Here is a 72,089-nt window from a genome sequence, read left to right on the forward strand (position 1 = left end):
ATAGATTTTGGATACTAGCCCTTTATCTGATAGGTCATTTGCAAATATTTTCTCCCATTCTGTCGGTGGTCTTTTGGTTTTGTGGACTGTTTCTTTTGCTGTGCAAAAGCTTTTTATCTTGATGAAATCCCAATAGTTCATTTTTGCCCTGGCTTCCCGTGCCTTTGGTGATGTTTCTCGGAAGAAGTTGCTGCGGCTGACGTCGAAGAGGTTACTACCTGTGTTCTCCTTTAGGATTTGGATGGACTCCTGTCTCACGTTTAGGTCTTTCAACCATTTGGAGTCTATTTTTGTGTGTGATGTAAGGAAATGGTCCAGTTTCATTCTTCTGCATGTGGCTGTCCAATTTTCCCAACACCATTTGTTGAAGAGACTGTCTTTTTCCATTGGACATTCTTTCCTGCTTTGTCAAAGATAAGTTGACCATAGGGTTGAAGGTCCATTTCTGGGCTCTTGATTCTGTTCCATTGATCTATGTGTCTTTTTTTGTGCCAGTACCATACTGTCTTGAGGATGACAGATTTGTAATAGAGCTGGAAGTCCGGAATTGTGATGCCGCCAGCTTTGCCTTTCTTTTTCAATATTCCTCTGGCTATTCGGGGTCTCTTATGGTTCCATACAAATTTTAGGATTATTTGTTCCATTTCTTTGAAAAAAGTGGATGGTATTTTGATGGGGATTGCATTGAATGTGTAGACTGCTCTAGGGAGCATTGACATCTTCACAATGTTGGTTCTCCCAATCCATGAGCATGGAAGGTTTTTCCATTTCTTTGTGTCTTCTTCAATTTCTTTCATGAGTATTTTATAGTTTTCTAAGTACAGATCCTTTGCCTCTTTGGTTAAATTTATTCCTAGGTATCTTATGGTTTTGGGTGCAATTGTGAATGGGATCGACTCCTTGATTTGTCTCTCTTCTGCCTTGTTGCTGGTGTATAGGAATGTCACTGATTTCTGTGCGTTGATTTTATATCCTGCTACTTTACTGAATTCCTGTATGAGTTCTAGCAGTTTTGGGGTGGTCTTTTGGGTTTTCCACAAACAGGATCATATCATCTGCAAAGAGCAAGAGTTTGACATCCTCTTTGCCGATTTGGATGCCTTTGATTTCCTTTTGTTGTCTGATTGCTGTGGCTAGGACTTCTAATACTATGTTGAATAGCAGTGGTGAGAGTGGACATCCCTGCCGCGTTCCTGACCTTAGGGGTAAAGCTCTCAGCCTTTCCCCATTGAGAATGATATTCACTGTAGGATTTTCATAGATGGCTTTTCTGATATTGAGGTATGTTACCTCTATCCCTATACTCTGAAGAGTTTTGATCAAGAAAGGATGCTGTACTTTGTCAAATGCTTTTTCTGCATCTATTGAGAGGATCATATGATTCTTGTTCTTTCTTTTGTTAATGTATTGTATCACATTGATTGATTTACGGATGTTGAACCAGCCTTGCAGCCCAGGGATAAATCCCACTTGGTCGTGGTGAATAATCCTATTAATGTACTGTTGGATCCTATTGGCTAGTGTTTCGGTGAGAATTTTGGCATCCATGTTCATCAAGGATATTGGTCTATAATTCTCCTTTTTGATGGGGTCTTTGTCTGGTTTTGGGATCAAGGTAATGCTGGCCTCATAAAATGAGTTCGGAAGTTTTCCTTCCATTTCTATTTTTTGGAAGAATTTCAGGAGAATAGGTATTAATTCTTCTTTAAGTGTCTGATAGAATTCCCCTGGGAAGCCATCTGGCCCTGGGATTTTGTTTCTTGGGAGATTTTTGATGACTGCTTCAATTTCCTTAGTGGTTATTGGTCTATTCAGGTTTTCTATTTCTTCCTGGTTCAATTTTGGTAGTTTATACATCTCTAGGAATGCACCCATTTCTTCCAGGTTATCGAATTTGCTGGCATAGAGTTGCTCATAATATGTTCTTATAATAGTTTGTATTTCTTTGGTGTTGGTGGTGATCTCTCCTCTTTCAGTCATGATTTTGTTGATTTGGGTCATTTCTCTTTTCTTTTTGATCAGTCTGGCCAGGGGTTTATCAATCTTGTTAATTCTTTCAAAGAACCAGCTCCTAGTTTCGTTGAACTGTTCTACTGTTCTTTTGGTTTCTAGTTCATTGATTTCTGCTCTGATCTTGATTATTTCTCTTCTCTTGCTGGGTTTAGGCTTTATTTGCTGTTCTGGCTCTAGCTCCTTTAGGTGTAGGGTTAGGTTGTGTATTTGAGACCTTTCTTGTTTCTTGAGAAAGGCCTGTATTGCTATATACTTTCCTCTCAGGACGGCCTTTGCTGTATCCCAAAGATTTTGAACAGTTGTGTTTTCATTTTCACTGGTTTCCATGAATTTTTTTAATTCTTCTTTAATTTCCTGCTTGAGACATTCACTCTTTAGTAGGATGCTCTTTAGCCTCCATGTATTTGAGTTCTTTCCGACTTTCCTCTTGTGATTGAGTTCTAGTTTCAAAGCACTGTGGTCTGAAAATATGCAGGGAATGATCCCAATCCCTTGGTACCGGTTGAGACCTGATTTATGACCTAGGATGTGATCAATTCTGGAGAATGTTCCATGGGCACTAGAGAAGAATGTGTATTCCGTTGCTTTGGGATGGAATGTTCTGAATATGTCTGTGAAGTCCATTTGCTCCAGTGTGTCATTTGAAGTCTTTATTTCCTTGTTGATCTTTTGCTTAGATGATCTGTCCATTTCAGTCAGGGGGTGTTAAAATCCCCCACTATTACTGTATTGTTTTCGATGTGTTTCTTTGCTTTTGTTATTAATTGCCTTATATAATTGGCTGCTCCCATGTTCGGGGCATAGATATTTACAATTGTTAGATCTTCTTGTTGGATAGACCCTTTAAGTAGGATATAGTGTCCTTCCTCATCTCTTATTACAGTCTTTGTTTTAAAATCTAGTTTGTCTAATATAAGGATTGCCACCCCAGCTTTCTTTTGGTGTCCATTAGCATGGTAAATGGTTTTCCACCCCCTCACTTTCAATCTGGGGGTGTCTTTGGGTCTAAAATGAGTCTCTTGCAGACAGCATATGGATGGGTCTTGTTTTTTAATCCAATGTGGTAGTCTGTGTCTTTTGATTGGGGCATTGAGCCCATTTACATTCAGGGTAACTATTGAAAGGTATGAATTTAGTGCCATTGTATTGCTTGTAAGGTGACTGTTAACTGTATGTTGTCTGTGTTCCTTTCTGATCTTTGCTGCTTTTAGGCTCTCTCTTTGCTTAGAGGACCCCTTTCAATATTTCTTGGAGGGCTGGTTTCGTGTTTGCAAATTCCTTTAGTTTTTGTTTCTTCTGAAAGCTTTTGATCTCTCCTTCTATTTTCAATGACAGCTTAGCTGGATATAGTATTCTTGGCTGCATAGTTTTCTCGTTTAGTGCTCTGAAGATATCTTGCCAGTCCTTTCTGGCCTGCCAGGTCTCTGTGGTTAGGTTTGTTGCCAATCTAATGTTTCTACCCTTGTAGGTTACATATCTCTTCTCCCGAGCTGCTTCAGGATTTTCTCTTTGTCTCTGAGACTTGTAAGTTTTACTATTAGATGTCGGCGTGTTGACCTGTTATTATTGATTTTGAGAGGGGTTCTCTGTGCCTCCTGGGTTGGATGCCTGTTTCCTTCCTCACATTAGGGAAGTTCTCTGCTATTATTTGCTCCAATATACCTTCTGCCCCCCTCTCTCTCGCTTCTTCTTCTGGGATCCCAATTATTCTAATGTTGTTTCATCTTATCGTATCACTTATCTCTCGAATTCTGCTCTCATGATCCTGTAGTTGTTTCTCCCTCTTTTTCTCAGCCTCTTTATTTTCCATCATTTGGTCTTCTATATCACTGATTCTGTCTTCTGCCTCATTTATCCTAGCATTTAGTGCCCCCATTTTTGATTGCACTTCATCAATAGCCTTTTTGATTTTGACTTGGTTAGATTTTAGTTCTTTTATTCCTCCAGAAAGGGTTTCTCTAATAACTTCCACGCTTTTTTCAAGCCCAGCTAGTATCTTTAAAGTCATGATTCTGAACTCTAGGTCCGACATCGTACTAATGTCCGTATTGAGTGGGTCCCTGGCTGATGGTACTACCTCTTTTTCTTTTTGCTGAGGTGATTTTTTTCGTCTTGTCATTTTGTCCAGAGGAGAATAGATGAATGAGAGAACAAAATGCTAACAGGTTTACAACGTCCCCAGCAAAAATACTGTATACAAATCAGAAAAGACCTGAAACCAGGGGTAAAGAAAGGGAAAGAAAGGAAAAAGAAGGAGGAAAAAAAAAAGAAAAAAGATAAAAACAAAAACAGAACAATACAAAAAAAGCAGAATATGATCAGGCTAGTGCATAGATCAGTGCCACACACTAGATTTTGGGCATATTTTGGTCTGTTAGAAAAAAGTGCCTCGTAAAATTTTAAAGGAAGAAAGACATATATGTACAAAATAAGGGTTGATACAATGAAGGGATGGAAGATGAAGGTAAAGATGAAAAGTATAAAAGATTTTATAAAAGGACTTGAGAAGATAAGAAGTTGTTTGAAAAAAGAAAGAAGATTTAAGAAAAAAAAAAAGGAAAAAGGGAGAGAATGTGATCAGGCAGGAGACTAATACAAAGCCATACACTAGTGATTTAGGGTATATTTTGATCTGTTAGAAGAAACTGTATCTCAAAATTTTAAAGAGAGAACAACTTATAGATATGCCAAAAATAAGGGTAACTACTATGAGGGGATAAAATATGACTCTAAAAATGAAAAATAAAAAATGTTTTTTTTTAGAGGATTGATAAGATGTTGGTTGTAAAAGGGAAAAAGAAAAATAAAAAAAAAAACAGTTAACAAAATTAACTTTGATGAACTAATGAATCATGGTAAAAAAAAGCCATGAATTCTATGTGCAGCATTCCCGTAGCGCTGGATTTCTCCCGTTCTCCTTGATCGGTAAACTTGGTCTTGGCTTGCTGGCTGTTATTCCTGATCTTCTGGGGGAGGGGCCTGTTGCTGTGGTTTCCAAATGTCTTTGCTGGAGGCTGAATTGCCCCACCCTTGTCGGTCTGGGCTAAGCAAGCTGCTCGGGTTTGATCTCAGGAGATTTTGTTCCCTGCAAGCTCTCGGTACAGCCTTGGAGGACCAGGGCAAAAATGGTGGCCTCCCAATCTCCACCCAGAGGAGCTGAGAATTCGGGGCCCTGCTCCTCAGTGCGCCCCCAGAGGAAAGCAGTCACTCCCGTGTCCCCGGTCTCTGGCCGCACTCCGTGCTCACCCGGCCTGTGACCAAGTGTTGCTATCTCTGGCACCTGACCCCATGTGGAGTCTCCAAACTCAGCAGATCCCTGAAGTGCATTCCTGCACCGCTCCTCCCCGGGAATGAAGGGGAGTCTCCCCACCTCTGCCGCTTGTTGGGTCCCTGCTGCAGGAGCAGTGGCCCAACTGTGCCGCGGTTCACAGTTTATGGCAACCCCGAGCTGAGAGCCCGCGCCTCGGCTTCGTCTCTGCAGCCAGCTTCCTCGCTCTGATACCTGGGAGCTCTGGCGCACTCAGGCACCCCCGGTCTTTCTGTGACCCCACGGGTCCTGAGACCACACTGTCCTGGGAGGATTCCACCCCCTGCTTAGCCACTGCAGCGACGTCCCTCAGCCGAGCCAACTTTTAAAAGGTCCGATTTTGTGCTCCGCGGTTCTATCACTTGCCAGAAGCGGCCGGCGGAGGCCCCTCCCCTGCCATCTATCCTCCCGAATATCGCCTCGGATTCACTTCTCCGCACGTCCTACCTTCCAGTAAGTGGTCGCTTCTCTGTTCAGAGAGTTGTTGCTACTCTCCTCTTCGATCTCCTGTTGAATTCGTAGGTGTTCAGAATGGTTTGATCCCTATTCAGCTGCATTCCTGAGACCAGACGAAATCTAGGTCTCCTACTCTTCCGCCATCTTGCTCCGTCCCTAAAATTTATTTCTGCATTACAATGGATCTCAAGCTTTAGAGACCTTAAGTATAGTCTGGGACAATAACCCACTTCCACCTATAACAGAAGCCAATACACTAATAATCCTGCTAAGAACATCTAAAAGAGTTGGTTACTATTTAAATTTAACGACAATCTAATGAAAGAAATCAGAGAAGATTTAAATGAATGGAGAGATATTCCATGATCATGGCTAGGACGGCTTAATATTGTAAAGATGTCAGTTCTTTCCAACTTGACCTATAGATTCAATGCAATCCTAATCAAAATTCCAGCAAGTTATTTTGTGATTCTGAAATTTATGTGGGAAGCCAAAAGACCCAGAATAGCCAACAAATATCAAAAGGGAAGAACAAAGTCAGAGGACTGACACTACTTGACCTAAAGCTACAGAAATCAAGACAACATAGCACTGGTGAAAAGATAGGCAAATAGATCAAAGGAACAGAATAGAGAGCCCAGAAATACCCACACAAATATAGTCAATTGATCTTTGACAAAGGAGCAAAGGTAATATATTTAAGAAAGCATAGTCTTACAACACATGATGCTGGAATAATAAAATATCCACATGCAAAACAAACAAACAAACAAACAAACAGAAAAAAAAATGAAACTAGACACAGACCTTACATCTTTCACAAGAAATAACTCAAAATGAGTCATAGATAGAAATGGAAAATACTAAACTATCCAATTCGTAGAACATAACATAGGAGATAATCTGGGTGATAGGTTCAGCAATGAATTCTTAGAGCAACAAACTCATGATCCATGAAAGAAAAAATTGATAATTCCAGCTTCATTAAATTTAAAACTTCTTCTCTGTGAAAGAAAATGTCAAGAGAATGACAAGTCACAAACTGAGAGAAATATTTGCAAAAGACATCTGATAAAGGACTGTTATCCACAATACACAAAGAAGTCTTAAAGTTCAACAAATTTTTAAAAATGGACACAAAATCTGGACAGATACCTCACCAAAGAAGATATACAGACAGCAAATAAGCATATGAAAAGATGCTCCACAATATACGATACTAGAGAATTATAAATCATTAAAACAACAGTATGTTACCACTACACCTATTAGAATGGCCAAACTTTAAAACACTGGCATGACAACACCAAATGTTGGTAAGAATATGGATCAACAGTAAGTTTCATTCATTGCTAATGAGAATGTAAAATGATGTACAGCCACTTTCAAAAACTGGCAATATCTTACAAAATGAAATATACTCACACCATGTGATCTAACAACAGCACTCCTTGGTATTTACCCAATTGAACTGAAAATTTAAATCCGCACAAAAACCCACACATAAATGTTAATGGCAGCTTTATTCATATTTGTAAAAACTTTGAAGCAACCAAGATGGCTTTTAATAGGTCAATGAATAAAGTATATCCATACAATGTAATATTATTTAGCAATAAAAAGAAAGGAGCTATTAAATTACTAAAAAGACATGGAGGAAACTTAAATATATTGTACAAAGTGAAAGAAGTCAATCTGTAAAGCCTACATACTGTATGATTCCAACTATATGACATTCTGGAAAAAGCAAAACTAGAGATATGGTAAAAAGATAGTGGTTGCCAGGGGTTTAGGGTGAGGGAGGGCTGAAGAGGTGGGACACAGAAGATTTTTAGGGCAGTGAAAATGAATGTTCAACACAAAGAGTGAACCCTAATGTAAGTTATGGACTTTAGTTAATAAGTTGTAATTTCTGACTCATCAATGGTAGCACATGCATCACTCTAATGCAAGATGTTAATAATAGGGGAAACTGGGACAGGGAAGCTTATATGGGAACTCTTTGTTCTTTCCTTTCAATTTTTCTATAAACCTAAATCTTCTCAAAAATAAAGTCAGATGTGCACACAAAGAATCTGTAATGACATTGTAAAGGGTCTGAGGCAGGGGAACAAATTTGAGGGGAACAAATCCCAGGCTAATAGAATGATAGAAACAAATGAGATCACCACACATTGGTTTTTCCTCTGAATCTCTAGACACATATTAAACATACAATGGTGAAAAGATAAGAAGCCAAGTAGAATACTTCTGAAAAGCAGACTAGACCTTTTGTGAATCTTACTATAGTGGGGAAACAAACAAAAGGGAAAATTTTAAAATCCTTCCATGAAGGGCTTAGGAGTAAACACTCCAAGGTGTCCCTGGGGACACCAGGGGAGCTGTACCCCAGGAGAGAGCCTTATGGAGATGCTGGTAATGTTCTATTTCCTTACCTGGGTACTGGTTACAAAGTAGATAATTTTATGAAGTTCATCAAGGTCTACACTCATGATTTCTGAAAATTTATGAATGATGTTACACTTGAATAAAATATTCACAATGAATAATCAAATATAAAATATACAAGGACTGGGGCACCTGAGTGGCTCAGTTGGTTAAGTGGCTGACTCTTGATTTTGGCTCAGGTCAAGATCTCAGGGTCCTGGGATTGAGCCCTGTGTCAGGCTCCACACTCGGTGAGGAGTCTGCTTGAGATTCTCTCTCTCCCTCACTCTCTGCCCCTTCCCCCTGTTCACGTGCATGCACCCTCTCTAAAGTAAAGAAATAAATCTTTACAAAAATATATACAAGGACTTCAGGGCAGTAGTTCACTCTAGAGAGGGAAAAAAACATCAAAAACTGGTCATGAGGTTTTAAATATACCTGTAATATTTTATTTAAAATGTATCTGTCTCATATGGCAAAAAAAAATTACTTGTGCTTAATCTGAATATTGCATAAGCTAACATTTCTTTCTAATTATTTCTTGACTTTTTGAATGTTTAAAACACTGTGTTTAATAATATGAAAACAGCTAATAAATAAAATGGAAAGCCTGGAATATCCATCACCTGGAATATCCATCACCTGGAATGCTTGCTGAAAATGCATTTCTGACCCCAAACCTCAGAATTTCCGTATTCCCTATAGTAAGAGTGTCCGGGTTATAACTTAGGAATCTAACATATTTAATGGGTTACACAAATAAAAAGTCTTTTATAAGAGTTTCTCCCGTTTATTTTTACTTAGAAATTAAGAGGGAGTTGGTCTGCAAGTTTTTGGACCAGAAGACCCTTAAGGATCTCTTCAAACTCAGAATTTCTATAATTAGCTTATCTATCCTAGACTAGATTTGTGGTGAGGGGAGAGGAAAGGAAGAATTTGCAGGGGCCTTCATGCATGAAGGGGTAAGCCATTTTTGAGACAGAAGAATTCAGAAGACACCAGTGATGCCAAAGACAAAATGACCTTTTTCAAGAGGATAATTTGTGTTAGGCAAGTGCTCGGTTACTTAGGGGGAAAAAACGGTGTTATACAAATGCAAATTATATTTTATTCCTAAATTGGCTCCTTCTACCATTGTTTTCTCTCATCCTTCCCTTCTGAGACCACCATTAATGCAGGTCACATTATTGAACTGAGAAATGGAAGAGTAGAACTAAAACACTACCTTTCCCCTGGGTAAAGAGCATCGTACTCAGAATGCACAAAAGCTTCAAGTTTTTCTTCCCCCCCACATCTCTACCTCCACTCCCAGGGCTCACATATATTCGTGTTCTTTAAAAAGTCACCTTTGTAGAATTGATTATTTGATTGTTCCCAGTGAGATTGGTGTTGTTATGAAAAGCAAACAACGGTATTTCAAACAAGCAGGAAGTTGTGCTGATAACCAGGTGCCTAGGGATTTATTGTATTCGGACCATCTTTAATATTGAAACTCTGCGGTCAAGGTCCTTTTATTTTTAATCCTGAAAGCATTTTAAAAATCATGCAAGCTGAAAGATATACACAATAGGTTTAGTTACAATCGTATTGTCATGTACAGCCTTATTACCTGGTACATTGCAATGGGAATTTCATCCACAAGTCTAAAAAGCCCCTATTGGTAAATTTTGGTTACATAGGTAACCAAAGAGATCCCTTTAGAATCAAATTTACATAATAATGGAATGGATACAGTGTGCCTTTTCTAATCTAATCTGAAGTGGATCATGAGAGGGCAGTATATTCATAGCTAGTTTTAGAAGCAGGGCCACCTGTGGACAGCGGTTTAGAGAACTCATTCTAATTCAGTTTTCTTGTTTCCCTACAAATTGAGAAATATCAATTTTTCATGTATATATTCTTGAATTTATTTATTCATGTATTCAATAAATATTTATTAAGCATATACTATATTACAGGAATAGTGGAAATTAAGGAGGATACAACAGTGAACAAAATAGGCAGGTTCCTTTTGCTTGTGGATTTCAAAAACATCACACAGAGAATAATTACAAGTATGATTACAAATTGTGATAATCTGCCAATGGAATATAATTAAAAGAAATTAGGGAAACATATTTTATTCCAGCTCTGTCACTAGCAAGAATCTGAATCATATAATGAAAAGAACATCTACTTAAATAAATCTATGTAAAAAATTGTCTTGAATGTGTCCCATGTGCTGGTAACTTGTAGCCACTGGGGTTACAGCAGTGAAAGAGCCCTTCCCTGACTTCCTGACTTAGAGTTTTACATTCCACTGGGGCATTTATCTTTTTTCTTTCTTTCTTTCTTCTTCTTCTTTTTTTTTTTTTTTTGCTTTTGTTTTTGTTTTTTAGTAGGTTCCATGCCCAGCATAAAGCCCAACATGGGGTTTGAACTCATGGCCCTGGATCAAGACCCGAGCTGAGACCAAGAGTCAGACACTCAACTGACTGAGCCACCCAGGAGCCCCAAGGGGGCATTTATCTTTAAGAAGAAAGCAAATAAATAATGAAAATTTCAAATAATAATAAAGACTACAAAGAGTATTAAAGTAGATCAAGGAGACAGCATTATGTGGAAAGAGATTATTTTATATAAAAAAAATCAGAGACGGCATATCTTTGAGAAGCTATCAGTTCCATAGAGATTTGAATGAAGTGAGCAAGTCAATAGATTTCAGGGGCAATGCATTATAGGCAGATAGAATGGCAAAAGTGAAGGTCTCGAGGCTGGACTGATCTCATAATATTAGAGAAACTTCTTGAAAACCAGAGAAGCTACAATCAAATGGGCAAGGAGGGCTGGAAGGGGATGACTTTAGAGGGATAGGTGGAAGGTATATAGCATATGGCTTTAAAAGCAGCAAGAAGTTCCATTTTTATTTTAAGTATAATAGAAAGCTTTTATAGAGTTTTGATCCTTACAGAATAATAATATCTCATTAGTGTAAACTCAACTCTTACTCTGGCTGCTCTGGAAGTACACCAATGGAAGCGGGAAGGAGCTCTCTCTGATCTGTGATAGTTTTATGGTAAGACCCATTTAGGTGTGGAGGGGAGAAAGGAAAGAGCTGATTCCTAAGTTTTTAACCTGAACAATTATTTGAATGATTGTTATTTACTGAACTGAGGAACACAAAGGTATTGCTGCATAATGAATCGTGAATATTATTTTGCACCCAAGAAGCCGGATCTAATCGGAGAATACACAATCCTATTTGTCATCTCCATCCAACTAATTGCTTAATTAAAAATCAAGGAGCCATCCTTGCTTCATGCCCTTCCTTCACCCTTTCAATCTAACTTCACAGCAACTTCTGGGATGTAATTCTGAAGCTATCCACTCTTCTTCATCTCCATTGCTAACTCTCAGGTTGAAGCCATCCGCATTTTTACCCTGGATTACTTAAATTGCCTCTAAACTAAATTCTCTTGCTTTTCCTTTTAACACTTTCCAACATAATGTTCATGTAGCAACCTGAGTAATATTTTTCCATATATAAATAAAATATACTCAAGACTCTTGGTTATCTACTGATCCTATTTTTATTTATAGGGAAAAAAATCTCTACTTTTTTGCAAATTATCTACAATTGCATCTGCGTCATACAAGTCCTCTTATGCACACTCTGCTTCTGCCTTGTCCTGGTTAGTAAACTGTTATTTCTCAGCTTGAGCTGAGGATATTCAAACCACATTTCTGCTTTACAAGCTGGATCCCAGTTAAACCATGCCAATATGGGGTAAAAGGAGGGAGAGTGGAAACTGAAGGATTAGAAAGACATAATCCTTTCTATTTGCTTACCCTTCTTATCAATGTCACCCCAGCAACATTTTTTCACCGTAGCACTGGCAGTTGATTTTAGTTTCCAGTGTTCGTCCATATTCCCAGAACCATTGTTATTATGCTCCTCAGAGATACCAATATCAACTATACAGTGACCTTCCCTCAGGATCTAAGCCCCAGCTATCCAGGACCACTCTTCCAAACCTGGAACTTGAAAGAACCCTATTGTTTTGGCTTCCACAGCCCTAGGAGTAGAATTGGCTTCTTACCATAAGTAACTCTGTGGTAATACAGCAATTACTTTTTGCTTATTTTGTGTTCCACCACATGTTTAGCCAATTTCAAAACTAATTTATAGTTCTTAAAATAATGAATGTTTTCTGTTTACCTGACTAGAACCTAACTGGTAAGAGAGATAAGGCCCAATAGTCTCCTTCTTCTTCTTCTTTTTTTTTTTTTTTTGTAGCATGAACCAAGCTTATTCCTTCACTGGGAATATTTATCCCTGGGTCTTCATATGCTGGTTCTTCATAATATTCAAGGCTCAGCTGAAATACAACCACCTGAAAGAGGACTTCTCTAATGACCCAATAAAAAGTAGCTCTCAGCACTCCCTACCAGTCTACATTATATTCCCTTGTTTTAGGCTTCTTATTGCTCCCATGAATTCTAAATATTATTATTTTATGTACATATTTTCTCATCTCTCCTTCAATAAAATATAAGCTGCATAAGAGAAACCAGCCTTGTTACCTGCAGCATTTCCAGTTCCTAATATTGTGCTTAGTATTTAGTAGGTAATCAATAAATACTTGTTGAATGAGTGAGTGAATAAATTCTGAACAATGTGTTCTTACAGATAATATTGGTTTATAGATTAGATGGTTTCTTCATGAAGCAGGATGCCCTTAAATGGGGTATTGAAAATTAAAAAAAAAAAAGCATGAAGACCATATTAACAAAGGAAAATAGACCAAGGCAGAATATCTATTTTGTGTTTATCAAGTGTAAGTATTGGGTCTGATCATTTTGATGAATGGCAGAAAAAAAATTTGGATATTTCATTTCACAAACAGGTAGTAGTAACTAAATGTTAGGCAAGGTTCTAAGGACTTTATATTTATTTATATTTATGTTATGTTTTATATGTCTTTTAAATAAATGTTTTTCTCCCTAACTAGTTTTTTTCATCTGCTCACTCATTATGTCAATTTTTCCTTTAAATCTTTGAAAACATTAAAAATAGTTAAATTTAACTTTCCATGAATTCCATCATCCATGTCATATCTAGTTCTATTTCTATTGACTTTTTGCTCTTGATATTGGTTCAATTTTCATCGTATTCTCATGTGTAATTAGTATTTTTGGCTGTACATTATGGATACTGTTAATAAGATTCTCAATTTTATTGTCTTCTAATACACTGAATTAATCTTTGTGTTGAAAAGCATTTAAATTACTTGTCAATAAGCTTGATCCTCCCAAGGCTTTGTTTTAATCTTTCTTAAGGTTGGCTTATAGTAGTGTTTAGTCTGAAGATATTCCTGAGTGCTGAGTACATTCTTTTTGGAAGTAAGAGTGAGAATAAAAAGACAGAAAACAGTGGGAGATAATTTTACTAGATCTGGTGAAGATTTAATTATAGAAGAGGTAATGCAGTGTTTTAAAATATCAGAGGAAGCGCACCCTGGTGGCTTAGTCAGTTAAGTGTCTGACTCTTGGTTTCAGCTGAGGTCATGATTTCAGGGTTGTGAGATCAAGCCCCATGTTGGGCTCCCCACTCAGCAGGGAATCTGCTTTAGATTCTCTACCTCTCCCTCTGCCCCTCCCCCTACTCATGCTCTCTCTCTCTCTCTCTCTCTCTCTAAAATAAAATAAATATTCTATTCCATTGATCTATGTATCTGTTTTTGTGCCAATACCATACTATCTTGGTGATCACAGCCTTGTAATATATCATGAAGTCAGGCAATGTGATGCCCCCAGCTTTGTTTAAGAAGCTGTGGTACATATATACAATGGAGTATTACTCAGCCATCAGAAAGGATGAACACCCACCACTTGCATCCATATGGATGGAACTGGAGGGGATTATCCTAAGTGAAATAAGTGAATCAGAGAAAGACAATTATCATATGGTTTCACTCATATGTGGAACATAAGGAATAGAGTGGAGGACCACAGGGGAAGGGAGGGAACCTGAGAGGGATAATCAGAGAGGGAGACAAACCATGGGAGACTATGGACTCCGGAAAAAAACTGAGGGTTTTAGAGGGGAGGGGGTGGGAAGACAGGGTAGCTGGGTGATGAGTATTAAGGAGAGCATGTGTTGTGGTGAGCACTGGCTGTTACACACAACTACTGAATCATTGAACACTACATCAAAAATTAATGATGTACTATATGGTGGCTAACTGAACATAATAAAAAATAAATAAGTAAAATAAAATAAATAAAATCTTTTAAAAAATTAAATAAAATACCTGATTCATTGAGAACATTTAAAGAGCATTTGGATTTAGGGAATGAAGAGACTAATCATATTCCGCCCCATTACTTTCCCAGGGTCTGAAAGGTGTATGACAAGCAATGCACCTGCAACTAATACCATTTCCCCAGAGTATGTAAATTAAGCAGGATAGAGTAATTTATGTTGCCTAACAAATTAAATCATTTCATTGTTCCATTGGCAAAACAAAGCAGTTTTATTTCTTGCTCACAAAACGTATCCAGAACAAGTTAGTGGAATATAGCTAGGGAGGACCATGCTCCACAAAATCACTTAGAAATCCATCTATCTTGTATCTGAGCACATTATCTTGTATAGAGTCCTCTATCTTGTATCTGAGGACTTTTTCTTTAAGCCAAGATGAAGTAAAAGGAACCAAATTTATACAATTGACCAAAACAACTACAATAACTGGACAAAATACGTAAAGCAATGGTTTTTTTAGAGATTGGACATCAGGCAGCACAGGACAGTGATTTCTGAGATAGGGAAAACAAAGTAAGACCATTTATTGCCTCAAATTACTGCCTACAGAGAATTTACAAGTTGCGTTTAGAAAGGGAAACCCAAGAGGAGTTTAGTAATTCCACTCAGGTGAGAAAAAGGAGCTTGGAATGTAGGGAAGCTAAGACAGCTAGAGTTTTTAGGAAAGAACAGAGAAAGCAGCACAGAAGATCTTTGGATATCTGCCTTTTCAAATCTTTAACTGAGTACCAAACCGTACATGAATACGAGGAAAATAATCAAGACTGGAGAAAGAATCACCTGAAACAAACAGAGGGAATAATTCTCAGAGCTCATACATAATAACTGTTTGTTTTCCCACAAATCTCAAAGTAAAAACTCACAGTCCAAGAAACTCCTATCGAAGCATATTAGAAATAATCAAACTACTTTGTAGGTCTACTAGGCAAAAAAGCACTTCACTATCTCTTTTAGTTCTTATAGTCCTTGTAGCTAGTAATGTCCCAAATGAAATTTATATTTCATTTACAAATGAAAAATCTGAGCCTCAGAGAGTATGAGCAGTTTGCCAAGATCATACAATTAGAAAATTTTCAACAATGGGTTTTTAACTAAGGGTTCCTAAGTCCAGTGTCTAGTGGCAGGAACCACATATTTTTGTTGCTGTTATTTTTTTTTCTAAGTGAGAAAGTCAAACTGTTGATGGGCATTAGCTTTCTTCCTTCTTTTCTTTCTTTTGTAAATTTCAATGTCAAATTTCAGCTGAAATTTTTACATATTTTTATGAAAAAAATGAGGAATCTTCATAGGACAACTGAACGACATACTCTTTAAGTAAGAGTCTCAGCCTATTAGAATTCATAGAAAATATAAGTATACTGAATACATAATTGCAGACAAAAAGTCACAATCAATGAGAAGCATTAAATTGTAATTATAGTATTTTATATTATAAACCAGGAATTGTGTTAGTAATTTTCTCAAAAGTAATATATACAAAGGGTTTTTTGGTATTCAGGCAATGGGAGTGAAAAGATCATCATCAAAGATAATAGCTTTGAGTCAATAAGCCTAAAAAAATCTTACTTTCAACATTATATGAATATAATTTAACAACCAAGTATCTTGCACGTTCAATCAGTCAGTTGTTTCATTAAAGCACTGTGTGAAATAATGCAATTTTATTCAAAAAGTCCCTCCCATAAATTTAGGAAATGTAATTGATTTTTATCACCTGGAAGATAATATTTACCTGAACACCCTCAAATGTAGAGAGGATAACAATATCTTGAAAGTGACCTTGTATTGATTTTGAATCAAAACTCATATTATTTTAAAAATAAAAACAAATATGTCTTTATTCCGCAGAAAACATCTATTTATTGCCCACTATGTGCTGGACATAATGCAAAGCCCTGGTGATACCTAAGTAACATAAGTCTCAGTTCTTGTTTTTTAGAACTCATAATATATTTGAAGAGGCAACAGACAAATCATAAGGGACATGAGATAAAATATATTTAGACATATTCTGCATGATACTATAATCATGTCATTATAAATTTGTCCAAACGCATAGAATTTACAACACCAAGAGTGAACCCTAAAATAAGCTAAGGACTTTGGGGGATTATGATATGTCAGTGCAAGTTCATCAGTTGTAACAAGTGTACTGCTCTGGTGGGGATGCTGATAATAAGCCTATGCAAGCGTGGGGGGGAGTGGCATATGGGAAACCTCTGTATTTTCCTCTCAATTTTACTGTGAACCTAAAACTTCTCTAAAAAAATAGCTTTGAAAAGAACACATTATCAGGAACACAGGATGTTCAAAAATACCATGGTTGATATAGTCTTTTTTTCCTTAAAGATCCACACCTTAACCCTCTTCATCGTGCTCTTTTCCTGGGAGGCTGAACTTTAGGGATTGAACCAATGGGAGTCACTAGCAAGAAACAGGATGGCAGAAGGCAACTGAAGTATTTATTCTCCCAGTCTCCTTTGGCTGACTTGCTTCAGAGTGGTTATGCTATGGCCAACTCCATATTGCTACTCTCTTAAAGATTTAGCAATGACCCATAACCTCTTTAAACCTTAGGATGGTGAGAGCGGTTCAGTAATGCTAGTGCTAGGGCATTGTACTATATCACTTTAGTTTCCCTAAATTGTATCCACATCATTAAAAATGGGTGCTTTATTAAATAGTCTTCAATTATTGAGCCAGTATCCTATTAGTTTCCTGCTGTGACCCTAATAATATAAGCATGTACCAAGTGACATGGGCAAATGAGGCACATAAATGAGTGAGGACCTAGCACTTTCTGGGGAGTCAGAGACTTCTAAAACCCCTCCTGAGTTTATGAAAGAAAGAATGCTGAAACTTGAGAGTAGCCTAGTTTTGCACAAGTCCAAAATAAATCAAACCGTGTAGCTTGTTGGAAGAGAGTTAATTGGTAAAAATTAAGGTTGGTGGATAGTTTTTTGCCAATTACAAACAGCGCCTTTGAAATAAAATGACCTGTACTTCCACTATCATAAGAACCAAATGTTCCGTAAATCTGCAAGACTTTATTACAGACATTCTTGACCATCATCTTCCAACTGCTTTGCCAAAATAAAATCAATGCCAAGATGAGAATTTGATAATTGTACCCAAATGCCATGTTGAAATGCCATTTTCTTTACCATCTTGGTTTGAATGTTTGCCAAGAATGATGTTAATTAGACCAAAAAAACAAAACCCAATTTGCCAACTTTTAAGTTTTCCTCTACTTCTCCACGAAAGAGACTCTTGCTATCACTTTCGTGACTAAAATGACTTATAATAATCATTTACAATACATCTTATTGTGTTTTGAAATTCTGGAAAGAAATCTTAAAAAGAAAGACTACAGAGCAAGCTGTGTTTTAGGTATTTGTGAGTGTGGGTTAACATAAGAGATAAATTAGAAGGTGATTATTGTGACAGCACCATCTGATAGAGGCTAGGGCTGGACAGGGGTTCAGAGAATTGGCTACCACAGTTAGCTCCAGAAGGGCATTAATTCAGGCCCAGTGTGTGATAGAGCAAAAATATGTCAACGCTAATTCTAGAAATGGTCTTAATTTACATATTCAGCCACACAGGGCACATTTGGAATCAGTTAATATTAGAGAATAAGACAGATGGCACAATATTGGTTGGAGGTCATGAGGGCTGGGTCCAATCCAAGGGAGAGAATTATTTTCTTAGGAGGTAAGTAAGCTGGTCAACAGACTGGAATGCAGAATAAGACATGACTCCTTGTTGAGGGTTGTGTGAGGGAAAGTGGGAGGAGGTGGTGTGGATTCTTGACTAAGTAGTAGACAAGAAAACTATACAGGTTCAAGAAATGAAGGCAGTAAACTCCAGTGCATGGATGGTTTAATATTGAGATAAGGAAGATTAAGATAAGAAGGGGCAAACATTGATTCAATGTAAAATATCACCCTGTTTTCCAGGACCAAGACCAGAGCAACTGGAGCTTGGATTTGGCTGTCAGCAAAGGATGGGATGGAAAACCAGTGTCTGGGTGTACTAGAGGCAAGACCCATATGGCTGGAAAATAAGGCAAAGATTACAAGAGAGTTCTATAAAAATACCCTTTGCTTCTGTTGTATTGGGTCCAGGAAGAGAAACAATCCCAAGTTCCCAAGGAAGAGACATGGTACAAGACAGAAAACACTGGTAAAGAGATAAACTCATGTATTTGCAGAGGAGTATACATAATCTCTAATGGAAATGCTTTTTTCTAATGTTTGGTACACCTGGAAGGTAGTAAGTTTTATTTGCATACTAATCTGTAAGGCAGTGATTTAGAGCCCTTCAGAAGGGATGGGAGATTAACAAACATGTCCAATGAGTAGATCTATGATGGTGACAAAGAATTTCCTTCCCAAGAAGTACTGCTTATTTCTTGTGTATGTACTTTGACCCTACAATTTGGTCTTCTCATTCTGGGCAAAGTATAGTGACTAAAAATTACTTCCAGAATCAATATCTATCTTTAAGGACATATAAAAGGAATTAGGTAAAAATACTACTCTGAAATAAATCATGCAATGTACAGAATATGAACTACTTTTCCAAACATTAAGCAGATTTACTCAAATTAAGTGACAAATTACAGTCACTAACGAATTGTAAATAACACACTGTGAATTGAATCCCTCTTTATCAAATGCTTTTGAGTCCATGTGGCTGAAAGAAATGTCTCTGTCCTGATAGTATTCACATCCTCATCTTCCTTCCAGCATCCTTTTCTGTCCCTTACATTGTGACTGATGTAAACTGCTTCTGTAAGGTGACTACTTTTATGAGGGTTCTTATATCAATTAGAGAGGATTCTCAGCCTTTCTGAAACCTATGAAATTTCATGTTTTGAGTGAATTTTAACAATGCACAGTTTCCTTAGTCATGTTTTCATAACTCCAGGTGTCTCTGTCATAGCACATGTGTGCCCATATTCTTAAAGAACTAGTCTGCTCTATCCAATATGCAGACTGTTCATCATACAGATATCACAAGGCAATTCTCCCATATCGTGTGTTCTCCCTCTGTCTCTGTCCCTGCATAAAAAGTGTGTGCTCTCTACTGGGTATTTACCCCAAAGATACCAATGTAGGGATCCGAAGGGGTATGTGCACCCCAATGTTTATAGCAGCAATGTCCCCAATAGCCAAACTGTAGAAAGAGCCAAGATGTCCATCGACAGATGAATGGACAAAGAAGATGTGGTATATATACACAATGGAATATTATGCAGCCATCAAAAGGAATGAGATCTTGCCATTTGCAACGATGTGGTTGGAACTGGAGGGTGTTATGCTGAGTGAAATAAGTCAATCAGAGAAAGACATGTATCATATGACCTCACTGATATGAGGAATTCTTAATCTCAGGAAACAAAGTGAGGGTTGCTGGAGTAGTGGGGGTGTGGGAGGGATTGAGTGGCTGGGTGATAGACATAGGGGAGGGTATGAGCTATGGTGAGCGCTGTGAATTGTGCAAGACTGTTGAATCCCAGACCTGTGCTTCTGAAACAAATAATGCAATATATGTTAAGAAAAAAAAAGAAGAAGAAGATAGCAGGAGGGGAAGAATGAAGGGGGGGAAATCAGAGAGGGAGATGAACCATGAGAGACAATGGACTCAGAAAAACAAACTGAGGGTTCTAGAGGGGAGGAGTGTGGGGGGATGGGTTAGCCTGGTGATGGGTATTAAAGAGGGCACGTTCTGCGTGGAGCACTGGGTGTTATGCACAAACAATGAATCATGGAACACTACATCAAAAACTAATGAGGTAATGTATGGTGATTAACATAACAATAAAAAATTTAAAGAAAAAGAAGTGTGTGCTCTCTGGAAGTTTCAGTTGCCAGCTATTCAGAGTGGGACAATAATTTTATTTATCTTTCTTGTAGCTATGCAGATAACATTAGCATGAAGAATATGAGTATCAAAACCCATACAAAATGAAAAATGAATGTTAACTATTATTGTTGTCATATATATTGGCAATAAAAGTGTATAGAACACCTAGAATTGTTGTCATATGTATTGGCAATAAAGTCTATAGAACACCTAAAGTCTATAGAACTTTATTATTAGTTTACATCTTAATGTTTATTATATGTATATTATATATTTTGTACAGATTGGAACAACAGGAATAATATGCTGAACAGTAACAATGTATCAACCACACACAGTAAGATAATTTCATTGAAATGATGACCTCTTGATACAAGTAAAGTTGTATCTATAGACCATAATATGTTACACTTCTAAGCACTTATATGCTAAATATTTCACATATACTATTATCACATTTAATTTGCATAATAAAATGTGAGGCAGGCACTATTGTTATACCACCTTTATACCTTAGAAAATTGAATTGCAAATCAATAAAATAACTAGACCAAAGTCACAGAACTAGTTTGAAACAGAACTCCTATTTGAATCATGGCCTACTGGTTTAAAGCACATACTCTTTACAATAGGAACATGAGTAATTTAAAAAATAATATTTAAGTGCACATAAGTTCTTTCACAAGCTAGAAAGGCCTTTCAGAATGTTTTTATTCATCTGACTAAAAGATGCCAAGAGTCTATAGTGCCCTCTACCTCATTTGTGCTCACCATCCCAAGTTCCCATGGATAATTCAAGGGACCTTTAGCCATAATTGAACCCTTTCTTGTGTTCAGACCTGCTATTAATTTAATCATACTAGCTGAACTTGCTCAAAACTACTTTACTAGGATAATAAACTAGTGCTTTCTTCTGATAGTTTAAATCCAATATTTAATAAACTAGACTTTTTTCAACTTCATTTAGATGTTTTTCTCTCTTGTAGACACAAGCTCCAGAGTAACAATTTTTATTTTTGTTATTTCTCTTAATATGAAAAGTTAATGTTATTACTGTTTTAATTGCAAATTGTTCAACCTCAGTCTTTAATCAAGGGCTCTGTCATATGTTTAACCTTGTCCCACGAGGTTACACTTGTATTGTCAGTAATGTATCTTTGAGTTGATTAGGAAATTATGCCTTGCCCAATTCTACAGTAATCTAAGAAACTAAAAATTAGAGAATACAATGACAGCTGTTTAACAATAACTATGCTTTAAATATCCCACTCTTTGTGAATAGTGTGTGGTAAGCAGCCATTAAGGTGACCCCCAGTGATCCCTACCACTTGGTATATATGCCCTTTTATAATTTTCTCCCTTTACTTAGGTGTAGACTGGATTTATTCATACACCTTGAACAAAGAAAATAATAGCAGAACTGATAAGCAATCACTTCTAAAATCAGCTCATAACAGCAATGGCATCACGTTGGATGCTCACTCTCTCTCTACTCTCCTGGATTCTTCACTTTAGGAAAAGCCCCACTGCCTTGTGAAGCAGCTCTGTGGAGAGACCCATAAGGTGAGGAACTAAGGCCTTCTGAGAACCACACAGTGAGCTTGTAAGCAGATTCTTTTGCCAGTCCAACCTGCAGATGAGACCTCCGGAGAGACTTTGAGATAACCAGTTACATTATCTGACGAGTGGTAATTGTAATTTAAAGCCACTGTGTTTCAGGGTGATTTGCTACATAACAATAGATAACAAATATAAAGGTATTTGAAAGACCAATGCTGTTCCATTGTGTTTTTCACAACAGCTAGATTATCATGTCTCTCAGTCAAAATACTTTTGTTTATCTCTTAAGCAGGAGTTATGAGGCAGCCTGGTATAACAAATAATTTTAGACTTGAAGTCAAAAACTCAGAGTTGACTCTTGGCTTTCATATCTGCTTAAATAACACTGAGTAAGTTACTTCAGTTCTTGAACTTTCATTTGCTTATCAGTGAAATAAAAATTTTGACTACACAATGTTTAAGACATTTTTTAAAAAATGCCTATTGAAAGTCTTTTCTAACATTCACAGAAGTCTTACTGTCTTTTTTCCTCAAATACCAGTGAAAGATAAAGTTTTCATGGTTAAGGAATCTGTGGAGTGGGGAAATCAGAGTAAGAATAAGATATGCAACCAAAATACTTGACAAATTCTTGTCACTCCTTGTTTGTAAAGTTTAAAGGAATAAATAACTGAAGGAATGACTTAATCTGAATTTTGCATCATAATGAGAATTTCAAGTGCTGAAAAAGAAAGAGGCAAGTCAGTTGCCATGAATGGCACAGTGAAGGTGCAGACATGAGAATTTGTATGGGGGTATTTACAGAGGAGTAAGATGATGTGATGTACCAAGAAGTGAGAATAACAGTTGGTTAATAATGAGACATGAAGAAAACACTGGAGACAAATAAATTATTCATCTTTGCCAAAAATTTTGCTGGATATGGCATTTTCAATTCATATTCATAAGTCTGAAGACAATTCATTAGCCACAGGATGAAATGGGACAAAGTAAATTGGAATATGAACTGACATTTTGAAAATACATAATGAAATATAATAATTGGTCATGTCAAATTCTGTCTATAGAGTTGACAGCTAAAAACACCAAAATATCAGAGTATTATTGTAATTTTGCAGTATTCAATCATTTTACCTTTTTTTTAAAGAAGATACAATAAATGCTGATGCAATATGAAGCATACCTGGATAGCTAGAAGTCTTGCTGAGATGGATTTTTATAAGATTTTTAAAACTCATCAGGTTTTATTCATGCAGGACACAATAACACATATTTAGAAAAAAGCATATCTTATTCAAGTATCTATAGTAACCCACAGAGGAATTACTTAATTTAGGACTTTGGACAACAGGATGATGTATTGGTGCTAATGGAACTGATACTGTGAAATTAGGATTGCATAACTTACTACATACATAAAAATAAGTATATGCAAACATAAAATTAATTAATTAATTAATTGTCTCAGTAAGTTATTGATAGGAACTATAGTAAGCATGGCTAAAGAAATATTGCCTGTCTGACCAAGTCTGAATTCTTTTGTGTGTGTGTGTCCATCCTCTTGTGTGCCCCATATCATTTATATTTATACTTCATCCAGGCTGGACGAAGCCTTCTGTTATATCTGAACCTTTAGCTCAATGTCTGCTTAACCCACCATTTAAAGTGAGCCAAGGGACACCTGGGTGGCTCAGTCAGTTCAGCGGCTGCCTTTGGCTTGGGTCATGATCCCAGGGTCTTGGGATCAAGTCTCATGTTGGCTCCTAGTTCAGTGGGGAGTCCGCTTCTCCTTCTCTTTCCCTCTCCCTACTGCTCCCCCTGCTCATGCTCTCTCTCTCTCATAAATAAATAAAATCTTAAAAAAAAAACAAAGTGAGCCTTGAGTACTGGTTTTTATCGATCTGATTTGTATAAATTTTTTTTTCTGGGAGTTTTACTTATTATTTCAGGAACAGATTCTGTTTACTTTCCTTATGTAGCAGCCCTGCTCTCTAACCTTGTTTTTCTATGTCTAACTTTCTGTAGAAGACAGGTTCTATGAAAGCAGATTCTTTCATTAAATTGCTGAAAGGCTAACATTAAAATCCTCGTAAAAATATAACATTAACACATGCCAAAAATTTAACTCTTTAATGAGGAAACCAGTAAAATATTACAACTGGTCAAAGAAAAATTCAAACACATACACACAAAAGTGATCACAAACACTAAAATGAATGCGCTAACAGAGGGCAAATCTGGTCCTTATCTACAGGAAATAATTAATTGTGCCCAACCAGACAAAATCGATTTGCATTCCTCTAGACGAGGATAATTTGCAGTACTATAAGTTTTCTACAGTTCATAGAATGATGGAATGGCTCAAAGACTGATAGACAACCCATTTCGAAGATATTCTACAAAAGACATCTAATAATGCTCCTTGCACATTTCAAACTCTCACTAGTTTTCCTTCGAGAACAATGACAAGGATGTCATGGCACTTCTTACCTAGCACCATCAAAATATCCTTCTGGTATCAGCAGTGCAGAGAAGTTAATTGCTTAGCCATTTTATATGCACTACTATATATGCTACAAGGTTTAATAGTTTGCGGACAAGTATATTTTCTTATTACATGTGCATGTGTTCCATTCGCTTCCTTTGTAGTGATCATTACACAGCACTAAAGGGGCTATTCAGCACCATTTTATTTGTGCTTTGGAAATCTTGACAACCCAGCCTATCCTGTCACACCAGAACTCCCCTAAAGGACATCAGAATTGGAGAAAGTTACTTCTTAGTTATATTATTCCTGCTTAGTTGATCTCACTCTTTTCTTTGTTCATGCCATTATATCTTTTCTTTCAGCCTAAGCCTGACAGATTATATATAGTACTGGTCATTGGTGACATGCTTCTAGCTTATCACCAGTTCATTGGAGCTCTTTCTCTCAAAAACAGTATTTCCACTGACTTACTTATTAGTAATGATGCTCAGTTTATAAAACTTCCACTCTGTGTGTTCTTCTCTTTCAATGGACATTTCCACTCATCATAACCAGCTTCAAGGTTGGACTTGAATATTGAACCTGGGCATGAATACCCCTAGTTTATTTGGTTGCATATCAGTATTGCTTTTCCATGCAGAAACATCAGCATTTGCTTTCCCTTTAAATAAAAGGATAACAAATAAGCAATGAATAACTACCTCCACAATCCCAATTAGGGTAAAGGAACCAGAGGGCCAGAACTAATAAATAACTTATCATGTTAGTTTTTGGCTTGGTCTCCATAATACTAGGCAATTCCCCCAGCTTGCCAGATGGAAATAATTCAACATTGTGTTAATGAGATAAACACCAGAGGAAGAAAATATTTTTAAAAAAATAAAAGAGAAAATAAGGTAGAAAATAAAAAATTAGAAAAATTATGCATTTTTTTGAAATAGGGTAATAAGTGCTCTTATTCCTTTCCATGACATTTGACACATGCAGGAATCACTGCCAATTAGCCTGGAGTAAAGGGAGATTTGAAACATCCACATATCAGAAAAGCAGACATCCTGTTGATCAGGGTTTCCGGTGAATGGTTTTCTTCCTTTGAGGGACCTGCTTTACTCAAATCATGTATTTCACAGTTTACTTGGTAATTGGTTTGGATGCATCCAGTTAGATTGCTATGAAAATCATGTCTAGGTTTAAATACTCTTTTTTAGCAGTTGGGACATTAAAATTTTTTTTATAAGAACAGGGTAGCAAAAATTGCTCAATTAAAATGCTCTGCATATTCAGATCAACACCCTTTGTTAAAAAGGATTTTTCCAATCCCCCTCAGTAACTGAGAAAGAAGGCAATCAAAAAGTTTACAGCAACCACATTAGGAAGAGAGAGGATTTGATAGCTAAGAGGCAAATCACCCTTTTATCTAAGGTACTGGAGCATAATTTCAAATACCGCCCTATCTCCCTCCTACAAAAACCAGAGGGAGGAGGGGGTCTAAGAAGTATAATGACAAAAGCATTCCATTTATAAATAACCACATTAGAGGCAAAAGAGAAGGCGAGAGTGGCTACTTCTCTCAAATCCCAAGACTGAGCCAAAGTCTAGGGTGCAGATGAAGAAAAAATAAATCTTTAAATACCTCATGTGACCACACATTTGTATCCAGCATATCAAGGAAATTAAGAGAAATCTTTTCTCAGAGGCATTGGAGGGAGAGAGAAAGATAGTGAATAAAGCATGCAGATGAGGATTTTTTTTTTTTAACAGAAGTCTGGTAATGAGACCTCAGCTGCATTTGCTATCTATTCTTTTCTACTTAAGTATGAAGAGTGAGATAATTTGATTACAATTTGGTTTTAGCATGAGAGGTTAAAGGGAACACATTTTTGTTTCCCCAGGCAAGTCTGACCCTCCATTTTTGGAAAACCTAGGGTGATGAAACAGAATGCTAAAGAAGTTACTGAAATGCAATTGCATCTGAAATCTTGTCAAAAATGGAGAAATTTCTGTGTGTGTTTATGAGGTGGGAGAGAACGGAGGAGGGGAGAGAAAACTGTCTCTAAGTTAGGAAAGGTGGGATGCAACTTTTCTATGTACAGTGAAATCAAAAACATGGAGAAGAATGCAGAATTACGAAAATATGTGGTGATTTTTTTTCAGCTAAGTGTGTGTGTGTGTGTGTGTGTGTGTTTGGATTAAATTAACCAATGTCAAGTCAGTTAAAGGCTTCTGTATTGGGACTGGCCCTCTTTACAAAGATTTGCGTGGTTAGACACTGGTAGTCGAGAATGGATATTAGTTTTATCTTGAAATAAGATACATGCTCACCGAATATAAAATGACTCCACTGATTCACCAGCAGTCAAGAACAAAGTAAATTACTTGCCATCATGATTTGATATTTTTCTCTGGGAAATTAAGTTCCATTTGCTTTCTATTTTCTTTAGCTTTCCACTAGTACAATGACTCACACTGCCCAGGAATCAGTTTGCATTAGAGCCCTGCGAACCTGGGGCTGAATTTCCAGTCACCCTAGATAACAAAGACAAGATAGATTCTTTAGATGGGGTTCCCCACTGTGAATTTTTATTAACTTAGAGGAAATGCTCGTTCTGACTGTCTTCTTTTCACCAATCCCCGCACCCTGACTACAAATGTGTTTCCCTCACAGACTGTGCGCCATTGGCCGTCCTGTCACTGACAAATGAAGCACTTCAGAAAGTACAGAGATTTTCTACATCCTTGCCTGGATGCATCTGGGCTCGCAGCAGATTGTAGTCAAGCAAATGAGTCTTGAGGATATTCTGGCCATTATAAAGCTTGCCAACTGATGCAGAGGTCTGGCTCCTTCCTGGGCAACCAAGGTTCTGTCATTAGCTAGATAGGGTCTTTGGGAACTTGAGAATTCAATAGGGAATTTGGGCGGGGGGAGCAACTTTTGCTTTAGCTTAAGGTATTCCGTAATAGCTGTTGTACAAATACCTCTTTAGCAATGGCACTTTTATTTAAAAAAAAAATTTTTTAAGATTCATTTATCTATGAGAGGGAGAGAGAGAAAAGGAGAAAGGGAGTAGGGGGAGGGGCAAGGGGAGGGGGAGGGGCAGAGGGAGAGGGAATCCCAAATGACTCCACGCTGAGCATGGAGGCAGATGTGGGGCTTGATCTCACGACCCTGAGATCATGACCTGAGCTAAAATCAAGACTCAGTCATCCAACCCACCAAGCCACCCAGGTGCCCCGCAATAGCACTTTTAAAGTAAAACTATGTATGATTCTACCAAGCTATCTACCTCATCCACTTATTTTTCTCTTTTCCACTTATTTCTTTAATTTTATTTATTTATTTGACAGAGAGAGACATGCTTAATGACTGAGCCACCCAGGCGCCCCTCTTTTCCACTTATTTTTAATTGTCTGTAAGTTTACTCAGTTTGAAAGTGCCATTATAATGTAGATACAATGCTATACCCAGCTCATATTACTTCAACTTATATCTTAATTATATATCATAATTTCCTAAAATAATCCTTCACAAAATGGAATTTTAGCTGTTTCTAATCTTTTATTATTCAAAGAATGTTGCATGTGAACACCTTTCTGACTAAATCTCTACTTACTTCCTTAAGTTAAATCTAAGGGACCACAGGACATTGATAAATTGATAAATTGCTTTCTGAAAAATGTGCACTGGTTGCTAGTAGTATATGATCTTATCAATTTCAACACAAAGGCAAATTTTCCTATATGCAGAACTTCTCATGGACTCCTTCCACGAATATTATTTTCCGGTGACTAACTGTTCTGCTATAGGTTACTATGTTATGTTATGGCCTATTAGGAACTCACACAATCTATTTGGCAGATGGTAAGAATGCAATTTTTTTTTTTTTAAATTAATCTGTGTCCTATTGGTAGACATAAAATTCTACTTAACTCTAATACCATTTATTATAGTTTTTATTCTAACTTAAAAGTTAAAAAATTCAATGACTTTCTATCATCAGAGTTAACATTTACCTATGTCAAATCTCAGGAATAGAACCTTCTGCTCTCTCTGTCCTGGTTCTAAGGAAAATAGTGACTATACCACAAATACGTTATTGTTCAGGAAGACTACTCATTCAGAATCTGGATAGAACTGATCCTAGAAACAGCAGTCAGAGAAGGACCAGGGAACAACAATTCTACCTACTTATTTTCAATAACATGCGAAATGAGAGGAAGCCAAAGTTGCAGAGATTCTGATGTATTTAAATAGGCAGCACAGGGGTGCCTGGGTGGCTCAGTCAGTTAAGTGTCTGCCTCAGGCTCAGGTCATGAGCTAGGGGTCCTGGGATCAAGTCCTGCTTCAGGGCTTCCTGCTCAGCAGGGAGCCTGCTTCTCCCTCTACCCCTCCCACCCTGTTTGTGCACTCTCTCTCTCTCAAATAAATAAATAAAATCCTAAAAAAAAAAAAATTAGGCAGCCTAGTTTACATGCCTTTGTGCATTAAATTTTCAGATTTTCTGTAGCACAAGCTATTTAGGTAAATAAAAAAAAACTTGCCTATGCTTTCCAGGTAATATCTACAAAATGAAAACTGCAAAACAACTAGTGATTCTGCAGGTGGGTAGGAAACAAGCCCATCAAATCAGATTGTAGCTGTGTAAACAAAGCCTTTGGTTTAATGGCCCACTCTGTGCTTTGTTTTTCACCTGTCTATTTTGGCAACACGTTAAGGTAGTCTGGAGTGTTTCACCTGCTTCTGATTATTCGCAGATTTGATTTCCCTCACAAGCCCTAAGTGCTGGGATGTGCTTAGCAAAGCCATAATTAAAGGTCTAATTTATTGAGAAAGGACAAAAGTAGATTCTTCTGTTTATTTTTCATTATAGCAATACTAAGTTACATTTCTACCACTATTACTTTTTTTATGCACATCTAAGTATGAGTGTGTATAATAGAACGATAGAGACAGAGATAGAATACACTGGTTCTGTATTTCATTACCTGGTAATATTTCATTATGTCTCCCCCCCACCCCAGGAAGGTGGACGTGTTCTTCTCCATTGACCAAAAGGCTAGAGGATAATTTTCCAACACCTGAAGGTCTTCAAAGCCAATAGGCAACATTTCCAGTCAGGCAGGTAATTATAACCAGCTCTAGCTGGGCTCTCCATACTGAAGGTTGCTGATCTTGCAGTACAAAAAAATATTTTCAGCTGTGGACAATTAGCAAACTCAGTACCAGGCAAAAGTGCAGCCCTCTTCTGCACAATTCCTCTGCCAGCACTATGACAGCTATATAATTACATGGACCATAAATTACGCTCAGTAATCACCTTGTTTATAATTTCATTCCCTGTAAATTAGTAGTGTAATGAAATGAGATTTCATAACCACCAGATGCATAGTGAGCTGCTCACCAGAGACTCTGGCAATAGGTAAGCGGAAACCCCGTCCCAAGGAGTGAGGTTTTGGTGGGCTGCCGTTTGTTGGTCATGCCAGTGGCAAGTGATCCAGTGCACCAAGCTGGGAGCTGCCAGTGACATTCAGGCAGCTCCAGGATGGAAACCATAGATACACCAGCAGCTGGGAGAAACATGGCATCCTGTTTGAAAGGAAAACTTGGTTTTTTTTTTTTAAATCATGTATCACAGCAGCTCCATTTATGGATTGTTCCTCTTACATAATGAGTGCATGAAGAGATTCCTCAAGAGTTCATCTTAAAAGTAATGATGGCGGGAGGGGGGCGGAGCAAGATGGCGGAGGAGTAGGAGACCTGGGTTTGGTCTGGTCTCAGGAATTCAGCTGAATAGGGATCAAACCATTCTGAACACCTATGAACTCAACAGGAGATCGAAGAGAAGAATAGCAACAACTCTATGAAAAGAAAAGCGACCACTTACTGGAAGGTAGGACGTGCGGAGAAGTGAATCCGAGGCGATATTCGGGAGGATAGATGGCAGGGGAGGGGGCCTCCGTTGGCCGCTTCTGGCAAGTGATAGAGCCGCGGGGCACAAAATCGGAAATTTTAGAAGCCAGCTCCGCTGAGGGACGTCGCTCCAGTGGCTAAACGGGGGGTGGAACCCTCGCGGGACAATGTGGTCTCAGGACCCTCAGGGTCACAGAAAAACCAGGGGTGTCTGAGTGTGGCAGAGCTCCCAGGTATCGGGGCAGGGAAGCCAGCTGCAGAGACGGAGCCGAGGCGCGGGCTCTCAGCTCAGGGTTGCCATAAACTGTGATCCACGGCCCAGTCGGGCCACTGCTCCTCCAGCAGGGACCCGACAAGTAGCAGAGCCAGGGAGACTCTCCTTCCTCCCCTGGGAGGAGTGGCGTGGGAGCGCACCGGAGGGATCTGCTGGGTTTGGAGACTCCATACGGGGTCGGGTGCCAGAGATAGAAACGCTCGGTCACAGGTTGGGTAGGTACGGAGTGCGGCCAGAGACCAGGGAGACGGGAGTGACTGCTTTTCTCTGGGGGCGCACTGAGGAGCGGGGCCCCGAGTTCTCAGCTCCTCCGGGTGATTGGGAGGCCACCATTTTCACCCTGGTCTTCCAAAACTGTACGGAGAGCTTGCAGGGAACAAAAGCTCTGAAAGCAAAACCGAGCAGCTTGCTTAGCCCAGACCGACAAGGGCGGGGCAATTCCGCCTCCAGCAAAGACATGTGGGAACCACGGAAACACGCCCCTCCCCAGAAGATCAGCACGAACAGCCAGCAGGCCAAGACCAAGTTTACCGATCAAGGAGAACGGGAGAACTCCAGCGCTATGGGAATAATGCACATAGAATTCATGGCTTTTTTTACCATGATTCATTAGTTTTTCAAAGTTAAAACTTTTTTTAACTGTTTTTTTTTATTTTTCTTTTTCCCTTTTTCAACCAACATCTTATCAATCCCTTTTTAAAAAAACATTTTTTATTTTTCATTTTTAGAGTCATATTTTATCCCTTCATAGTAGTTACCCTTATTTTTGGTATATATATATATATATATATAAGTTGTTCTCTCTTTAAAATTTTGAGATACAGTTTCCTCTAACACATCAAAATATACCCTAAATCACTAGTGTACGGCTTTGTTCTAGTCTCCTGCCTGATCACATTCTCTCCCTTTTCTTTTTTCATCTTTTTTAAAAATCTTCTTTCTTTTTTCAAACAACTTCTTATCAATCCCTGTTATAAAATCTTTTATAATTTTCATCTTTACAATCATCTTCCATCCCTTCATTGTATCAATCCTTATTCTGTACATATATGTCTTTTTTCCTTTAAAATTTTAGGAGGCACATTCTTCTAACAGACCAAAATATGCCCAAAATCTAGTGTGTGGCACAGATCTATGCACTAGCCTGATCATATTTGATCATATTTTGTTTTTTTTGTATTGTTCTGTTTTTGTTTTTATCTTTTTCTTTTTCTTATTTTCTCTTTCTTTTTCTTTATTTCCTTTTCTTTTCCCCTGGTTTCAGGTCTTTTCTGATTTGTATAGAGTATATTTCCTGGGGACGTTGTTAAACTGTTAGCATTTTGTTCTTTCATTCATTTATTCTCCTCTGGACAAAATAATAAGACGAAAAACATCACCTCAGCAAAAAGAACAAGAGGTAGTATCGTATGCCAGGGACTTACTCAATAGGGACATTAGTACGATGTCAGACTAGAGTTTAGAATCATGACTTTAAAGATACTACCTGGGCTTGAAAAAAGCGTGGAAGTTATTAGACAAACCCTTTCTGGAGAAATAAAAGGACTAAAATCTAACCAAGTTGAAATCAAAAAGCTTATTAATGAGGTGCAATCAAAAATGGGGGCACTAACTGCTAGGATAAATGAGGCAGAAGAGAGAATCAGTGATATAGAAGACCAAATGATGGAAAATAAAGAGGCTGAGAAAGAGAGAAACAACTACAGGATTACAAGGGCAGAATTCGAGAGATAAGTGATACGATAAGACGAAACAATATTAGAATAATTGGGATCCCAGAAGAAGAAGAAAGAGAGAGAGGGGCAGAAGGTATATTGGAGCAAATTATACCAGAGAACGTCCCTAATGTGAGGAAGGAAACAGGCATCAAAATCCAGGAGGCACAGAGAACCCCTCTCAAAATCAATAAAAATAGGTCAAAAGCCCGACATCTAATAGTAAAACTTACGAGTCTCAGAGACAAAGAGAAAATCCTGAAAGCAGCTCGGGAGAAGAGATATGTAACCTACAATGGTAGAAACATTGGATTGGCAACAGACCTATCCACAGAGACCTGGCAGGCCAGAAAGGACAGGCATGATATCTTCAGAGCACTAAACGAGAAAACTATGCAGCCAAGAATACTATATCCAGCTAGGCTGTCATTGAAAATAGAAGGAGAGATCAAAAGCTTCCAGGACAAAGAAAAACTAAAGGAATTTGCGAACATGAAACCAGCCCTACAAGAAATATTAAAAGGGGTCCTGTAAGCAAAGAGAGAGCCTAAAAGCAGCATAGATCAGAAAGGAACACAGACAATATACAGTAACAGTCACCTTACAGGCAAAACAATGGCATTAAATTCATATCTTTCAATAGTTACCCTGAATGTAAATGGGCTCAGTGCCCCAATCAAAAGACACAGGCTAACAGATTCGATTAAAAAACAAGACCCATCAATATGCTGTCTGCAAGAGACTCATTTTAGACCCAAAGACACCCCCAGATTGAAAGTGAGGGAGTGGAAAACCATTTACCAAGCTAATGGAAAACAAAAGAAACCTGGGGTGGCAATCCTTATATCAGATTAATTAGATTTTAAAACAAAGACTGTAATAAGAGATGAAGAAGGACACTATATCCTACTTAAAGGGTCTATCCAACAAGAAGATCTAACAGTTGTAAATATCTATGCCCCGAACATGGGAGCAGCCAATTATATAAGGCAATTAATAATAAAAGCAAAGAAACACATTGACAACAATACAATAATAGTGGGGGAGTATAACACCCCCCTAACTGAAATGGACAGATCATCTAAGCAAAAGATCAACAAGGAAATAATGACTTTAAATGACACACTGGACTAAATGGACTTCACAGACATATTCAGAACATTCCATCCCAAAGCAACGGAATACACATTCTTCTCTAGTGCCCATTGAACGTTTTCCAGAATGGATCACATCCTAGGTCACAGATCAGGTCTCAACCAGTACCAAAGATTGGGATTATTCCCTGCATATTTTCAGACCACAGTGCTTTGAAACTAGAACTCAATCACAAGAGGAAAGTCGGAAAGAACTCAAATACATGGAGGCTAAAGAGCATCCTACTAAAGAATGAATGGGTCAACCAGGAAATTAAAGAAGAATTAAAAAAATTCATGGAAACCAATGAAAATGAAAACACAACTGTTCAAAATCTTTGGGATACAGCAAAGGCAGTCCTGAGAGGAAAGTATATAGCAATACAAGCGTTTCTCAAGAAACAAGAAAGGTCTCAAATACACAACCAGCTCTACACCTAAAGGAGCTGGAGAAAGAACAGCAAATAAAGCCTAAACCCAGCAGGAGAAGAGACATAATAAAGATCAGAGCAGAAATCAATGAGATAGAAACCAAAAGAACAGTAGAACAGATCAATGAAACTAGGAGCTGGTTCATTGAAAGAATTCACAAGATTGATAAACCCCTGGCCAGACTGATCAAAAAGAAAAGAGAAATGACCCAAATCAACAAAATCATGAATGAAAGAGGAGAGATCACAACCAACACCAAAGAAATACAAACAATTATAAGAACATAATATGAGCAACTCTATGCCAGCAAATTCGATAACCTGGAAGAAATGGGTGCATTCCTAGAGATGTATCAACTACTAAAATTGAACCAGGAAGAAATAGAAAACCTGAAGAGACCTATAACCAATAAGGAAATTGAAGCAGTCATCAAAAATCTCCCAAGAAACAAAAGCCCAGGGTCAGATGGCTGCCCAGGGGAATTCTATCAGACATTTAAAGAAGAAGTAATACCTGTTCTCCTGAAACTGTTCCAAAAACTAGAAACGGAAGGAACACTTCCAAACTCATTTTAGGAGACCACCATTACCTTGATCCTGAAACCAGACAAAGACCCGATCAAAAAGGAGAATTACAGACCAATATCCTTGATGAACATGGATGCAAAAATTCTCACCAAAATACTAGCCAAAAGGATCCAACAGTACATTAAAAGGATTATTCACCATGACCAAGTGGGATTTATCCCTGGGTTGCAAGGTTGGTTCAACATCCACAAAGCAATCAACGTGATACAGTGCATAAACAAAAGAAAGAACAAGAATCGTATGATCCTCTCCATAGATGCAGAGAAAGCATTTGACAAAGTACAGCATCCTTTCTTGATCAAAACTCTTCAGAGTATAGGGATAGAGGTTACCTACCTCAATATCCTAAAAGCCATCTATGAAAAACCTACAGTGAATATCATTCTCAATGGGGAAAAGCTGAGAGCTTTTCCCCTAAGATCGGGAACGCGGCAGGGATGTCCACTCTCACCACTGCTCTTCAACAGAGTATCAGAAGTCCTAGCCACAGCAATCAGACAACAAAAAGAAATCAAAGGCATCCAAATCGGCAAAGAGGAAGTCAAACTCTCACTCTTTGCCAATGATATGATACTTTATGTGGAAAACCCAAAAGACTCCACCCCAAAATTGCTAGACCTCATACAGGAATTCAGTAAAGTAGCAGGATATAAGATCAATGCACAGAAATCAGTGGCATTCCTATACACCAACAACAAGACAGAAGAGAGAGAAATCAAGGAGTCCATTCCATTTCCAATTGCACCCAAAACCATAAGATACCTAGGAATAAATTTAACCAAAGAGGCAAAGGATTTGTACTCAGAAAACTATAAAATACTCATGAAAGAAATTGAAGAAGACAAAAAGAAATGGAAAACTTTCCATGCTCATGGATTGGAAGAACCAACATTGTGAAGATGTCAATGCTACCTAGAGCAATCCACACATTCAATGCAATCCCCATCAAAATACCATCCACTTTTTTTTAAAGAAATGGAACAAATAATCCTAAAATTTGTATGGAACCAGAAGAGACCCCGAATAGCCAGAGGAATCTTGAAAAAGAAAAGCAAAGGTGGCGGCATCACAATTCCGGACTTCCAGCTCTATTACAAAGCTGTCATCCTCAAGACAGTATGGTACTGGCACAAAAACAGACACACAGATCAATGGAACAGAATCGAGAGCCCAGAAATGGACCCTCAACTCTATGGTCAACTTATCTTTGAGAAAGCAGGAAAGAATGACCAATGGAAAAAAGACAGTCTCTTCAACAAATGCTGTTGGGAAAATTGGACAGCCTCATGCAGAAGAATGAAACTGGACCATTTCCTTACACCACACACAAAAATAGACTCCAAATGGTTGAAAGACCTAAATGTGAGACAGGAGTCCATCCAAATCCTAAAGGAGAACAGAGGCAGCAACCTCTTCGACCTCAGCCACAGCAACTTCTTCCTAGAAACATCGCCAAAGGCAAGGGAAGCCAGGGAAAAAAAGGATGTGGTATATATACACAATGGAATATTATGCAGCCATCAAAATGAATGAGATCTTGCCATTTGCAACGATGTGGATGGAACTGGAGGGTGTTATGCTGAGTGAAATAAGTCAATCAGAGAAAGACATGTATCATATGACCTCACTGATATGGGGAATTCTTAATCTCAGGAAACAAACTGAGTGTTGCTGGAGTGGTGGGGGGTGGGAGGAATGGAGTGGCTGGGTGATAGGCATTGGGGAGGGTATGTGCTATGGTGAGCACTGTGAATTGTGCAAGAGTGTTGAATCACAGATCTGTACCTCTGAAACAAATAATGCATCATATGTTAAGAAAAAAGAAAAAGTAGAAGATAGTGGGAGGGGAAGAATGAAGGGGGTAAATCGGAGGGGGAGATGAACCATGAGAGACGATGGACTCTGAAAAACAAACTGGGGGTTCTGGAGGGGAGGAGGTTGGGTAATGGGTTAGCCTGGTGATGGGTATTAAAGAGGGCACATTCGTGGGGCACTGGGTGTTATGCACAATGAATCATGGAACACCACATCAAAAACTAATGATGTAATGTATGGTGATTAACATAACAATAAATAAATAAATAAATAAATAAATGATGCCACAATAAACATAGGGGTTCATTTAAAAAAAAGAAAATGTAATGATGCCGGGTAAATATTCCATAAAGAATATATTCACCTTTGGAAAGTGGGTGGTCTATTTTACAACATTGGAATTGGTAAATGAGGAAGAAATGTAAGCATTTCCCAAGGTTATTTTTTTCTCCATATGGAGAAATCTTTCTTGAAATTCCTTTGTATCATGCTTAGTAACTGTGACAAAGAAAGAAATAAGAATGGAAATAGTAATAAAAATTCTGGTCATCTTTGTTCTAGGATTTGTTCTTGGGTTTTCACAACTTCTGAGACACAACTCCCAACTATTTCATAGTAAAACAATGGCAGATTATAGTTTTTGAATGGATAGCGTACAACTGAGAATTACATATTTTTTTAAGAAAAGGAAGAACAGATGAACAATTGATAATTTCTGTCTTATATTGTAAAGCCTCAACAAGTTATCTGCAAGAGATTTATTAGAACTTGAGCCATTACTGCAATAAGAATTGTGCTGGAAGGAAAAATACAAATTATCTGCCACTGCTTCTAACAGAGCTGGGAGGGGGAAAATGCATGAATCTAGAAGCTTTAATTACCTGCAGAAATGTGAGTTGGTTATGCAGCACCTATTTTAATTACCATCTGATTAAAATTAATCCTAGCTAGGAAAGGAGAAAGCAGAATAAGGAAACTGCAGTCTGAAGGTTAATGTTCCAAATGCCACCAAATGCAGACAAGTAAGGAAGAGAAAATTTGGCTGAAGGACATGTACTGTGAGTGACTATCTAAAATGTGAAATGTTTCTACATATTTGTTGTTTTGACACATGCTTTCATATTTCCTGAAATTCTGGAAAAGTTGGATCCTTCATTCTTCTACCAGAGGATTCTAGATATGATAACATTTTCCCCAGGTAGAAGCATTTCAAGTGAAATAAAATTATTCCAAGGTATTAGAGACATGCCTGGGATTTTGACACCAATTCTCAGTGACTGTTCCTCCAATGACAAACCTAGAATGTAAATGAACAGCAAGTAATTTATTTGTCTTTTTGTCCTAGTATGATATTTGTGACTTTTTCAGAGATGGAGAATGCAAAAAAGATCCTTCTGTGTTCTAGGAATTGGCTGTTAATCACTTCTTTGAAAGTCATGACAAATTGCTTGAAAAGCTGAGGTTTTTGTATTAGGGCCATGTGCACACTTGTGTGTTCACTCATATCACCTGCCTTGATGTCAGGGACCAGACAAACATGGGACTATCACCAACAGGTCATATAGTTCTTGGTCTACGCTGGCAGCTTAAAAACTATGGAACCTTCATGTAGACAGGTAATTTTCAACTCAATTGCCATTGATAGGAGTTGAACTTTGAGTTTGTTTTACATTGAAATGATGGATTCACACTCAAATATCTGTCCTCAGGCACCAATCACTCTTCTGATGAAAGTGAGCATTTTCAAGAATACCGTCAAGATTTAGGGTATTAGCTAAAAAAAAAAAAAAAAAAAAAAAAAAAAAAGGAAAAGAAAAAATAACTGATTAACCCGGGGCTTGAAACCACAACCTTGGTTGCTATTGTCACCATTACTAAATTACATCTGAGTGAACTATCTTAATCAATACGAGTTCTATCACTACCATAATGGCAGCCAAAATCATAAGTAAGTTGTTAATAAAATTTTGGTGGTTGAAAGATTGAAGATTAAATAAACATTCACAGAACCTAGGGGTGCCTGGGTGGCTCAGTCGTCCTGGGTGATCTCAGGGTCCTGGGATTGAGCCCTGTGTCTGGCTCCCTGCTCAGTGGGGAGTCTGCTTCTCCCTCTCCCTCTCACTTGATGTCTCTCTCTCTCTCTTTCTGAAATAAATAAAATATTTTTAAAAAATTAAAAAATAAATAAAAATAATAAATATTAAAAATACATACAACCTACCTCACCATACATCTAAAGGAAATTAAAAAATAACAAAAATAACAAAAATAAACAGCATTCAAACATGTGAAAGAACCAAATTCTGAATCACAAATCTTTAAAAGTATATCTTTAAAAGTATATTATCTTCAAAATAATGAGCAGATCAAAATTGAAAGCAGGCAATGATAATCCATAGAAATGCCTTCCTCCACCAGTATAGTACCACCACCTTCTACTGGCACTCCCCACCACCCACTACTAGACTTCAGCATTGTGGGGAGAATGAGAAGTGAGGAATTAAGAGAAATTCTACTAACTGGAGAAGTGTCCTTGATGAGTGGTCTGAAAGGAAGGGATGGTGAAGCAGTAGTGGGCCAGATGGGAAGGAAGTGAGGTTAGAAAATAAGCAAAAGGAAATATAATACACTTCTTCATTAAAGTGACTTGCTAGAGTGCTCACTTTGGCAGCACATATACTAAAGTGACTTGCTAGAAACTGACATCATTAATAAAATTTGTCATTTATGCAGAAGAATGAAACTGGACCCTTTCCTTACACCACACACAAAAATAGACTCCAAATGTTTGAAAGACCTAAACTTGAGACCGGAGTCCCTCAAAATCCTAAAGGAGAACACAGGCAGCAACCTCTTCGACCTCAGCCACAGCTACTTCTTCCTAGAAACATCGCCAAAGGCAAGGGAAGCCAGGGCAAAAATGAACTATTGGGATTTCATCAAGATAAAAAGCTTTTGCACAGCAAAAGAAACAGTCCACAAAACCAAAAGACAACCAACAGAATGGGAGAAAATATTTGCAAATGACATATCAGATAAAGGGCTAGTATCCAAAATCTATAAAGAACTTATCAAACTCAACACCCAAAGAACAAATAATCCAATCAAGAAATGGGCAGAAGATATGAACAGACATTTTTCCAAAGAAGACATCCAAATGGTCAACAGACACATGAAAATGTGCTCCACATCGCTCAGCATCAGGGAAATCCAAATCAAAACCTCCATGAGATACCACCTCACACCCGTCAGAATGGCTAAAATTAACAAGTCAGGAAACGACAGATGTTGGCGGGGATGTGGAGAAAGGGGAACCCTCCTACACTGTTGGTGGGAATGCAAGCTGGTGCAACCCCTCTGGAAAACAGTATGGAGGTTCCTCAAACAGTTGAAAATAGAGCTACCATACAATCCAGCAATTGCACTACTGGGTATTTACCCCAAAGATACAAATGTAGGGATCCGAAGGGGTACGTGCACCCCAATGCTTATAGCAGCAATGTCCACAATAGCTAAACTGTGGAAAGAGCCAAGATGTCCATCGAGAGATTAATGGCTAAAGAAGAGGTGGTATATATACACAATGGAATATTATGCAGCCATCAAAAGGAATGAGATCTTGCCATTTGCAACGATGTGGATGGAACTGGAAGGTATTATGCTGAGTGAAATAAGTCAATCAGAGAAAGACATGTACCATATGACCTCACTGATATGCGGAATTCTTAATCTCAGGAAACAAACTGAGGGTTGCTGGAGTGGTGGGGGGTGGGAGGGATTGGGTGGCTGAGTGATAGACATTGGGGAGGGTATGTGCTATGGTGAGCACTGTGAATTGTACAAGACTGATGAATCACAGATCTGTACCTCTGAAACAAATAATACAATATATGTTAAGAAAAAAAAAAGATAGCAGGAGGGGAAGAATGAAGGGGAGTAAGTCAGAGGGGGAGTGGAACCATGAGCCACGATGGACTCTGAAAAACAAACTGAGGGTTCTAGAGGGGAGGGGAGTGGGGGGATGGGTTAGCCTGGTGATGGGTATTAAAGAGGGCACATTCTGCGTGGAGCACTGGGTGTTATGCACAAACAATGAATCTTGGAACACTACATCAAAAACTAATGATGTAATGTATGGTGATTAACATAACAATAAAAAATTATTAAAAAAAGAAAAAATAAAATTTGTCATTTAGTTTCCTTCTGACAGGGAGAAAGGTGTCAATACTAATTATCCCCAATAATTAAATAATTAACAATTAAATAAATATTATTTTGTTAGAATTAAGGGAAAAAATGTAAAACAAATGCAAATTCCTACAGGTATATAATAATAAAGTATCCCAAACATAGGGGCAACATAGTTTCCCAAATGAAAGGGGAAAACATAGTATCCCAAATCAAAGCCATCTACTAACTGTGAATGACACAAGAAGAGATGACATGGGTCCTTTTTTATTCCCCGTTACACTGGCTTAGAAGGAAACAGGAATGGATGCTGGGTAAAATCAAATATTAAAAACCAGGGTAGTGGTGCCGGGTGGCTCAGTCAGTTGAGCATCTGACTCTTGATTTCAGCTCAGGGAATGATTATCAGGGTTGTGAGATGGAGCCCCATGTGGGACTCTGCACTCAGCAGGGAGTCTGTTGAGAGTCTCTCTCTCTCTCTCACCCATTCCCTCTGTCCTCCCCCCACTCTTTCTCTCTCTAAAAAATAAAGAAATAAGATAAACAAATCTTGGGGAGAAAAAAAAGAACCATATGAAACCAGGGTAACCATATGAATCAAAGCTCTCCCATCCTCAGTTCCCACAATACCTTATATCACTCTAACAAGACAGTATGAAATTTAAAATATGAGAGATCAGTGAAAAATATTCACTGGCTATAAAACCCTTAGTGCCCTCTCACTACCACCACAGAATATGGAATACAAAACAGAACCTACAACCTTCAGTCTTTGATCTGAAGCTCTGATGCAAAAACCCAAACACAGACTCATCTGATGTTTTAAGGGAGCCAAAAAATAGCATACTCAAAATACATTTGGCCTAATGCAAGATCCAGATGAAGCAGCCTATTTAATTAACAAATAGCCTAAAATGATGGCAGGGCAACAATACAAAAATACTAGAGCAAATAATAATAGTAAGGAGAGATGAAAATGGCAAAATAAAAAGGAAAGAAAGAGAAAAAGAGAATCAGCTCTGAAAAAAAATATATGTATACTAGGAAATAGAAAAAGAAAAATTTTCAATAATAACTTTATACTTTTCAAGGAATTAAGGAAGATACAAAAATTTGGAACTATATGTAAAAAGAAAATATTAAGAATAAGGTAAGTGGGGGCGCCTGGGTGGAGCAGCTGTTAAGCGTCTGCCTTCGGCTCAGGTCATGATCCCAGGATCCTGGGATCAAGCTCCACATCAGGCTCCCTGCTCAGTGGGAAGCCTGCTTCTCCCTCTCCCACTCCCCCTGCTTGTGTTCCCTCTCTCGCTGTGTCTCTCTCTGTCAAATAAATAAATAAAATCTTTAAAAAAAAAAAAGAATAAGATAAGTGATATCTGCATGCTGAGAAAATTACTAGTTCACAATAAACTATACCAGAGCAAATGAATGCATTAGAAATAGAGTAGAAATCACACAATAGAAGGCCAGATCAGGGACATACAGGGCGGGCATTAAAACATTACTACCAGGTGACGGTAAAAGTCTAAGTTCCCTACTGGGCTTCCATTGACACCTGAAGTTGGGATATTCTTTGTTACTCTTGTGTAGAAGTGGGAGTTCTGGCTCACTTCATGGTCCCATGGACACCATGATGAGAGTTGTCTCAGTACTGCTGGGTGACAGTGAAAGTCTTGATCCTCTATTGGACCTCCTCTTAGGAGGAGGCCAGGATCTCCAAGTGGTTTCCACTGACACCAGGGAATGGATGGCTTATTACTGGACAACAGGATGAAAATCCCAGCTCCCTCTGTGGTTTTCTGTAACCATCCCAGTGAAGATATTAGGGAGCTTTATTACAGTCCAGTAATGGTATAAGTCTAAGCTCCTCTTCTTATTTTTTTCTGGCATGGGTGGGGATAGGTTCATAGTTTTTCCATGATGATTGCATGGAGTAGAGAAGTTATTGTCTAAAACTTTCCTGTTTTTACCAGGCTGTCACTTTCCTGATCCTCTGGCTGGAGAGAACAGATTTTTTTATTACGCCTGTGGGTGTTTCCAGTTATATGACTTCTTCAGCTCCAAGTCTCCAGTACAGAAGACAAAAATAAAACCCAGGGAAATCACACTGAGTTGTTCCTTGGGGCCAAGGTCCCTAGCCAGTCTGACTTACTCTCTCCACCTCTTGGGGTCTTCTTAACATTTGTTGTATATATAATGTCACGGTTTTAGGTTGTTCTTAGTGGGTGGAATAGAGGGAAATACAGATATTTTATCTTTCTGAAAGCAAAAGTCTGAACACATTTTTGAAAGGCTAAAAGTGAATGGAAGAGTAGAAGTTGAAACTCAAGTGCCTGCAGAGGTTTCTAACAAAAAGTAAAAAACATCAAGTACTGGCAAGGATGTAGAGAAAAGAGCCCTTGTAAATCTCATAAATTGCTGGTGAGAATGCAAAATGATATAGGTGCTTTGGACAAGCTTTTGGAAGCATCTTGAAAGTTAAACATATATTTATCATAGGACCCAACAATACCTTTTCTAAGGCATTTGCTCAAGAATAACAAAACATATTTTCATACAGAAAACCTTGATTTGAATGTGAATGTCCATTTGTTGTTTATAAGAAACAACTCAAGGTCTATCAACTAATGAATAAATTATAAAATTATGGTACATCCAGAAATATAATACTCCTCAGCACTGAGAAGGTGTAACTTTTGATAAATTCAACAGCATAAATGAATCTCAAACCATTTTGCTATTGAACAATGCAATACACAAAATATTGGCTATAATTTGATTCCATTTATGTAACGTTCTGGAAAAGGCAAAAATACAGAAACCAAAATCATATCAGTGGGTGGGAAAGAGAGATTGTTCAACAAAGGGACATAAGGGAATTTTTGCAATGATGATAATGCCTTATACTTTGATTGTGGTAGTAGTTGCTCCATTATATCATAAGCTCATAGAACTCTACATTTAAAGAATATAAATTTCAGTGAATGTAATTTATAAACCAATGAATTTAACTTGAAAATAATGAAGTTAAAAATGAACAATAAAATCCTTGGGCGCCTGGGTGGCTCAGTCGTTAAGCATCTGCCTTCGGCTCAGGTCATGATCCCAGGGTCCTGGGATCGAGTCCCACATCGGGCTCTCTGCTCAGCGGGAAGCCTGCTTTTCCCTCTCCCACTCCCCCTGCTTGTGTTCCTGCTCTCACTATGTCTCTCTCTGTCAAATAAGTAAATAAAATCTTAAAAAAAAATCCTTAATAGAAGACATGAAAAATAAATAAACATTTTAAAAATGCTTTTAAAAGTTAAAAAATAAGCTAAGACAAATCAATGGGGTGGTCTTTTAAGTTCCTGGACCCAATTCCAACATGTGTGTGTGGGAGTGGGGTTCCTACACCTTCAACAAGCAATGCTTGGTACACCAGTTCAGTGTCCTAGAATTTAACTCCATCCAACACTATCTACTTGGAGATAGTATCAGATCCCACAGGTTAAGGGCTCAGTTCTGATACAGGCAGGCTGGGTCTAACAACCCACACAGGGGTCCCAAAGGATTAGCCAAGAGGGTCCTTGGCTTCACACAGGATGGAGATCAAATATGAGCCAGCAGGAAGTGAAAGCAATTTATTGAAGATCTCTCTCTCTCTCTAGGCTTATATTGACTATGGGGGACTTGGAAAGGAAAAGAGCATGAATCTTGTCTTTGCTTGGGGTCTGGGGTCTGGGGTTTTTACTGGCAGTTGTGGTCTGGTGTATGTGTCCTCTTAGCCATCCAGGAACTGGCCAAAATAAGGACAAGACCCAGGTGTCCTTCATAAGTCACTCATTCCCTGAAGCCAGGAGTCTTGGGTCAAGATGTTTGGAGTCAGTGGTCTTGGAGAACATTTATGAGGACCCCACCTGATCACTCCTTAGATGTTATCTACTGTGCTGAAGTCTACAAAGATATCATTATCTCTTTGTCCCCCACTAGGAGGAAATATGCTATTTGTATTACAAGGCATGTGCAGATTGAGGCGGTGGTGCAGGTCCTAGCAAGATTGGAAGCTAAAAAAGGAGCAAAAGAAAACAAACAAAAAATGCAGCTTTTTTAATGCGGTCCCTTCAGTTTCCCTGTCTCAGTTCCACAAAACTGCCCCCTACTCAGATACGAGTTGCAAATAGTAGGTCCTCTGGTTACCCATAACTTATATCTAATTTAGATTTGGCTATAAATTGAGACTCCCATGGCCCCTTACCTCAGGTTCAATTAATTTGCTAGAGTAGCTCACAGAATTCAAGAAAACAGTTTACTTACATTTACCAGTTTATTATACAAGGAAATGTAAAGAGTACAGATGAACATCTAGGTGGAAGAGATACACAGGGCAAGGCGTGGGGAAAGAGCACACACCTTCCATGCCCTCTCCTGGTGCACCACTCTCCTGCACCTCTACTGTTCACCAGCCCAGAAGCTCTCCAAACTCAGTCCTTTTTGGGTTTTTATGGAGGCTTCAGTGCATAGGCAAGATTGATTTTATCACTGGCTATGGCAATTGATTCAACCTCCAGATTCTTGCCCCTCCCTGGAAATTGGGTGAGGTGGGACTGAAAGTTCCAACCCTCTAATCACATGGTGGGCTCCCCTGGCAACTGGCCTTCATCTTTACCTGTAGTCCAAAAGTCACCTCATTCACATAACAAAAGACACTTTTACAGTTCTCATCACTTAGGAAATTCCAGGGGTTTTAGGAGCTTTGTGCCAGAAACAAAGACAAAGACAAAATATATGCTTCTTACTATAAAGTACAGTATCACAAATGGACATAGGTGAAAAAAGAAAACTAAAGAAATAATGAGGTCAAATTCACTAAATATAATTTCAGAAAGACAAAGAGGATTAAACAAAGAGAAGGAATCTAAAAAAGATAATTATAAGCATATTTCCCAGGACTGAAGGATCTGAGTTTGCAAATTGTAAGGTCTCACTGCAAAGAATAGTAAATTAAAAAAAGAACCACAACAAGGCACACCACAGTGAAATTTTAGAACAAAAGAAATAGAGAACACCTACAGTTTTCTATGTGAGAACATTTTTAAATGAGATAAACAAAGCTTACACATATAAGAAAACCTGTATCAAAATTGTACTGGTCCTCTCAAGAGCAGCATGCAACCTCTATAAGAAATGAAAATGTCTTCAGAGTTCGGAAGAAAAATTTTTTGCTAACATAATTCTACATCCAGCTAGATTATCAGTCAAGATAAACATTTTCAAGAATATAAGACCTGAAAAAAAGTTTACCATTTGTGAAAGTGGAAGCTAAAGCATCCAGAAAACAAGAAACCCAATAGCAGAAAGCAGTGAAAAGAATTACAAGGATAATGTTAAACAGTCTCATATTACATTGAGACTGTGTATGCCTAGGAAGCAACCAGTTAAGTTTAAAGCAGGAGGATGTAGAACCCCTGAAGGTAAATATATAGGTTGTCTTTGGAACAATTACATTATCTGATATATTTCAACATTTAGAAAATAGTATTGGGATTCTATGAGGGGAGTTGGAAAGAATTACTGATAGGTACATAGAAAACTTAGCAAATTAAAACTCAAACAACTAATAACTTCAGGAAAAATAAAAACTTGTTTATTGTATGTAATTTAATCTTAGTACTAACACAGCTTGGCACAGCAATGAAAAAATATTTACACACTCAAAAATAATGTACACACTATATACTGGTTTAATATAAGAATACTTTTGGGGGGTAGGGGAAGCAGAAGTGCCTCATGTGATAATGCTTCCTATTTCTTAATAGGCATCACTAAAATATCAATAAAATCAAGACAGTAAGTACGCTTATATAAATATATTAGCTGGAAATAACAGAGCTAAACATAAGAAGTAGCAGTTCAAATAATTGGCTGAGGTTGCCTTTAGGGAACAAATAGGGCATGTGAAAGAAGGCAGGGACATATTTTTCATTATACACTTAATAATTCTATTCAATAAAATGGGAGGATTGCTAAAAAGTTCCCTCTGCCCCACTTCCCTAATTCCTAAATCCAAAGTGCAAATGATTTGGAATCAGAGACAATTTAAATCTTTGTTTTACTACTAACTAAGGATTTGGAGTAAATCATTTAACTTAAGTGAGTCTCAGTTTCTACTATTTAAAGTATAAACAATAGCAACTAATTTAATGGATTGAGATGAGAATTAAATGATGAAAAAAAGAAAGCTCTCATCCCAGGGAGAGGCATATTAGAGCTACTTATATACGTTACTTTTACTTTTGAAGATTTCTCTTCTCCTGGTCTCAGCATAACCTACCTTTATGACTTTATTTCTTTGGAGAAGATTTTGCAAACTCATTTTAATTTTAGAACTTTGTGCAAATAAATTTTATGTGAAATTCTAATATAAACAATTTAAGCTTAAATTTTTATGATTGAAATACACCATTAACAATAGTACATAAAATGAGTGTGAGATAACGTTGAAATAACATTATGCCATACTACTGACTTGTCATGCTAGATATTATACCTGCATACAAAAATGCTGAAAGAAAAGCATCATTGAAACAATATAAAGATAATATCCGAAATGCCTTAATTATTTGCTTTGGGTGGTAAAATATGGAATTTTTTCTCACTTTATGCATTTACAAAATTTTCTGTAATAAACATTATCCAATTTATAATCAAAAGAAAATAAACCTTATAAGGATAGTGAATAATGTGTTAAAACTGCCTCTTTTAAAGTACTTTTTAAATATGAATGATATCTATGTTAATACCATTCATGAAATACTGATTTTAATAATAGATATTAATAAAATAATAAAGTAATATTTATTTTAGAATATAAAATCAGTTGTTGTGCTTGTGATTACCTTAATTTACCTTCTGTTTTCAACATTAGTTTCTAATATGCCCAAAAGAATCATGAATGAACATTTTAAACTGGAAGAGCTTGAGCTGAGATACTCAACTTATATACCAAGGAGGAGACTTTAGTTAGTAATTAAGTAATAATAATCAAGGCAGATTAATGGCTGTCTCAGAAAATTCATTGCTGTGGGCCATTAACCCTAGTACAGCAATTAATTCCCAAGGAAATGACCTATGCTTCAGAGGCCATTTCTGTAGTTAGAAATTATCAGAAGTAAAACCACACTAAAATATCCATTGTCAAAAAGTAAGCATGCCATTTCTATTCTTGTGATGATTAATTTTGTGTGTTAATTTGATTGGACCATGGATACCCAGATATTTTGGTCAACATTACTCTAGGTGTCTGTATTTGATGAGATTAACATTTGAATTGGTAGATTGTGTAAAGCAGATTGCTCTCCTTAATGTGAGCGGCCCTCATTCAATCAGTTGAAGGTCTGAATAAAATAAAAAGGCTGATCCTCCTCTGAGTAAGAGGGGAACTCCTCCTGACTGACTACCTTGAGGTAGAACATTGGTCTTTTTTTTCTGTCATGAGACTGGAATGGAAACACTGGTTCTTCCTGGGTTTCAATTCTGCCAGCTTTTGGACTAGAATTTATATCATTGGCTCTCCTGGTTCTTAGACCTTCAGATTGGGACTGAATTTACATCTTCTGGGTCTACAACTAGCTGACTGCAGATTTTGAGACTTCTCAGCTTCCTTAATCACAATAAGCCAATTATCTACCTACCTACCTACCCACCCACCCACCTACCTACCTACCTACTGGTTCTGTTTCTCTGAAAAACCCTGACTAACACAATTTCCCTTCTTCCTTCCTTTCCTTCCTTCCTTCCTCCCTCCCTCCCTTTTTCTTCCTTCCTTTCTTCCTTTCCTCCCTCCTTCCTTTCCTCCCTCCCTCCCTCCTTTCTTTCTTTTTCTTTCTTTCTGTTTCTTTTTCTTTCTTTCTTTCTTTCTTTCTTTCTTTCTTTCTTTCTTTCTTTCTTTCTTTCTTTCTTTCTTTCTTCTTTCTTTCTTTCTTTCTTTCTTTCTTTCTTTCTTTCTTTCTTTCTTTCTATATGTAAAGGGAAATTTGAAAACATGCACACTCAAAAATTCAACAACTAACAATTTCTTAAGCTCATGAGTTATATTCAATTTTTTAAAATTATAATTTAAAATTATTTGAAAAGAAAGTAGAAATTAGTATTTATTTAGAATTTGTGATGTGACAAGGTGCCTTACATATATTACTATGATTAGTTCACAAGACAAATGGTAAAAAATAAGGAGTATAAACATTATTTTATAGTTGAGAAAACATGGGTTCAGAGTATTTAATCAACTTGCTCATAGGCACACAGTAAGAATCATCTAAAGAGATCTGATACCAGAATATCTGGCTTTAAACCCATGATCTTTCTGCAGTACATTATTGCAGTCTTTCTGAAGATCCCCCTTTTAGACTAGTACATAAAAAAGAATTCTTACCAGAACTTGCTTTATGTAATGGTTTAAACAGACATCATACTAATATATGGTGTAATAATAATTTAATACAGAGAAATTAAATAATCAAAACATATTTACAGTTAAGTTTAATATCAAGTAATATGACAAGAGTATGCATAGGTATTATTTGAGGGGACATTGACATTACCACCTAAAATTTTATTTATCAAAAGTATATCAATCTTATAATAAAAATAAATATGATATTGGCATGCTCCTTATTCTAGCCATAGCAATAAGATATGAAAAAAAGGTATAACTCACATAAGGGAAAGGAATTACAGATTAACTTTATTTTTGTGCTTGAGCATTTTTATTTATTCCTCATTTCTGTAAGGGCATAAATTATTTTTATATTCGTACAAAAAGTAATTGGACAATGGTTTAAAGTTAGGGGTGTGTAAGGCTTACCCAATTCAAAGATTTTTTAAATCAGAAGTTAAGAGAGCAACTATAATATTTATTAAATATAAACATATGAAGTAGCTCTCTCTTAGGAAATATAATATTCAATCCAATATTAATTTTTCATGGAGAGACAGAAATAAAAAGTTAGAGAATATCACTACAGATTAGGACTTCAGTAACACTTACGGTGATAGAGAAAAAACTTATAAATGATTACCACTGAGGTGACACTTGCTAATTTTATGTATTGAGCTAAGGAAATCAATAAATACATAATCTACATGTTTTTAAACTTTTAGAAATTTTGAAAACTGTTTGTGTTATGTTTTATTTTCTTTGCGTTTTTTAGGTTCACTCCCTCCTTTAAACCATAAATTAAAAGCAGAGTATTTGTGTAGGAGCAAACCTACAAAATTTGCTGGGGGTGGAGGGTGTTGGTGGAGAAGGAAGCCAAGGAGGAAAGAAGTATTTTTCATGGAGACAAGTGTTTGTCAATTTATTTTCATTTTATTACTCAGTCATGTTTATCTCTCAAGAGAAATACTGTTTGAAAAATGAGAAATGCCTCAAGAAAGGAATTTAATCCATTACATATTTATTTGCATATTGTATTATTTTTGCTTTCTTCTTTTATTTCTTTATTTTTTAAGATATTATGGTCTGGATTTCAAAAATCTGTAAATTGTAGATAATAGCAAGTAAAAATAAGATTATTGGTACAGGAATGGACTTTTAAATTCGTTCATCTCACAGAGAAAATAGAGATGATAGTATCCATCTGCTAGCCTCAATGTAGCATCTCCTTTACCTAGGCCAACCTTAAAATGATCCATATTCTCTCCTTTCATAACTTTATGCCTCCTTGTCTACCTCCCTATAATGAACATAATCTGACCCTTATCATGATGTTTAGCTCTCCATCAAACAATGAAACATGAAAATCTCAAAGCTGATGCAGAGTTCTAGTTTCAGTATGTAAAGTTCCTTCCCTCCTTTCCTCTTTCCCTCCCTCCCTTCCTTCCTTCCTTTTTTTATTCTTATTCTTTTTTTCTTTTCTTTTTGACAATATGCTTTTTATTTAAAAACGAATGCTTCCTTAATTTCATAATAATCCTATAAAATACCTTTGTTTTGAGTAGGGCTAGAGTAAATCCTCATTTGTGCCCTCCAGTGGCAGCTGGGTAATCGGAATCTTATATTCCTCTGAAGAGAGTAATGGTTCAATGATCGGCATGAATTAGCACCTCCCCTAGGACTTTTGTTAACATTAGTGGGAAAACCACTCCACTTTTGCTGGAATTTTAAGCCATAAAAAGAATATAAACTATAAGCTACTTGTACATCTTTACCATTAGTTACACAAGAAATACTCCCACGAAATGAAGGCAATGCTGGGGAGAACAGAACCCAGTGGTGAAATGGGGCAGAATCTTGGTTCTGCTATGCCTGAAGAAAATCTGCCACAGGACTTTAAAATTACATAATCTAATAAAGTTTTATTTCATTAACTACATTGAGTTGGATTTCTGTAAATTTCTGTTAAATTCTGTAAATTTAATGACTCCTACTTTATTAAGCAATCAGTGCCTAGAAGTCATTTATTGCTAGTAATAGTTCTAGTAATGAAAGTGGCTAAACTGAAAAAGGGTAGTGTAGTGAGGAGCCCCCTGACTCAGTTACTATTGTATTCAAGGTGATGGTTAAAATATTGTCCATTGTCTCTGTGAAAAATATCAGGTACTCATCGATACTGGAGAGTTAAGGGACTTGGTAAAATCTTTCAGAATGTTGGAGTCTTTCTGTAATGTCCTTTTGTTAAATCCCATCAAAAAAGAGAAAGTTACAGTCTCAGATGACATGTTGGAAAGCAAAAAGTAAACACAGCATGTGTTGTTATGAGAGGTCCTATGTTCCTTCAATCCACAATCAAGATGGAGCAAGTCATAAAATCATGCAGACTGCTGGACTGAAAAACAACAAACAAAACAAAACAAGAAAAAAAATCTGTTTCCAAGCTAATACCAATGAGAGAAAGACTTAATATGCAGCCAAGAATACTATATCCAGCTAGGCTGTCATTGAAAATAGAAGGAGAGATAAAAAGCTTCCAGAACAAACAAAAACTAAAGGAATTTGCAAACACGAAACCAGCCCTCCAAGAAATATTGAAAGGGGTCCTTTAAGCAAAGAGAGAGCCTAAAAGCAGCAAAGATCAGAAAGGAACACAGACAACATACAGTAACAGTCACCTTACATGCAATACAATGCCACTAAATTCATACCTTTCAATAGTTACCCTGAATGTAAATGGGCTCAATGCCCCAATCAAAAGACACAGACTATCACATTGGATTAAAAAACAAGACCCATCCATATGCTGTCTGCAAGAGACTCATTTTAGACCCAAAGACACCCCCAGATTGAAAGTGAGGGGGTGGAAAACCATTTACCATGCTAATGGACACCAAAAGAAAGCTGGGGTGGCAATCCTTATATCAGACAAACTAGATTTAAAACAAAGACTGTAATAAGAGATGAGGAAGGACAATATATCCTCCTTAAAGGGTCTATCCAACAAGAAGATCTAACAATTGTAAATATCTATGCCCCGAACATGGGAGCAGCCAATTATATAAGGCAATTAATAACAAAAGCAAAGAAACACATTGACAACAATACAATAGTAGTGGGGGAGTTTAACATCCCCCTGACTGAAATGGACAGATCCTCTAAGCAAAAGATCAATAAGGAAATAAAGACTTTAAATGACACACTGGACCAAATGGACTTCACAGACATATTCAGAACATTCCATCCCAAAGAAACGGAATACACATTCTTCTCTAGTGCCCATGGAACATTCTCCAGAATTGATCACATCCTAGGTCACAAATCAGGTCTCAACCGGTACCAAAAGATTGGGATCATTCCCTGCATATTTTCAGACCACAATGCTTTGAAACTAGAACTCAATCACAAGAGGAAAGTCGGAAAGAACTCAAATACATGGAGGCTAAAGAGCATCCTACTAAGGAATGAATGGGTCAACCAGGAAATTAAAGAAGAATTTAAAAAATTCATGGAAACCAATGAAAATGAAAACACAACTGTCCAAAATCTTTGGGATACAGCAAAGGCAGTCCTGAGAGGAAAGTATATAGCAATACAAGCCTTTCTCAAGAAACAAGAAAGGTCTCAAATACGCAACCTAACCCTACAGCTAAAGGAGCTGGAGAAAGAACAGCAAAGAAAGCCTAAACCCAGCAGGAGAAGAGAAATCATAAAGATCAGAGCAGAAATCAATGAAATAGAAACCAAAAGAACAGTAGAACAGATCAACGGAACTAGGAGCTGGTTCTTTGAAAGAATTCACAAGATTGATACACCCCTGGCCAGGCTGATCAAAAAGAAAAGAGAAATGACCCAAATCAACAAAATCATGAATGAAAGAGGAGAGATCACAACCAACACCAAAGAAATACAAACAATTATAAGAACATATTACGAGCAACTCTATGCCAGCAAATTAGATAACCTGGAAGAAATGGGTGCATTCCTAGAGATGTATCAACTACCAAAACTGAACCAGGAAGAAATTGAAAACCTGAACAGACCTATAACCACTAAGGAAATTGAAGTAGTCATCAAAAATCTCCCAAGAAACAAAAGCCCAGGGCCAGATGGCTTCCCAGGGGAATTCTATCAGACATTGAAAGAAGAATTAATACCTATTCTCCTGAAACTGTTCCAAAAAATAGAAATGGAAGGGAAACTTCCAAATTCATTTTATGAGGCCACCATTACCTTGATCCCAAAACCAGACAAAGATCCCATCAAAAAGGAGAATTACAGACCAATATCCTTGATGAACATGGATGCAAAAATTCTCACCAAAATACTAGCCAATAGGATCCAACAGTACATTAAAAGGATTATTCACCACGACCAAGTGGGATTTATCCCTGGGCTGCAAGGCTGGTTCAACATCCGCAAATCAATCAACGTGATACAATACATTAACAAAAGAAAGAACAAAAATCATATGATCCTCTCAATAGATGCAGAAAAAGCATTTGACAAAGTACAGCATCCTTTCTTGATCAAAACTCTTCAGAGTATAGGGATAGAGGGTACATACCTCAATATCATAAAAGCCATCTACGGAAAACCTACAGCGAATATCATTCACAATGGGGAAAAGCTGAGAGCTTTTCCCCTAAGGTCAGGAACGCGGCAGGGATGTCCACTCTCACCACTGCTATTCAACATAGTATTAGAAGTCCTAGCCACAGCAATCAGACAACAAAAAGAAATCAAAGGCATCCAAATCGGCAAAGAGGAAGTCAAACTCTCACTCTTTGCAGATGATATGATACTTTATGTGGAAAACCCAAAAGACTCCACCCCAAAACTGCTAGAACTCTACAGGAATTCAGTCAAGTAGCAGGCTATAAAATCAGTGCACAGAAATCAGTGGCATTCCTATACACCAACAACAAGACAGAAGAGAGACAAATCAAGGAGTCGATCCCATTCACAATTGCACCCAAAACCATAAGATACCTAGGAATAAATTTAACCAAAGAGGCAAAGGATCTGTACTCAGAAAACTATAAAATACTCAGGAAAGAAATTGAAGAAGACACAAAGAAATGGAAAAACGTTCCATGCTCATGGATTGGGAGAACCAACATTGTGAAGATGTCAAAGCTACCTAGAGCAATCTACACATTCAATGCAATCCCCATCAAAATACCATCCACTTTTTTCAAAGAAATGGAAGAAATAATCCTAAAATTTGTAGGAACCAGAAGAGACCCCGATTAGCCAGAGGAATCTTGAAAAAAAAAGCAAAGCTGGCGGCATCACAATTCCGGACTTCCAGCTCTATTAAAAAGCTGTCATCATCAAGACAGTATGGTACTGGCACAAAAACAGACACATAGATCAATGGAACAGAATCGAGAGCCCAGAAATGGACCCTCAACTCTATGGTCAACTTATCTTTGACAAAGCAGGAAAGAATGTCCAGTGGAAAAAGGACAGTCTCTTCAACAAATGGTGTTGGGAAAATTGGACATCCACATGCAGAAGAATGAAACTGGACCCTTTCCTTACACCACACACAAAAATAGACTCCAAATGGTTGAAAGACCTAAACGTGAGACAGGAGTCCATCCAAATCCTAAAGGAGAACACAGGTAGCAACCTCTTTGACCTCACCCGCAGCAACTTCTTCCTAGAAACATCACCAAAGGCACAGGAAGCCAGGGCAAAAATGAAGTATTGGGATTTCATCAAGATAAAAAGCTTTTGCACAGCAAAAGAAACAGTCCACAAAACCAAAAGACAACCGACAAAATGGGAGAAAATATTTGCAAATGACCTATCAGATAAAGGGCTAGTATCCAAAATCTATAAAGAACTTATCAAACTCAACACCCAACGAACAAATAATCCAATCAAGAAATGGGCAGAAGACATGAACAGACATTTTTCCAAAGAAGACATCCAAATGGCCAACAGGCACATGAAAAAGTGCTCAATATCGCTCGGCATCAGGGAAATCCAAATCAAAACCTCCATGAGATACCACCTCACACCCGTCAGAATGGCTAAAATTAACAAGTCAGGGAACGACAGATGTTGGCGGGGATGTGGAGAAAGGGGAACCCTCCTACACTGTTGGTGGGAATGCAAGCTGGTGCAACCCCTCTGGAAAACAGTATGGAGGTTCCTCAAACAGTTGAAATTAGAGCTACCATTCGATCCAGCAATTGCACTACTGGGTATATACCCCAAAGATACAAATGTAGGGACCCGAAGGGGTACGTGCACCCCAATGTTTATAGCAGCAATGTCCACAATAGCCAAACTGTGGAAAGAGCCAAGATGTCCATCGACGGATGAATGAATAAAGAAGAGGTGGTATATATACACCATGGCATATTATGCAGCCATCAAAAGGAGTGAGATCTTGCCATTTGCAATGACGTGGATGGAACTGGAGGCTGTTATGCTGAGTGAAATAAGTCAATCAGAGAAAGACATGTATCATATGACCTCACTGATATGAGGAATTCTTAATCTCAGGAACAAACTGAGGGTTGCTGGAGTGGTTGGTGGTGGGAGGGATGGGGTGGCTGGGTGATGGACATTGGGGAAGATATGTGCTATGGTGAGCGCTGTGAATTGTGTAAGACTGTTGAATCAAAGATCTGTACTTCTGAAACAAATAATGCAACATATTTTAAGAAAAAAGAAAAAGAAGAAGATAGCAGGAGAGGAAGAATGAATGGGAGTAAGTCAGAGGGGGAGACGAACCAGGAGAGATGATGGACTCTGAAAAACAAACTGAGGTTTCTGGAGGGGAGGAGGGTGGGGGGATGGGTTAGCCTGGTGATGGGTATTGAGGAGGGCACATTCTGCTTGGAACACTGGGTGTTATGAACAAACAGTGAATCATGGAACAGTACACCAAAACAAATTATGTAATATATGGTGATTAACATAACAATAAAAAATTAAAAAAAAAGTAAGGGAATACCTTTCTGCTAATAACAACTATACTACCCAACAGGTAAAGTATATACATTGTACTGCATTTTCTCATTCCTGAGTGACTTAGTGAAGGAGTATTGAAGCTGTTTTCCACGAAAGCTTGTTTTTCTGCTCCCAGCTTTTATAAGATAAAGGTCTTTTAAATCTAGGACAAAATGATAAGCTCCAGAAATGCCATATTAGAAAGTAATTCATTCCTCTGTGATTTTGTCTACAGAGCTCTTTTCACTTAACACACATTATAATTGGTATACCTGTTGGCATTGGATCAGGGACAATATTTTTTCGGGGGGGTGGGAGCAATGTATAATTGGTATCTGCTATGTGCAACATGTCAGTGATAAAATAAACAGAAACTATTCTTAACTTCAACTATCTTACAACTCATGGGAAGGCAAGCTAATGAACAGACAATAGCAATATAGTGTATATAATGCTGTGATAAAGGTAAGCAGTGAAGCATATATACTCACTCTAATTAGAGACACCAATGTACTGATAAACTGGTTCTCTGGGGGGAAAATTAAAAAACCTGATTTTGTAGAAACAAACCTGATTTTGTCATATTTGTTAATTTCCATGTTGTAAATATTTCCACCATGGCCAATTTCAAGCTACTAATAGTTTTAACAACTGTTCATAAAATTCTTAAATATTTGTTTTTGAACCAATGCAGGTAGTCTCTGGTCCACCATTATGGGGAATAACACAGTCATAGGGACCAAGGAAGATTTCTAGAAGAGAGTGATATCTAACTGAATATGAAGAAAGAACATTAATTAGTGAAGCAGAGAGAGGAGGGGAAAGATTTGCAGGCAGATAGATCTGCATAGATAAACATCTGGAAGTGAAAGAATACATGGCATTTGGGGGAAACTGCAAGGAATTTTTGACTTGATAATAGTTTGATACGTGAAGTAGGTAAAAATGTACTTAAAGAAGGAAATGTGTTCTAGGTGGTGAATGTCCTCACTAGCCACAATAAGCAATCTGAATTTTTTCCAAAGACAATGATAGGTAGATCATCAGAATGTTTTGGGGATGTAGGATGGGCATAATCTGATAATTAGAACTATCACTCCAGTTGGATCTGAATACAGATCCAGTTGGAGAATGGATCAGTTCTATGAAATATCACTTGGAGAAGAGAAGACTAATGAAAGATAATCTAGTTCTTAAAATATTAGTAACTCAAATACAACTGCTAGAAACGGATCCTAAAGCAGTGGCAGTACAGATGGACAGACTTTGACACTGGAGATTTGAGAACACATGAAAGGTGACATACTGGCAAGGGGTAGGGTATGGTGAGGGCAGAGAAGTGTTAAGAACAATTTCAAAGTTTCTGTCTTAGAAAACTGAGTGGTTGCTGTGGTTATTTATAAAAAGAATGGATATAGAAAGAGAATAATGTTTCATAAGGGAAGCAAATCTCAGTTTTGTACAAATTGAGTTAGAGGTATCTATAAGACATTCAGATGGAATGGAAACAGATGTTTTATACAGAAGGATGAGAGTTAGGATCTGACCAGAATCAAGCTATAGTCTGATTCCTTCCTAAATAATCAGGATGAAATTATGACTGAGATATATTCTCAGATATATTCTCACCTATAAGGTCCCATGGCCTCATGAAAGATACAGGTCATAAGTCAATGACTCAGTTTTGCACAGTGTAAAAAGCATACTAAACTGTGGAACACACAAAATGCTTTTACAAAATGTAATTTGGACTTGATGGAATGAAGTCTTTCTTAAAAGTTAAGTGGGAGTTAAACGGTAAAAAAAGGAAGTGAATGATATTCTTAGTAGATGGGATGATATGTGTAAATATGCACTGGCATAAAGCAACATAAGTCTGAAATGAAGCCTGCAAGAAAGAAAGTGACAAGAAATGAAGTTAGAAATAATCACAAGGACTTCATCATAAATGGACTTTTCTGCTAAGGTGAGGAACTTAATATCATTGAAACTATAATAGATATGGACACATTTAAAGCCATGATCATATAGGCATTTCAAAAAATTAACTTGAGCAGAAATATAAGGGATGGCAGGGATTTGAGGAGGTAAGAATTTAGTCAACCTTCTTTATATTTTATTATAATTATGGGTAAATTCTTGATGCATAAAATATGAATCCATCCTGCCCAATTAAGAAATCCTAGCAGATCTGCAAGGAGAAAGAAATTAGAAGGAACATACTGTCAGCCATCTGGGAGTCCAAGAATTTTATAAAAGAATTAGAGGTTACTGGCAAGAGGAGTTCCCTGAGAGGTCTGAGGCTGGAGGGAACAGTGATTTCCACATTTGGTATAAGCAAGGAAGAAGGAATGAGGGAGTGCTATTTCAAACTATAACGATTAAGGTCTCAGGAAAGCTTCAGATAATATACCAAGAAAGAATTAAGTGGCAGGTGATCATCATCAATTTATTGACAATCTGACTTGCAACTAGCCTTGATGTTTGCAACTAATCCTGTTGTTACTCTCTTAACAAATCAGGAAACCAATAAGCAGACAGGAGTGACTGACTTATCTATCTACATCTAAAATATGTTCTGCTTTCAACCAATTTTACTTCCATGATTGAATGAGACAATGCATATAAAGTTCCTGGCTCATATTAGGTGGCTAATAAATGAGAAAACAGAATGCTGAGAAGGGTACATTGAGTACCCTTCTCAGGGTACTCAATGTACAGTGTTAGTGGTGGGAGTACTGTGGTTCCAAACTAGCTAAGAAGAGGGCTCTACTACTGAGGTTGAATTTCAAAGGTGGACCTTAAGGTATGTATGAGTATGAGTGATGTTGTGATAAAAATGAATGATGCTGGATCAAATCTAAAGTGAGACAGGGAGATAAAAGTACATGTGCAACTTATCTTGATGAGCACTGAAAAATGGATAGAATTATTGAATCATTATATTGTATACCTGAAACTAATCTAACTGTATGTTAATTATACTTGAATAAAAAAATCATGTGTGAATTTTTGACATAGACAAATGAAAATAATGATCTCTTTTCCAAGTGGCATCTGTCCATCTTTTAGCCATAGATACTTTATTTTTTGTAATAATTTCTATATTTTTTCCTTACAATGTAAAATGTGTTTCTTGTAACTACTGTAAGGTACTGGTAATAGAGAATATTTTTGTATCTACTCTGAATAAATCTACTACTACTACTAATTTACAGCAATTGCTCTTGGAAAAAGCTTTTTGAAAAAACTAATTTCACCTGCAAAAAATAGTACTTCAAAGAGTGGAAGCAACATAGCATTCATGTTATAATTCTTAACAAGATGCCTATAAAAATGAAAACAGTTACTGGGTCCATAGAAGGCTTCACTTAAAATATAAGAATCAGAGGGGAAAAAATCAAATATGTCTTAATCCTATGATTAGTAGATGGACAATAAAAAGTTTCAGGGATTTAGCATCATGGAATATTTCCTGTTTATTTTTACTTATTTGTTTGTTTTAAAGATTTTCTTTATTTGCCAGAGAGAGAGAGAGAGAAAGCAAGCACAAGCAAGGGGAGTGGCAGGGAGAGGGAGAGGGAGAAGCAGATTCCCCAGTGAGCAAGGAGCCCAATGCGGGACTCAATCCCAGGGCCCTGGGATCCTGACCTGAGGCAAAGGCAGATGCTTAATCGACTGAGCCACCCAGGTGTCCCATCGTGTTTAAAAAACAAAATGAATTCAAGGCACATAGCTCAGTCCTCAAGTTTTACATTGGAATTACAATGCCTGAAAAGATTATTTGATTTTCCTATTGTTTATATATTTCCTCTCAGTGCAAGGACTATTATTCAGAACTTTGAATTTTAAATTATGGTGTATAAGTGAATACTGATTAACATATAAAAATGCGTTATTTTTGTTAGGAGAAATAAATGCTAACTTAGGGAAAACAATCTTTGCAACATATAAATTTATAATCAAAGAAAGTGTTGATTAAAAAGTTAATAGAATGGCTTTTGTCTTTTTCTTAAAGATTTTATTTATTTACAAAGAGAGAGAGAGAGAGCATGAGTGTGTGCACACAAGCTGGGGGAGGGGCAGAGGAAGAGGAAGAATCTCAAGCCGACTCCATGCTGAGCGCAGAGCCTGACACAGGGCTCCATCTCATGACTCAATTCATGACCTGAACCAAAACCAAGACTAGGACGCTTAACTTCTGAGCCACCCAGGCTCCCCTAGCATGGCTTTTGTCTTTGTGCATGGGGGTGAGAATTCAGCCCTTTATTAGAAAGCACATTTGGGGTCAAATTCTTGTTTGCCATTTATATAATTTAGGCCAATAGATATTGGCCTTAAAACTTACATTTTTAAATTTTTTTACTTGTAAAACAGGGGAAGTAATGCTTTTCTTAATTTCTTGTGAAACAGAAAATATTTGAGGAAGTACTTCAAGAAATATCAACATATTACATGTGATATATCTTTTTATTCTTTTTTTAAATAATTTTTTATTGTTATATTAATCACCATACATTACATCATTAGTTTTTGATGTACAGTTCCATGATTCTTTCTTTGTGAATAACACCCAGTGCTCCACGCAGAATGTGCCCACTTTAATACCATCACCAGGCTAACCCATTCCCCCAACCCCTCCCCTCAAAAACCCTCAGTTCATTTTTCAGAGTCCATCGTCTCTCATGGTTCGTCTCCCCTCCGACTTACTCCCCTTCATTCTTCCCCTCCTGCTATCTTCTTTTTTTTTCTTAACATACATTGCATTATTTGTTTCAGAAGTACAGACCTGTGATTCATCAGTCTTGTACAATTCACAGTGCTCACCATAGCACATACCCTCCCCAATGTATAACACTCAGCCACCCAAACCGTCCCACCACCCAACACTCCGGCAACCCTCAGTTTGTTTCCTGAGATTAAGAATTCCTCATATCAGTGAGGTCATATGATACATGTCTTTCTCTGATTGACTTATTTCACTCAGCATAACACCCCCAGTTCCATCCACGTCATTGGAAATAGCAAGATCTCATTCCTTTTGATGGCTGCATGATATTCCGTTGGGTATATATAGCACATCTTCTGTAGCCATTCAATTGTGGATGGACATCTTGGCTCTTTCCACAGTTTGGCTATTGTGGACATTGCTGCTATAAACATTGGGGTGCACGTACCCCTTTGGATCCCTACATTTGTATCTTTGGGGTAAATACCCAGTAGTGCAATTGCTGGATCGTATGGTAGCTCTATTTTCAACTGTATGAGGAACCTCCATACTGTTTTCCAGAAGGGTTGCACCAGCTTGCATTCCCACCAACAGTGTAGGAGGCTTCCCCTTTCTCTGCATCCCCACCAACATCTGTCGTTTCCTGACTTCTTAATTCTAGCCATTTGGACTGGTGTGAGGTGGTATCTCATTGAGGTTTTGATTTGGATTTCCCTGATGCCGAGCGACGTGGAGGACTTTTTCATGTGCCTGTTGGCCATTTGGATGTCTTCTTTGGAAAAATGTCTGTTCATGTCATCTGCGCATTTCTTGATTGGATTATTTGTTCTTTGGGTGTTGAGTTTGATAAGTTCTTTATACACTTTGGATACTAGCCCTTTATCTGATATGTCATTTGCAAATATTTTCTCCCATTCTGTCGGTTGTCTTCTGGTTTTGTGGACTGTTTCTTTTGCTGTGCAAAAGCTTTTTATCTTGATGAAATCCCAACAGTTCATTTTTGCCCTGGCTTCCCTTGCCTTTGGCGATATTTCTAAGAAGAAGTTGCTGCGGTTGAGATTGAAGAGGTTGCTGCCTGTGATCTCCTTTAGGATTTGGATGGACTCCTGTCTCACATTTAGGTCTTTCAAACATTTGGAGTCTATTTTTGTGTGTGGTGTAAGAAATGGTCCAGTTTCTTTCTTCTGCATGTGGCTGTCCAATTTTCCCAACACCATTTGTTGAAGACACTGTCTATTTTCCATTGGACATTCTTTCCTGCTTTGTCAAAGATTAGTTGACCTAGAGTTGAGGGTCCATTTCTGGTTCTCAATTCTGTTCCATTGATCTATGTGTCTGTTTTTGTGCCAGTACCATACTGTCTTGATGATGACAGCTTTGTAATACAGCTGGAAGTCCGGAATTGTGATGCCGCCAGCTTTGCTTCTCTTTTCCAATATTCCTCTGGCTATTCGGGGTCTCTTCTGGCTCCATAAAAATTTTAAGATTATTTGTTCCATTTCGTTGAAAAAAGTGGATGGTATTTTGATGGGGATTGCAGTGAATGTGTAGATTGCTCTAAGTAGCATTGACAACTTCACAATGTTTGTTCTTCCAATCCATGACCATGGAACGTTTTTCCATTTCTTTGTGTCTTCTTCAATTTCTTTCCTGAGTATTTTATAGTTTTCTGAGTACAGATCCTTTGCCTCATTGGTTAAATTTATTCCTAGGTATCTTATGGTTTTGGGTGCAATTGTAAATGGGATCAAATCCTTGATTTGTCTCTCTTGCCTTGTTGTTGGTGTATAGGAATGCCACTGATTTCTATGCATTGATTTTATATCCTGCTACTTTACTGAATTCCTGTATGAGCTCTAGCCGTTTTGGGGTGGAGTCTTTTGGGTTTTCCACATAAAGTATCATATCATCTGCAAAGAGTGAGAGTTTGACTTTCTCCTTGCTGATTTGGATGCCTTTGATTTATTTTTGTTTTCTGATTGCTGTGGCTAGGACTTCCAATAGTAGGTTGAACAGCAGTGGTGAGAGTGGACATCCCTGCCGCGTTCCTGACCTTAGGAGAAAAGCTCTCAGCTTTTCCCCATTGAGAATGATATTTGTTGTAGGTTGTTCATAGATGGCTTTTATGATATTGAGGTATGTACCCTCTATCCCTATACTCTGAGGAGTTTTGATCAAGAAAGGATGCTGTACTTTCTCAAAAGCTTTTTCTGCATCTATGGAGAGGATCATATGATTCTGGTTCTTTCTGTTGTTAATGTATTGTATCACATTGATTGATTTGCGGATGTTGAACCAACCTTGCAGCTCAGGGATAAATCCCACTTGGTTATGGGGAATAATGCTTTTAATGTACTGTTGGATCCTGTTGGCTAGTATTTTGGTAAGAATTTTTGCCCTGAATATGTCTGTGAAGTCCATTTGGTACAGTGTGTCATTTAAAGTCTTTATTTCCTTGTTGATCTTTTGCTTAGATGATCTGTCCATTTCATTCAGGGGGGTGTTAAAGTCCCCCAGTATTATTGTATTTTTGTCAATGTGTTTCTTTGCTTTTGTTATTAATTGCCTTATATAACTGGCTGCTCCCACGTTAGGGGCATAGATATTTACAATTGTTAGATCATCTTGTCGATAGACCCTTTAAGTAGGATATAGTGTCCTTCTTCATCTCTTATTACAGTCTTTGTTTTAAAATCTAACTAATCTGATATAAGGATTGCCACCCCAGCCTTCTTTTGGTGTCCATTAGCATGGTAAATGGTTTTCCACCCCCTCACTTTCAATCTGGGGGTGTCTTTGGTCTAAAATGAGTCTCTTGCAGAAAGCATATCGATGGGTCTTGTTTTTGAATCCAATCTGATAGCCTGTGTCTTTTGATTGGGGCATTTAGACCATTTACATTCAGGGTAACTATTAAAAGGTATGAATTTAGTACCATTGTATTGCCAGTAGGGTGACTGTTACTGTACATTGTCTGTGTTCATTTCTGATCTATGCTGCTTTTAGGCTCTCTCTTTGCTTAGAGGACCCCTTTCAATATTTCTTGGAGGGCTGGTTTTGTGTTTGCAAATTCCTTTACTTTTTGTTTGTTCTGGAAGATCTTTATCTCTCCTTCTATTTTCAATGACAGCCTAGCTGGATATAGTATTCTTGGCTGCATATTTTTCTCGATAGTGCTCTGAATATATCATGCCAGTCCTTTCTGGCCTGCCAGGTCTCTGTGGATAGGTCTCTTGTCAATCTAATATTTCTACCATTGTAGGTTACTTATCTCTTCTCCCAAGCTGCTTTCAGGATTTTCTCTTTGTCTCTGAGACTCGTAAGTTTTACTATTAGATGTCGGGGTGTTGACCTCTTTTTATTGATTTTGAGAGGGGTTCTCTGCGCCTCCTGGATTTGGATGCCTATTTCCTTCCTCACATTAAGGAAGTTCTCTGCTATTATTTGCTCCAATATACCTTCTGCCCCTCTGTCTCTTTCTTCTTCTTCTGGGATCCCAATTATTCTAATGTTGTTTCATCTTATCCTATCGCTTATCTCTCAAATTCTGCCCTCGTGATCCTGTAGTTGTTTATCTCTCTTTTTCTCAGCCTCTTTATTTTCCATCATTTTGTCTTCTATATCGCTGATTCTCTCTTCTGCCTCTTTTATCCTAGCAGTTAGTGTCCCCATTTTTGATTGCACCTCATGAATAGCCTTTTGATTTCGACTTGGTTAGATTTTAGTTCTTTTATTTCTCCAGAAAGTGTTTCTCTAATAACTTCCACGCTTTTTTCAAGCCCAACTAGTATCTTTAAAGTCAGGATTCTGAACTCTAGGTCCGACATTGTACTAATGTCCGTATGGAGTAGGTCCTTGGCAGATGTACTACCTCTTGTTCTTTTTGTTGAGGTGATTTTTTTCGTCTTGCATTTTGTCCAGAGGAGAATAGATGAATGAGAGAACAAAATGCTAACAGGTTTACAACGTCCCCAGCAAATATACTGTATACAAATCAGAAAAGACCTGAAACCAGGGGACAAGAAAGGGAAAGAAAGAAGAAGGAGGGAAAAAAAAGGAAAAAGAAAAAGATAAAAACAAACAACACCTGAACAAAAAAAAATAAAACAGAATATGATCAAATATGATCAGGCTAGTGCATAGATCAGTGCCACACACTAGATTTTGGGCATATTTTGGTCTGTTAGAAGAAAGTGCCTGCTAAAATTTTAAAGGAAGATAGACTTATATATGTACAAAATAAGGGTTGATACTATGAAGGGATGGAAGATGACGGTAAAGATGAAAATTATAAAAGATTTTATAAAAGGAATTGATAAGGTTAGAAGTTGTTTTTAAAAAGAAAGAAGATCTTAAAAAATAAAAAGTGAAAAGAGAGAAAAGAAAAAAAAAGGGAGCGAATATGATCAGGCAGGAGACTAGAGCAAAGCCGTACACTAGTGATTTAGGGTATATTTTGATGTGTTAGAAGAAACTGTATCTCAAATTTTTAAAGAGAGAACAACTTATATATATATGCCAAAAATAAGGGTAACTACTATGAAGGGATAAAATTATGATCCTGAAAATGAAAAATAAAAAATGTTTTTTTAAAAAAGGGATTGATAAGATGTTGGTTGAAAAAGGGAAAAAGAAAAATTAAAAAAAACACTTAAAAAAATTAACTTTGAAAAACTAATGAATTATGGTAAAAAAGCCATGAATTCTATGTGCAGTGTTCCCCTAGCGCTGGAGTTCTCCCGTTCTCCTTGATCGGTAAACTTGGTCTTGGCCTGCTGACTGTTCGTGCTGATCTTCTGGGGGGCAGGGCCTGTTACCGTGGTTCCCAAATGTCTTTGCCAGAGCCGGAATTGCCCCGCCCTTATCGATCTGGGCTAAGCAAGCTGCTCGGGTTTGATCTCAGGAGATTTTGTTCCCTGCAAGCTCTCGGTACAGCTTTGGAGGACCAGGGTGAAATGGTTGCCTCCCAATCTCCGCCCAGAGGAGCTGAGACCTTGGGGTCCTGCTCCTCAGTGTGCGCCCAGAGATAAGCAGTTACTCCCGTCTCCGGCCGCACTCCGTGCTCACCCGGCCTGTGACTGAGCGTTTCTATCTCTGGCACCCGACCCCGTGTGGAGTCTCCAAACCCAGCAGATCCCTGCGGTGCGCTTCCTCACCGCTCCTCCCAGGGGAGGAAGGGAAGTCTCCCCAGCTCTGCCGCTTGTTGGGTCCCTGCTGGAGGAACAGTAGCCCGACTGGCCCGCGGATCACAATTTATGGCAACCCCGAGCTGAGAGCCCGCGCCTCGGCTCTGTCTCTGCAGCCGGCTTCCCTGCTGCAACACCTGGGAGCTCTGCTGCACTCAGGCACCCCCGTTCTTTCTGTGACCCTGAGGGTCCTGAGACAACACTGTCCCATGAGGGTTCCACCCCCCGCTTAGCCACTGGAACGACGTCCCTCAGCAGAGCCGACTTCTAAAAGTTCCGATTTTGTGTTCTGCGGCTCTATCACTTGCCAGAAGCGGCCGACGGAGGCCCCCCCCCCCATCTATCCTCCCGAATATCTCCTCGGATTCACTTCTCCGCACGTCCTACCTTCCAGAAAGTGGTCGCTTTTCTGTTCAGAGTGTTGTGACTCTTCTTATCTTCGATCTCCTGTTGAGTTCGTAGGTGTTCAGAATGGTTTGATCCCTATTCAGCTGAATTCCTGAGACCAGACGAAATCCAGGTCTCCTACTCCTCCGCCATCTTGCTCCGCCCCCTCTTTTTATTTTATTGCTTTTATTTGGGCTATTATTGGAATGGCCCACCAATCAAATATTTGATAGTCTTTAGCATAACAATGTTAAGGTATTTTGCCTCCCTACGATCCTTAGGCCATTCAATGGGATGGTGACAAATTTTCTACTTAGGTCTGAAGGAGATAAAAACAAAGCACCTCTCCTTGATAAATGTAATTTGGTATATGCATGCGGGGCACACTATGGAGATAAATTCTTTGGGGATAAAAGAATTCTGGCAGTTTTTTGTTCAGTGGTATAAAACTAAGCAGCTCAACTGGGACACCAACTTGAGAATTTTAATTAAAAACCCAGACTGTTGTCCAAGATATTGTTAACAAAACTAAAAATAAAAGCCTGTTGGGTGCGCACAATTAAAAAAAAAAATCCAGATTCCTCAAGGAAGAATTTAGATTTGTCTGGTGAATCTCACTAGGACTGCCTTGTGCATATTCATCCCACACATCTGAGTGGGTTTGCAGAGCTCTGGCAGAGGGGCAAGTAATCTTTCATCTATTTCTCTGACAGTACGTATCCAGAAGAAAAATGCCCAAATTCAGTCAATCATGCACTTTATTTATGTGTTTCTGGATGTAAGTGTGTGTATGTGTGTGTTTATTTGTGAAAGTGCACAAATACTTTCTTTTGATGTATTATTACCATCAAATTCCAGAATGTTCTCCCCAGGTCCCCACTGCTAGTTTTGCTATTTGCATCAATCACTTGGTATCTGAATTAACAGCCTGGACTGCATATGTATGTTCGGATATATTAAGATTTCACTGTGGTGTGAGAACGGTGAAGTGAGAATGAGCATGTGCTAACCATGTATACTCAAATACTGTAGAATCTTTAAAAACCTTAGTTTAGCCAATCCCCATAGCAACTCAATGAGCAATGTGTTGCCCTCCCTATTTTGTGGCTGAGAAAGCTGAGTGAGGGTCAATTCTTTGCGGTACTTATCCCAAGCTTATAGAGTGACTGACAGATCTGAGACCATAATTCAAGTTTCTCGGCTTCAAACACTGTGTTCTTCTTAAGTTTACTGTAGTATAGTAAGCACCACTCTCAGCAGTGTTTAAGATCCTATTTTTAGCCAGTCTGAAAGATGGAAAGAGCCATATCTAAGAAGAAACCACAGAGGGCAATGCTCATCCTCAGGAGCCTTTCATCGTCATGTGAGGTCTGTGTTTGATTTGTATGGCTGCTGTAACACATCACTGCAAACTTAGTAGCTTAAAACAGCAAAACCTGTTCTCTTACAGTTCTGGAGGTCATAAATGTAAACTCGGTCTTAGTGAGCTAGAATCAATGTCTCAGGAGGGCCACATTCCTTCTGGAGGCTCTAGGGAAGACTCTGCTTTCTTGGCTTTTCCAGCATCTAAATTCTGTTCACCCTCCATGGCCCTTGGCTCTCTTCCTTCATCTTTAAATAAAGCAGTAGTGGATTGTGTCTTCCTCATGTCTCATCAGGCCAACGTCCTGCTCTGTAAGTCAAATCTCTTCTGTCTCTCCTGCCTCCTGCTTTCACTTTTAAGGACTCTTCTGATTACACTGGGTCTGCCTGGATAATCCAGGATAATGTTCCCATTTCACGATCCTTAAATTAATCACATCTGCAAAATCCTTTTTGCCATGTAAGGTAGCACATTCACAAGTTCTGGGGATTAGGATGAACATCTCTGGGTAGGAAGAAAGTTATTATTCTGCCTATCACAAGAACTTTCAAAGTCATACATTTTGCCAAAATATTTCCAAACACTGAAACTATCAGAGGTTCTTCACTAACTGGAGAATACAGTCCAGATACTACAGATCTGTTAACTCTTCTTATAATACCTACGGTTTCAGTTCCACTTACTGCAATGTTTTCCACTTTACTCAAAATGTTTATATTCGAGGGGTGGAGCAAGATGGCAGAGGAGTAGGAGACCTAGATTTCGTCTGGTCTCAGGAATTCAGCTGAATAGGGATCAAACCATTCTGAACACCTATGAACTCAACAGGAGATCGAAGAGGAGAGTAGCAACAACTCTCTGAACAGAGATGCGGCCACTTACTAGAAGGTAGGACGTGTGGAGAAGTGAATCCGAGGCGATATTCGGGAGGATGGACGGGGGGGAGGGGGCCTCCGTTGGCCACTTCTGGCAAGTGATAGAGCCGCGGAACACAAAATCGGAACTTTTAGAAGTTGGCTCTGCTGAGGGACGTCGCTGCAGTGGCTAAGCGGGGGGTGGAATCCTCGCGGGACAGTGTGGTCTCAGGACCCTTGTGGTCACAGAAAGAACGGGGGTGGCTGAGTTCAGCAGAGCTCCGAGGTATCCGAGCGGGGAAGCCAGCTGCAGAGACAAAGCCGAGGCGTGGGCTCTCAGCTCGGGGTTGCCATAAACTGTGATCCGCGGCCCAGTTGGCCACTGCTCCTCCAGCAGGGACCCGACAAGCAGCAGAGCCAGGGAGACTCCCCTTCCTCCCCGGGGAGGAGCGGCGCGGGAGCACACCGCAGGGATCTGCTGGGTTTGGAGACTCCACACGGGGTCGGGTGTCAGAGATAGAAACACTCAGTCACAGACCGGGTGAGCAAGGAGTGTGGCCGGAGACCAGGGACACAGGAGTGACTGCTTTTCTCTGGGGGTGCACTGAGGAGCGGGGCCCCGAGTTCTCAGCTCCTCTGGGGGGAGATTGGGAGGCCACCATTTTCGCCCTGGTCTTCCAAAACTGTACCCAGAGCTTGCAGGGAACAAAAGTTCCTGAGAGCAAACCCGTGCAGCTTGCTTATGCCAGACTGACAAGTGCAGGGCAATTCTGCCTCCGGCAAAGACATTTGGGAACCGCGGCAACAGGCCCCTCCCCCAGAAGATCAGCACGAACACCAAGCAAGCAAGACCAAGTTTACCGATCAAGGAGAACGGGAGAACTCCAGCGCTAGGGGAATACTGCACATAGAATTCATGGCTTTTTTTTTTACCATGATTCATTAGTTCATCAAAGTTAATTTTTTTAACTTTTTTTTAATTTTACTTTTTCCCTTTTTCAACAAACATCTTATCAATCCCTTTAAAAAAAAACATTTTTTATTTTTCATTTCTAGAGTCATATTTTATCCCTTCATAGTAGTTACCCTTATTTTTGGCATATATATATAAGTTGTTCTCCCTTTAAAATTTTGAGATACACTTTCTTCTAACACATCAAAATATACCCTAAATCACTAGTGTAGGACTTTGTTCTAGTCCCCTGCCTGATCACATTCTCTCCCTTTTTTTTCTTTTTTTTCTAAATTTTCTTCTTTCTTTTTTCAAAGAAGTTCTTATCAATTCCTTTAATAAAATCTTTTATACTTTTCATCTTTACAATCATCTTCCATCCCTTCATTGTATCAACCCTTATTTTGTACATATATGTCTTTCTTCCTTTAAAATTTTAGGAGGCACGTTCTTCTAACGGACCAAAATACGCCCAAAATCTAGTGTGTGTCACCGATCTGTGCATTAGCCTGATCATATTTGATCATATTCTGCTTTTATTGTATTGTTCTGTTTTTGTTTTTATCTCTTTTTTCTTTTTTTTCTCTTTCTTTTTTCTTTCCCTTTCTTTTCCCCTGGTTTCAGGTCTTTTCTGATTTGTATACAGTATATTTCCTGGGGACGTTGTTAACCTGTTAGCATTTTGTTCTCTCATTCATCTATTCTCCTCTGGACAAAATGACAAGACAAAAAAATTCACCTCAGCAAAAAGACCAAAACATAGTACCGGCAGCCAGGAACCTACTCAATACGGACATTAGTATGATGTCGGACCTAGAGTTCAGAATCATGACTTTAAAGATACTAGCTGGGCTTGCAAAAGGCCTGGAAGTTATTAGAGAAACCCTTTCTGGAGAAATAAAAGAAGTAAAATCTAACCAAGTCGAAATCAAAAAGGGTATTTATGAGGTACAATCAAACATGGGGGCACTAACTGCTAGGATAAATGAGGCAGAAGAGAGAATCAGTGATATAGAAGACCAAATGATGGAAAATAAAGAGGCTGAGAAAAAGAGGGAGAAACAACTACAGGATCACGAGGGCAGAATTTGAGAGATAAGTGATACGATAAGATGAAACAAAATTAGAATAATTGGGATCCCAGAAGAAAAAGAGAGAGACAGGGGGGCAGAAGGTATACTGGAGCAAATCATAGCAGAGAGCTTTCCTAATGTGAGGAAGGAAACAGGCATCCAAATCCAGGAGGCACAGAGAACCCCTCTCAAAATCAATAATAATAGGTCAACACCCCGACATCTAATAGTAAAAATTACGAGTCTCAGAGACAAGGAGAAAATCCTGAAAGCAGCTCGGGAGAAGAGATAGGTAACCTACAATGGTAGAAATATTAGATTGGCAACAGACCTATCCACAGAGACCTGGCAGGCCAGAAAAGACTGGCAAGATATCTTCAGAGCACTAAAGGAGAAAAATATGCAGCTAAGAATACTATATCCAGCTAGGCTGTCATTGAAAATAGAAGGAGAGATAAAAAGCTTTCAGAACAAACAAAAACGAAAGGAATTTGCAAATATGAAACCAGCCCTCCAAGAAATATTGAAAGGGATCCTCTAAGCAAAGAGGGAGCCTAAAAGCAGCATAGATCAGAAAGGAAAAAAGACAATATACAGTAACAGTCACCTTACAGGCAATACAGTGGCACTAAATTCATACCTTTCAATAGTTACCCTGAATGTAAATGGGCTACATGCCCCAATCAAAAGACACAGACTATCACATTGGATTCAAAAACAAGACCCATCAATATGCTGTCTGCAAGAGACTCATTTAAAACCCAAAGACACCCACAGATTGAAAGTGAGGGGGTGGAAAAACATTTACCATGCTAATGGACACCAAAAGAAAGCTGGGGTGGCAATCCTTATATCAGACAAATTAGATTTTAAACCAAAGACATAATAAGAGATGAGGAAAGACAGTATATCCTACTTAAAGGGTCTATCCAACAAGAAGATCTAACAATTGTAAATATCTATGCCCCTAACATGGGAGCAGCCAATTATATAAGGCAATTAATAACAAAAGCGAAGAAACACATTGACAAGAATACAATAATAGCGGGGGACTTTAACAGCCCCCTGACTGAAATGGACAGATCATCTAAGCAAAAGATCAACAAGGAAATAATGACTTTAAATGACACACTGGACCAAATGGACTTCACAGATATATTCAGAACATTCCTTCCCAAAGCAGTGGAATACACATTCTTCTCGAGTGCTCATGGAACATTCTCCAGAATAGATCACATCCTAGGTCACAAATCAGGTCTCTACTGATACCAAAGATTGGGATTATTGCCTGGATAATTTCAGACCACAATGCTTTGAAACTAGAACTCAATAACAAGAGGAAAGTTAGAAAGAACTCAAATACATGGAAGCTAAAGAGCATCCTACTAAAGAATGAATGGGTCAACCAGGAAATTAAAGAAGAATTAAAAAATTAATGGAAACCAATGAAAATGAAAACACAACTATTCAACATCTTTGGGATACAGCAAAGGCAGTCCTGAGAGGAAAGTATATAGCAATACAAGCCTTTCTCAAGAAACAAGAAAGGTCTCAAATACACAACCTAACCCTACAGCTAAAGGAGCTGGAGAAAGAACAGCAAAAAAAGCCTAAACCCAGCAGGAGAAGAGAAATAATCAAGATCACAGCAGAAATCAATGAACTAGAAACCAAAAAAACAGTAG

The sequence above is a fragment of the Zalophus californianus genome, chromosome 16 (genome assembly GCF_009762305.2).
Source record: "Zalophus californianus isolate mZalCal1 chromosome 16, mZalCal1.pri.v2, whole genome shotgun sequence".
NCBI lineage: Eukaryota > Metazoa > Chordata > Mammalia > Carnivora > Otariidae > Zalophus > Zalophus californianus.